At 50.3% G+C, this 69,954-nt stretch overlaps 4 protein-coding genes across 4 annotated transcripts; 3 read left to right on the top strand and 1 right to left on the bottom strand.

Moving 5' to 3' along the window:
* The first annotated feature begins 4,992 nt into the window (after positions 1-4,992).
* On the top strand, positions 4,993-10,884 carry GDF2 (growth differentiation factor 2). Its single transcript, XM_004021550.6, has 2 exons — positions 4,993-5,490; positions 8,285-10,884. The coding sequence occupies exons 1-2, from the start codon at positions 5,145-5,147 to the stop codon at positions 9,229-9,231; spliced, it is 1,293 nt and encodes a 430-aa protein (XP_004021599.3). The 5' UTR covers positions 4,993-5,144; the 3' UTR covers positions 9,232-10,884.
* Positions 10,885-17,501: 6,617 nt separating this feature from the next.
* Positions 17,502-27,125, top strand: RBP3 (retinol binding protein 3). Its single transcript, XM_004021549.5, has 4 exons — positions 17,502-20,685; positions 22,912-23,102; positions 25,033-25,175; positions 26,647-27,125. Exons 1-4 carry the CDS (start codon positions 17,638-17,640, stop codon positions 27,123-27,125), a joined length of 3,861 nt encoding a protein of 1,286 aa, XP_004021598.3. The 5' UTR covers positions 17,502-17,637.
* A 3,402-nt stretch (positions 27,126-30,527) lies between these two features.
* On the bottom strand, positions 30,528-44,666 carry ZNF488 (zinc finger protein 488). The gene is given in 4 exon segments (XM_027962233.3): positions 30,528-36,651; positions 36,654-36,856; positions 37,655-37,778; positions 42,110-44,666. Coding segments are annotated over 2 exon segments (972 nt in total). The 5' UTR covers positions 36,709-36,856; positions 37,655-37,778; positions 42,110-44,666; the 3' UTR covers positions 30,528-35,734.
* Positions 44,667-50,534: 5,868 nt separating this feature from the next.
* On the top strand, positions 50,535-63,731 carry LOC105605098 (anthrax toxin receptor 2-like). The gene is made up of 7 exons (XM_042240811.2): positions 50,535-58,457; positions 61,335-61,416; positions 61,522-61,555; positions 62,427-62,506; positions 62,584-62,652; positions 62,980-63,057; positions 63,159-63,731. Exons 1-7 carry the CDS (start codon positions 58,363-58,365, stop codon positions 63,273-63,275), a joined length of 555 nt encoding a protein of 184 aa, XP_042096745.2. The 5' UTR covers positions 50,535-58,362; the 3' UTR covers positions 63,276-63,731.
* Positions 63,732-69,954: the final 6,223 nt, after the last annotated feature.

Here is a 69,954-nt window from a genome sequence, read left to right as displayed (position 1 = left end):
GGCTTACAATAAAGCAAGGTTTAAAAAGGAACGTAAATATGAAAACTTTTTCCCCTCTCTCTCTATATATATCAACATCCCATGATCACAGGAGCAAGAGTTCCTAGCACACAGCCCAGATGTGCACAGTCCTTGAATTCACTTAACTACACCTGGGTCTGTCTGGAGGGAGCAATGTGGTGGGCTGCCACTGAGCCCTAATCCTGAAGTTATACATCCTCTGAAAGAGTAGAGCCTTAGTTCCTGTGCAACCGAACGACAGTACAGCTGTGAGCTGAAAATAGTAGCGCTGGAAGAAACCTTTGGAAAACTTCTGGTACAACCCTTTTATAAAAGAGGGGAAAGTGAGTCTGGATGCTACCAGATGTCTTGCTGAGGCATCCCAATAGGTGCCTCTGTATGTCTAAATCACTCTTAAAATGTCAGCAGAGCTATAGTCTGTAACTCAGGCTCATTCTGTGGCCAAGACAGAGACGGGACCATGATGAAGAGCCTGAAGAAGTCTGGGTGAGGGAGTGAGGAAGAGACTCCAGGGGAAGAGGAGTGGAGAGGAGCAGCGGTGGCTCCACCGGGATGGGAGAGTGGACTGAGCTAGTGGCATAAAGCCGCTGAAGCAGCAGCTTGTGCAAACTGTGTTTAATGGCAGCATGTGCCAAGGAGGGCTGGAGTGGGTTTCTGCAGGAAAATGAGGAGGGCAGAACCACTTTGGCAGCTCTGACTCCAAGCTGTGCACCAAAATATTGAAATTAGAGCCAAAAGCTATTTCCTTTTACCAAAATGGGGAAACATAAAATCTCCTTCACTGATAAACTGGCGCTTCTGAGATTTCCAACTCTCCTCCTCTCTTCTACTGTCTAAGATGATGGTGCTCTCTCAAGCTTTGGACCACTCTTCCTTCTTACTCAAGCCTAATCCAATCCTAGGTTCCTCCGATCTCTCCTGGCAGTCTTGTTTGCGTGTGTAGAGGGTGGGTGAGCAGAGAAATGAATGAACTGTTTCTTCACTTGGTTATTCAGCATCCACTACATGCCAAATGCCAGGCAGTATACACATGTTGATCTCTTGGAAGGCTCATATGAATTTCCTCTTTTATCAAAGCCAATGTGCAAATTTGAATGATCAGAATCACCTGGAGAGCTTGACTAGCTTGCTGGGCTGAATCAGAGCTTTTGATTTGGGGAAAGACTTCACATTTTTAAACCAGTTCCCAGGTGCTGCTACTGCAATGGTCCAGGGACCACATTTTAAGAACCACTGTTCTAACAAATTTGCTGACCACTTGCGCACAGTTCAAAGTGCCAGGAGTAAACAGGATCTCAAGAAGTTGAGGCGTGGAGCTGGGAAGTGACAGAGCTGCCGCTCTGCCTGGTTCATGCTCTCTCCTTAGAACCTCAAAGTTGGGCTGTTTTCACTCCTCTGAGCAATAAGTGAGTGTGTGGAACTTGAGAGGTCAAGCCTCTTGTGACGGAAGGGGCTCCTGACCCCCTGGAGGCAGCTGAATCGCAGTTAACCACCCCCAGCCCCTGGCAACCACCATTCTACTCTCTAATCTCTATACATTTCACTACTCTTAAGTACTTCGTATAAGTGGGATCATACAATATTTATCCTTTTGTGACTGGCTTATTTTATTTAGCAAATCTTCACGATTCCTCCATGTGGTGGCATGTGTCAGAATTCCCTTCCTTTTTAAGGCTGAGTAATATTCCACTGGGTGGATGTACTACATTTTGTTTGTCCATTCATGGATCAATAGACACTAGGGTTGTTTCTACCCTTTGGCTATTGTGAGTAATACTGCTATGAACATGTGTTTACAAATATCTTTTTGAGACCCTACTTTCAATTCTTTTGGCTATATATACAGAAATGGAATTGCTAGATCACAGAGTAAACTGCTTGAGGGAAGAGAAAAAGGAGAGAGGAGCAGAAATAAGATCATTGTGGTGCAGTTAAGGCAGCCCTTCCCTGAGGCAAGCAGGTGGCAGGGAGGAGAGGGGGCCCTTTTGACACAGGAAGAGAGGATCTGATTTACAATCCTAGATTGTCATCTGGGAAAGACAAAACAAGACCCAAACCTTGTTCCCTAAGACCCAGAGTCAAGGGAATCTGTCCAGAGGAACCAAGGCCCATTCATTCAGAGAGGTAGTAAGGGCTCTAACTCACCTTGAGGAAAATGGGAGTCCAGGCTGGTAACTGAAACTCCCCCATAAGAACCTAGAAATCTGTGGGAGAGGGTAGGATGGGATGAGAGTGTGAGCACAGCTGGTTTCTTCTCTCCACCCAGCCACCTGCCCCACCTCCCCAAGTGCCTTCTGGAGAAAGGGTAAGCCTGGGAGGATGTTTAAGAAAACTGTCACCTTAGTGCCCAATCGGAGACATCGTGGGGACCTGAGCAGAAACGAGGATCTGCCAGGCCATCCCAGCAGCTGTGCACCAGCAGCTATAAACTGTGCGGGACCCACCCCAACAGCAAAGCTGTGTGTCAGTGAGAAGCAACGGCGGGTGGGACCCTCCAGGACCTCTATCCCAGCCTTATTTCCCTTTCCAGCCTTAGAATTTGGACTGATACCATCCCCTCTCCATCTCTTTTGGACTAAATGAACCTATAGAGCTCCTGGGCAATTCAGAAAAGGGATGCTCTGAGCAAGAAAAGCAGAACTCCAGTAATGTGGATCAGGAGGTCTCGTACAATTGCTTGAAATCAGTGAAAGAGATAGGAACATACTGATATTCTGAGTTTGTGGGGCAGATCATTCCACACAGAGGCACAGGTCTGCAGGCACCATCCTCATCACAGTCTATGTGACCGGGACCTCCAGACAGTGCAGCCTCCATGACCGGATGTGATGACCCCATGCGTAAACAGGTCTGCAGTCCCATATCCGAGATCCCCAAATCCAAAACTATCAGAAAAGCTGAAGTTTATTTCAATCTTTCAAGACAAAACCTGACCTGGAAGGAGATTTGTGTTTTTATTTGTTTCACTGCAGAAATACCAATATGTTGTCCCCACTGGGGATATGACAGTACACACTCCATATAATGTATTTACCTCCCCAAATCTGAAGCTTCCTGAACTTCAAAACCCTCCTGGCTACAAGAGTTTTAAATAGGGGATTGTGGAGCTGCATGTATCTCAGAATGGTGAGACTGCAGGTTATTTTTACATTCTTTCTAATGCTTTGCATTTCCAAAATTATCTGCACTATATATAATACTCTTATCATCAGAATAGCAATCTGCCATGTTTTTAAGAAAACATCGAAGATCAGCTCCTCCGGCTTCAAAAGCACATTCAGGCCACCCCTGCCCCCGGAGTCCCCCGGCTCCGCTTCCTGAACATGACAGGCTTCTGGGCTGCCTCCAGGGACTGGAGCACCTTGGGTAGGGGGGGCGGTGTCTGCCTAGTTCCCCAGCTCCTCCCCGCCCGCTCCCTGCTGGGAAGTTGCAGCCCCCCTTCTGGGGGCCGTGCACCCGTTCATCTTTCCCCTGCCTCGGAGTTCTTGAGCTGAGTTGGCTCAAAGCCCCGCATGCTTCCTATCCGCTCTGCAAGCAGGCCTTCTGAAACGGCACCCTTCCCATCCATCCTCCTTGGCAGTGTCCCCAAAGGACAGGGACAGCAAGTTCTGTCCAGGCCTGGCCACTGGGGACTCCTGGTTTCAGCCCACCCTCACAAGGGGTGGGGAAAAGCTGCATGCACACCCAGGATCTCTGACCCTGCCTGCCCTGGCCCCTTGTCCATCTTCCTGAATCTGCTTAGCTCACTGCACCCCTCACCCCCAGAAGCCTCACCAGCTTGGAAAAACCTCACATTAAAATCCTCCTCACAGTAGACTCCCAGAATATTTTATGCTTATTCTTTGCTATGGTCAAACCCACATGCAATGGAAATGGACAGATCTAAGTGTGGGGCTGCCATTCTTAAAATAACACAGACCCTGAAGCCTAGCAGGGCTCAACTGGGCCACAGTTTCTCAGCTTCTTCAGGCAGGGGAAACGTCTCCTGGACATGCCCTGGACTCAGTGCTTCCCTGCTCCATTGCCTCCCAGATTACATGGTTCTCCTGACTGACAAGTGTGGCCCAGGCAACCACCCGGATGAATCAAGACCTCACCATCACCCCCAGACCACTGACAGAGCTGTACTTGGGTTCCAGGGCCAGGAGGCCTTGCTGTGTAAGTGATGTTTCTAGAGAGCAGGCCAGGCAGGTGCAGGGCCTCTGGGGATTCCTCCCAAGCTCCCATTCAGTCAGACCCAGGGTAGAGAAGCTGTAGCCAGAAAGCAACCACCCAGCCGACTGGGACTTGCGGTGACTGCCATGCTGGTCAGCACTTATTAGCTGAAGTCCTCACTGCCCTCTTCTGAAGTGGAGGGCCAGAAAGGTGAAACAGCTTGCTCCAGGTCATGCATGCAAGAACAGCTAAGAGAGCTGGGATTTGAACCCACATCCGGTCTGACTCCAAAGTCTCTACCGCCTCACTAAACTGTATGTGCCACCTTTACCCACGACCTCTAAGACTCAGGACTGCACTTGACAAATGGGAAATCGAGGCACCGAGTACTTGAGCCACAGGTGCACATCCAGTTCCACAGGAACCAGGCTTCTCACCAACCCGCCATCCCCACCCCAGCGGCCAGCCCAGGGGCCTCTGGGAGTTTTGTGCTGCTGTTTCCATATTTGGAGGACTTTTGGGTCTTATTTCTTTCCTGGATTCTTTGCTTCGGTGGCCCAGGAGATGGAGCATATGTCACCCTGCCTCAAGATTCTTCTGAGAGCTGGCAAGGAAATGAGAGAGGATCCATCCTAATTAGGGGGCGATAACCCCAAGGAGAAACTCGGATTCTCTGCAGCAGTCCGTGTCCTTCCCATTAGCCCTGTGTGTTTCTCAGATGTTTATAGAGCCTTCATTAACAGAGAGCCCCCTTAGATAAGAGGCCTGAACAGCATCAAGGGCCAGATAAGAACAAGTGGAGGGCACTTCGGGGACAGCAGAAGGGTGAGAGCCTGTGAACTGGCCCGGGTGCGCCGTACAGAGCTGTGGGCAGGACAATGCAGGCCGGCTCCTTCCGGGCTCCTCCCGGCACCCGCTAACACACCGCGGCCGCCGCAGTCTCCAGACCAGGGCGAGAGCCTCCCAAGATGGGCCGTGGGGCGCTCCGGATGGCTCTGCCTGTGCTCTCCCTGCTGGCCTGCTCCGCCCTAGGGAAGCCACTGGAGAACCGGGGGCGGCCGTCCACGGGGGGAGATGCCCACCGCCTGCTACGGGGGCCCGGCGGTGAGCAGGAGGGGGCCACCTTCGACCTGAGGATGTTCCTGGAGAACATGAAGGTGGATTTTCTGCGCAACCTCAACCTGAGTGGGGTCCCTTCTCAGGACAGAACCCGAGCCGAGCCACCACAGTACATGATCGATCTATACAACAGATACACCACCGACAAGACGTCCACCCCTGCGTCAAACATTGTGCGCAGCTTCAGCGTGGAAGGTAGAGTCGGCTCCGTGGGGCGCCCCGGGCGGGGGCGGGGGGACTCAGTGGTGGGTTCAAGGCCGCGCTGCCCGATATGGCGGCCACTTCAGACACGGGACTCTTCGTTTCAATTTAGGTTAATTTAAATGCAATAAAGTTAATAATTTAGTTAGTTTCAGTAGCTTGGGGGCAAGTGCTCAGCAATCATGCCTAGCTACCCTATAGGACATGGAGACTATAGAACAATTCCATCATTGCATAATGTTCTACTAGACATCTCTGCTCTAGAAAATTCTCCCTCTCTGGGCCCAGCACCACATTAACACAGTAGGTGCTGAAGGAATGCCTGCTCGCTTTCTTCCATCCCTTCCCTTCCCCTCCCTTCCCATCCTGTCTCCTTCCTACTTAGACACAGACAACTTACTTAGCCTCTGACTAACAGGCGTCTTTTTAAACACTGAAAGACTGCATTTCTCACTCATCAAAAGGTGTTTAAAATTCAGATAAATTCCTCTGAGAAACACTGGAAGACAAGGTAATTATTTTCTAAGTATAAAATAATTTCCCTGATTTAGTAGGACTAGAAGATAACGAATGTCGACTTAGGGCTTATGTCCTCTAATTCACGCCACGTAGGTGACATGATCTTGTGAGCAGTGAGCCAAGGCTTGCAGACCCTGAGGGAACTTTCCCGGTTCACATATTAGTTAAGCAGCTGGATTCTGACCCAGTCCCATCTGTTTGCACAGCTCAGGCTTTTTTCCGCAGTTGCAGCTTCTAACCAACCAGGCACACAGGACTTCTTCCCTCCTGAGCTTGAGGCCTGCAGACTCCTAGCCATATGCCCTAGCTCAAAGATGCTGTGGTCATGCTGCGTGCCTGGCAAAGCTGTATTTCCCAATGGCCCCTGTGCTGTGCTTAGCTGCTCACTCATGTCTGACTCTTTGTGACCCCATGGACTATAGCCTGCCAGACTCCTCTGTCCATGGGCTTTCTCCAGGCAAGAATACTAGAGTGGGTTCCCATGCCCTCCTCCTGAGGATCTTCCCAACCCAAGGATCAAACCCAGGACTCCTGCACTGCAGGCGAATTCTTTATCATCTGAGCCACCAGGAAGGCCCCTGATGGCCCCAAAAGAAAATGAAAGTCTAGATTTAATGTGGACCTGTCCTGTTTCTAAAAGATGGGTTTAATTTGTTTTAATGCAGTCTGCAGGTAATATAGATACTGGCAGCATCACACTACGCCCATGGGACATGTCTGTAACCCCTGCTTTAGGGAAAGGCTGAGCTTCTTTGGCTGGCCCTAATCACCAAATCCTGTAGTCTGGGAGTCCAGTGTTGGGAGCCATCTCCCAACAGCAGTGGGGTGACCCCGCCCTGCTCCCCTCCCCCCAGCATTGTCTGTGTCCCAGAAGCAGGTGTTCTGATCTGATCCCAGCTCTGCCTGTGGCCAGTGCTGCTGTGGAGGCAGTGATCATTATCACGAACAGCCTGAGTGGCTCGGGCAGAGAGAGCACTTGCTCTCTAGTTAGCTGAAGCGGCCCCTTGGCAATTTTCAAGGCGTGCCACAGAGCACAGCCAGCAGTGAATGCACTGCTCGTGGATCCCGCTCACTACTCGCGTATGACACGGCGGGTTTAACACACGGTACGGGAACGAGAACAGCTCGTCCAGGCTGGGGGAGGGCGCACAGAGAGCTGCGTGAAAGGCCATGTGCTGGGGGCGGTGGAGCAGGCGCAGTTTCTGGGGCAGACATAGAAGTACCTGATTGAGCACCTGCTGCGAACCAGGGACAGCGTTGGGGAGGCTTCATGAGCCTTCTTGTCAAAGCTTCACACCAGCCCTGGGGAGGTGGTAGGATGGAGCCCCATTCTACAGATGAGGAAACTAAGGCCCAGAGAGACTCAGGACTTCTCCCAGCTCATAAGCCTAGAAGAGAGAGAGTAAGGATTGGAATTTTAGACTGTTAGATGCTGCCAGGTTTCATGACAGCACATTCCCTACTCATGTTGGCACATAGGAGATGCTCAGGAAACACAACTTGTCTTCCCTCCTGTGACCAGGCCATGGTATAACAGGATGTGCTAATGGCTGGGAGTCAGCCAGGGAAGTGGGAAGAGAGACAGTTGTGTGGCTAGAAGGCAAGCTCCATATATGTCTAACATGGCCAAGCCATCGAGGTTAATCTATTTTTTCCTCACACATTGAAAAAAAATAAACACCACTTTCATTCTGCTCATAAGTTACCATTCTGAATGATTTCCTACGTGATTTAGGTGATATTTTTAACACTGTAGTAATAAAATTTCACCATCCCCTCCTAGGATCGCTCCTTTACTATTGTATGCTCAGGATTTGCACTCTGAGGCTGATAGTGTGCTTTGATGTTTTGTTTATTTGGTTCTTTTTCTAAGTGAGGATCTTTACAGGATGTGTGCACTTTGGCAGCTGCACACGCTAAATCCAAGTCTCTACATCTGTAAAAGTGTAATAATAATTAGATCTTCTTCCCTGGGTCAGTGTGAAGAGACAAGTAAAATATGCAAAGGTGGGCAAATAGTAGGTGCTCAGTAAACAGCTGGAGCTGTCAGCTTCAATGCAAGGCATCTCCTGCCTTTGTTTTTCTTTGGAAGATGTCAAATCTATCTTTTAAATTCCCTACTACATTAAGGTCTTGAGGGAAACCAAAGAGAGACTTGTTAGAGATAGATGGTGTCATGCCCAGTGCCCTTTCATGGAAACCACGAGTCTCAGGTTTGGCATTGTGAAAACAGACCCTCCCGGCAGACAACTATGTATTTGCATTTCAGATGCTGTCTCTTTAGCCACCACAGAAGACTTCCCTTTCCAGAAGCATTTCTTGCTCTTCAATATCTCCATTCCCAGGCATGAGCAGATCACCAGGGCTGAGCTCCGGCTCTATGTCTCCTGTCAGAGCCACGTGGACTCCTCTCACGAGCTGAAAGGAAACATGGTCATTTATGACGTTCTGGATGGAGCTGAGGTCTGGGATGCTCCTGGGGGGACCAAGACCTTCCTGGTGTCTCAGGACATCCGGGATGAGGGCTGGGAGACCTTTGAGGTGTCCAGTGCCGTGAAGCGGTGGGTCCGGGCAGACTCCACCAAGAGCAAAAATAAACTGGAAGTGACAGTGGAGAGCCACAGGAAGGGCTGTGACAAGCTGGATATCAGCGTCCCCCCAGGGTCCAAAAACCTGCCCTTCTTTGTCGTCTTCTCCAATGACCGCAGCAACGGGACCAAGGAGACCAGGCTGGAGCTCAGGGAGATGATCAGCCATGAGCAGGAGAGCGTGATCAAGAAGTTGTCCAGGAACACTGTGGTGGAGGCAGGTGAGAACAAAGACGAGGAGCAGGATGTGCAAGGCCACGTGCCCACGGCAGCATCTTTGGTCAGACGGAAGAGGAGTGCTGGGGCCAACAGCCACTGTCAAAAGACCTCCCTGCGGGTGAACTTCGAGGACATCGGCTGGGACAGCTGGATCATTGCGCCCAAGGAGTATGATGCCTTTGAATGTAAAGGTGGCTGCTTCTTCCCCCTGGCTGACGATGTGACCCCAACGAAACATGCCATCGTGAAGACCCTGGTGCATCTCAAGTTCCCCATGAAGGTGGGCAAGGCCTGCTGTGTGCCCACCAAGCTGAGCCCCATCTCCATCCTCTACAAGGATGACATGGGGGTCCCCACCCTCAAGTACCACTATGAGGGGATGAGCGTGGCAGAGTGTGGGTGTAGGTAGTGCTGGCCTGTGGGCGGGGGAGGCAGGGTGGACAGGCTCCTAGTGACAGGCCCTGTGTCCCGCTGGGCATGACAGGGACCAAGTCCACCTGCCTGCCAGTCTGGAGAAGGAAGGGGAGCCACCAGGTCCTTGAGGTAAAGACCTGCTCTCCCTCTCGGGGCCCACCCCAAGCACACGCCACTGGCCTGAACTACAGGGGAGGGGATGCCAATGGGCAGTAGGGTTTGGGGAGAAGAGGAAAGCCTGGAAGGGTTGCTGGGGTGGGAGGGGAGATGAAGAAATGGGGACAAGAGAAAGAATAATCCAGAGTCAGCAGAAAACTGAGCAAAACTGAGGCCGAGAAGTCTAAACGGGAGATGCACACAGATTAATGGAAATTAAAGCAAGTGAGAGGGACAGGATTTACTCCAATAACCACAGTGAACAAAGGCGGAAGGAATGGCCGTGTGCCATACCCACTGCACATTATTCCCACAACCCATGAGATGGGCGTCATGACTCCCAATTCACATGTATGGGAGCCAAAACTTCGGCTCAAGTAGCCCAAATAGCAACAGTTCAAGTAGCAACAGTCAATGGCATGATTCCAATCCGGGGATCTCCACAGGTCCGTCGGTCACCAAAGCCGAGGACCTCCCCAAGTACCCTGCTGCAGTTTAGCAGGTCACCTGGTAACTGAACACGATTAGACTTTGGGAGGTGGGGACTGGGGACAAGCTGGACTAAGTCCGACCAGTACCCAGCAGGATGACTGGGCTACTTGTCACATCTAGGGTACGTTCTGACTGCTCTGCGCCTGTGTTGATTCAGTGTCCGAGTGTGTTTGAAGATACCCCTGAGTCACTGAGAACTGTCCCGTAAACCAGCTGCAGGATGGAGCAAATGCAGGACGAATGCCCTCAGGCTGCAGTGTACGCTGTGGCCAGAGGAACTCTGACCCACTGGCACAGAGCTTGTGTGACCAGTGGTTCATACAGGGCCCCTTGCTGCCGTGGACTCAGACTGCAGGATGGTTTGCAGGGGTGCACTGAGTTTACCCGGAGGGATGGGCAGCCCATGGCCTGTGTCTCTGCAGTTACTTAGCATAACCAGCTCACCACCATCACAAACCCATGGGCTACCGTCTGACAAGGACTCCATGGATGACAAGACCTGGATTTGAATTTGTTGAAATAAATGCATTCTTGCTTTGGAATTTGCAATATCCTTGCTTTTACTCCAGGTACTCAGGAGCTGACAGCCAGTCTCCCTGGGTGAGGGCTCCCGCCATTGTTGAACTCAGGTCCTTATTGGCCACATTTGACTCTGGCCGCACTCACTGGCTGTTTTGAGTAATGTGCATCCAGTTCCGGTCCTGGGCTTGGGCCTTGGGACCAGACTTCATCCCCACTGACCGCAAGAGAGGACCTCTGATTCTCAGAGTCACACATGGAAGAGGGCGGAGCAGGAAGGTTCTGGAAGTGGTGAAGATTCCACTCCATGGCCCTTCTGATTGCTGGCCAGAGCAGAGCCCATAAAAGGCCTGGAGAGACCCAGGTCATTCCCATTGGTTGAAGTTCCCAGAATATTTTTTTAATGGCTTGTGTTAAATGTTTACGTGGAACCAATGAACAGCTTTAGTACCAAAAACACAATAAAACATTATTGTTTAATTACTGGAGTTACAGAAAATACTAATTCCCAGTATGACAGTGTTGCTCAATCATAAGGATGGATGACAGACATCTTTTAGTCCCTGTGGGGTGTTTCTGTGCCTGCATCAAAATTTCACTTGGAAATAAAGTCAAATGTCTAATCTGTGGCCTTTCCTGAGTGTGAGACCTGGGCCTGATGGTCCCCTAGCCTCACACCCTGCCCATTCCTTCCTCCAGGCCCCTCTTTCCCTGGGGGGAGGTGGAGGGGAGGGACACAGAGGGGTGGGCATGAGTGAATGAAGCCTCTGCTGGACAGGTATGAGCTCCATGGTCCTCTCAAGACCCCAGTATCATGCTTGCATTCTGGGGCCATACAGGGCTCCACCTCCAGTGCCTTTGGGGTCATCCAGGTTGGTGCCCAGACTGTCCTTCCTTTGCCTGGAAATGCTCCTGCCAGATGCTGCTTAACCAGCCTCTTCCTCTGGCTCAGTAACCATCACCCTGGTTTGCCTGGGATGGCCCTGGTTAATCCATGTTATCCACATATAACTAGGGCTCCTATTTGGATGAAAGGTCATATGATATCCACAGTCAGGGACATCTGAGGGCCCAATAGCAGAGGACAGTCAGGAGTAGCAGGATGGCTGGGAGCACACCAGGTGTGGGATTGCCTACCCTGGGCTCCCGTCCTGACCAGGTCACTCACTGGTTCACAGTCACTTCAGTGGCCACTGAGTCTTTATGTCCTTGCTTATAACCCCCAAAGTGCAAATGCTCCCCGGGTGCTTAGAAAAAGTTTATTGAGGTCTTGCTTCTCTTTCTGAGTAATGCTTAGAAAAATATTAGAGCCACTCCGTTCCCTTCTATTATTCTCTTTCACCGTGAAATCTCCATTTCTTTCCTCGTTGTCTTTTCAATGCCCCCTCTTCATTTTTCCCCGTGCTCTGCCAATCTCTTTGGCCTTCCTGCCTGTGCCTGGGTTGGAAGCAAGAGTCACCTCTCCTTGCATGTCCTCTTCCCAGGTGCACACACCAGAGGTCCCCTGGTGCTGGGCACTCAAACCTGAAATGTAACCATATATTTGGGAACTGCAAAGACAACTCTCTACTTCCTTGATTTGCCTGGACCCAGGGGTCTCATGGAGAAAATCCTGAAACCTGTTAATTATTGGGGCTTATACATGTAATGACATGTCTCGTGAACCTAGGTGGAAAATGCAAGAATGGTTAAGTCATGGAGGAAAAGTGAGGTCAGCATCTGGAGGGCAGGCCCTTCTCACCAGCAATGCACTGGTGACTCCAGACACAAGGTGAGGCCACCCTGGGCAAGATGTCCTGGGAAGGATAGACTACAGGTAAACCAGGCCAAAGAGCACCACTGAGAACAAAAGCCAATAGGGTTGTAAGATGAAGGATGCTAGCTCCCAAGCCTTCCCAGAGAGAGCTGAAAGGAAAATCTTTGCTTAGTGGCTTGGGAAGGTGATAGGAGGAGAGAGAGAGAGGAATGAACAGGAGAGGGCAGGAGGCAGCCCTCTTTGGGAAAAGATATGCTCAGGGGACACCAGAGGTTGGGAACAGCTGAGCCGAGTAGCCTGAGCAGATCCCCAAGCCCTCCACGGTGTGCCCTGCAACCTGTTCCCAGGCCTGCCAGGTGGATCTGCTCTTAGATTTCCAAGGCTATGTTCCATTCACCGTTCCCATTCATCTATGTCACGCCATCTTATCCTGTGGATTCCCATGGAATAGGGGATGGTGATCCCCCTGCTGGGTTCAAGCTTCACCCAAGCCTCCAGCAGACTGCCCTGGAGTTCCGGAGACATGGCATTGGTGGAGTTACCAAAGCCAGAGGGAATCTAGGCCTTGATCGTGTTCCTAGCCCCCACCTCCCACCACAAGTCCACGCCTGGGTTTATGACCAAAGCCCAGGTAAGCGTGTGCAGAATCTTCAGAGGATGACAGTATCCCTTCCGTCAGTCAATCCACTGCTCCTGAGTGCTGTGATTCTGGGCAAGTCCCATTATCCCTCCAAGCCCCAGCATCCTCCCCCATAAAAACAGGAGAAAGAGTGGTTTAGGAGAATTCGTCTTAGAAGCAGGATGTGAACAAGACCTGTGAGTGAAGGCATCATCATGAGCAAATGCTGCACGAGGCCTCGCCGACTGAGGGCGGCAAGAAGCCCGTTTGACGCTTGTTCACTGCTCTCACGGTTTTACCTCTGATAACAGTGACTGCTTAGGCATAGACTCGGTGCGGATTTAATTTAAAATAAATCTTACTTATTTGTGAAAAACTAAAAAGAAAGAAAGAAAAGCATTCATTCCCAGAACCTCTTTAGGCCCTGCACAGTTTCTAGGCGGGGCTCTGGCTGTCTATAAACTTGAATTTCTGCCTGCACTGCACAGAAAATATTTGATGCAGGGAAGAAGCTAGACAGCCTTGCTTCCTAGAGGTTCCCTGCCTGCAGAGAAAGCATGTGGGTGATATCCCACTGCTCCTAGGACCTCGGTCACTCTGAGAACCTTCCCCTCCCACCCCCCACACACCTCCGAACGAATTCCAATTCAAATCACCTCCCCCACCGCACCTGGCCCCGCCAGGCTCATAGCCTGACACACAGCGCCCCCTGGAGGTGACCATGGGAGCTGCACCCACAGTTACTCTGGTTCTCTTCTGCCTTCCCATCGGGCAATGTTGTTTGGGGGCAGTGCACAATTCTTATGCGAGTGATTGACAGCTGGAGTGATTATTTATCCTGGGACTTCAGTTATAGTTTCCCTGTCATGGCACAAAACTGTGAGAATGCTCTGTTGGGAAGTAGGGATAAGGAATAAACAGAACCAGCCCTCCTTCCTTATCTAGAGAAATACTTCTTAGAGCCTTAATTACTTAAAATAATACTAATACTACATGAACTGTTCCACAAAATAGAAAAATTAAGAAATAGAAATGTTTTTCAGCTCATTTAATAAGGTCAGCTTTACCTAGAAACTAAAGCCAAATAAAAAGGACTACATACGGATATTCTTCATGAACGTGCAAAAATCCTCCAAAATTGAATTCAACAGCATTTAACACAATAATACATCATGACCAACGGAGGCTTATCTCACAAACACAAGGTTGGTTAACCATTAGAAAACCAATCAGTGTAATCAACAAACCACTAGTTTGTTTAGTGTTAACAAACTGAAAAACAAAAATCATGGTCATCTTAATAGATGCATCTGACAATATTTAACATCTGTTCATTATTTTTTTAGTCTTGAAATACTAGGAATATAAGAGAATTTTCCTAATCTCAGTTCTCCTAAATGGATATATACCATTTTCATAGACTGGAAGTCTCAGTTTTGATGTCAATTGTTCCCCCTACTGATTTATAGCTTCAGTTCAATTCAAATCAATTGTCTGATTCTTTAAAAATAAAATTATCAGAATCTAAAATTTATATGGGTAATCAGTGTAAGTGCTGCTGCTGCTGCTGCTGCTAGGTCACTTCAGTTGTGTCCGACCCCATAGATGGCAGCCCACCAGGCTCCCCCATCCCTGGGATTCTCCAGGCAAGAACACAGGAGTGGGTTGCCATTTCCTTCTCCAATGCATGAAAGTGAAAAGTGGAAGTGAAGTCGCTCTGTCGTGTCCGACTCTTTGCAACCCCATGGACTGCAGCCTACCAGGCTCCTCCATCCATGGGATTTTCCAGGCAAGAGTACTGGAGTAGGGTACCATCGCCTTCTCCAATCAATGGAACTAGAATAACGAAAATAATTTTGATGGACAATAACAAAGTTGCAGGGTTTACACTACAAGATTTCAAGACATACAGTAAACTCTAGCAACCAGGACAGCATGGCACTGGTGGAAAGACACACAAATGGAGGCAGCAGAGCAGAGAGTACAGAAATAGGCCCTCACGCGTGTGGTTAATCACTGACCTAATGCCAAGGGAACTCGATGGGACAGGGAAGATTTTTCAACAGCTAGTGTTGGATCAGCTGGATATCAACATGGAAAAACATAAATCTTGACCCCTTCCTCATAAAATAAAATTAACACACTCTACAAAAAAATTAATTCAAAAAGGATTATAAATGTTAAAACTTCTAGACAATACTGAAGAAAAACTGGTGACCTTCGAATAAGCAAGGATTTCTTAAATATGGCACCAAGGGTAAGAATCAGAAAATAAAAAATTGATAAATTGGAATCTATCAAAAATAGGAACTTTTAATCTTCAAAAGACACCGTTAAGGTCAAAAAAAGGCAAGCCACAGACTAGGAGGAAAATTAGCAGCACATACATCAGGCAAAGACGTTTAGAATCGCCAAAATAGTTCCTTGATCAATAACAAGACAAGAACAGCCCCCTCGACTTCTCTGTTACGTGTGCTGACTCTCATCACAATGCTGAGGGTCTCTTCTTGTCTTATTTCCCTGTTGAGGAAGCTAGGGCAAAAACCAGTCAGGTCACCTAATCGGGGTCTATACTTTAGAAAACAGTCGGGTTTGGGGATAACTCCTGACCAGTCTGCTCACATGGGTGCTGTACAAGTGAGGGGGAGGCAGAGGCTTATAACTGCATCCCAATTCCAAACACAGCCCCAGAGACCACCCCCAGGACTCTCTGTAGCCCCTGGGCCAAAAGCTGGGAGGGGCTGGATGGGAAGATCTCCTGGCTGCCACATGCTCACCTTAGCCCACTACCACCTGCTTGTATCTCCCTTATCTGGGGGCCCGGACAGCCCTTCCTCTTGGAGAGTTTGTGGAGTTCTGGGGGCAGAATTATCCCACTGGCTTCAGGCCACATCCACGGGAAGACACGTCACGTCCCCTCGCAGGCACTAACTCAGCACTCCAGGGGCCACAGACTGTCCTGTTGCTGCGTCCTCCCTGAGGCTCTGGGCCATCTGCACAAATCACAGCCCGGAACCAGCTCCAGGTATGCCTTTTCAAGACTTCATTTTAATAAGAATTCAGGGGAAACATTTTCTCCAAAAAGGTTCTTAATTCTGCTCATCATCCCCGCCTTTCCTAGCCCAGAGGCTCTACTTGGGCTCAAGCAATGATAGAAAAGTGTCCTTAGAGGATGAGGCTGAGTTGTGAATCCCCAAGTGGAGGTGGAGCAGAGGGCTCAGCCTTCCCAGTGAGGACTAAGGAGGCCTTATTATTATAATAAATCAGTCTCACTTGATTGGCTGCAAATGGTGGAGTGATGTGACCATATGTCACTTGGGCATTAAACAAATCCTCATGAGCTAAGAATATGTTTGTTTAGCTAATTGACCTCTTTGGCCTTCATCAACCACTTGGTAAACATCCTCAGATAATGATTTCCAGAGAGCGGATTGTGGCTTTCAAGTGTGCTGAGAAGGGCCCCCAGCCCCAAGACCACCTCCTCCGGCTGCCTGCTGAGGCACACACGTGCCTGCCTGAGGCACACACGTACCTGGTCCCGGGAGGGTATACTGGCGGTAACGGGGCTAAGGGAAGAGAGTGGAGCCTGGCAACTCTCCTTCGCTATGTGGACCACACTCTGAGCCGTAATCAGCCAGACTGTCACGTGAAGGAAATGCCCACTCCCAGAGGGATGGGGCATAAAGCAGGGGTTCCAGGGTCTAGGCTCTGTAGTAGGTATTCTTGGAAATCTGCGATAAATCAGTCAGAAGATGGACCCATGTCACTTCTATGCAAAGGAGCAGAAGTCCAGCTGTTTGCTGGGGACTGATGATTTGGATACCTGTGGGGCCTGGACCTCAGAGACCCAAGTCCTCCAACTCAATTCTCCTTGCAAGCAGAGGGTTGTGGGCTGGGCCCTCAACCAGGAGGGGCATCTTCTTTAGTCAGGAGAATGGATACTTGTTATATCTCAGAGCTAACTTCTCCTGCCCTGGAATCGCCAATCCCACTCCCCATGCCCCGTGATGAAGTCCAGACAGTTCATTCCTGTCACGTGAGAGCTGTCATGGGGCACCATTTCAGTTCCCTAGGCAAGGGAACAACTTCAAGCCGTGAGGTAGATGGAAGCTTAGACTCAACCTCGGCGTGATCTGAGTGACTACGGCCCCCCTGGTTCCTTCCAGCTGCTCTCACGTCCCCCTCACACCTAGGATGGCGGGCTTCTGGCAGCTACTGAACTCTGTTTATTCAGCTACAAAATAGAGAGACAATCTAACACGGAAATCTCATCAGTAATTTAGTGCTTCCTTCTTGCCTGATGCTAAGCACCTTACCCATGTTTTCTCACTTAGTCTATACAATAAATAAGACACTTCCCTAAGGCCACAGAGTAGAGGGCGGCAGGACCAGATCTCCAGTGAGTTCTCCCTAATTCCAGGGTGTGGGTCACCCAGTGTAGAGGGGAAATGCTATTTACTTGCACGTTAATAACTCTCCTTTGCAGGATGGAAACCATCTGCGTATAAAGTATGGGGCACAGAGCCTGGCATGTGGCCGGAATTCACACGGAAGTTACTCATGTTATTCTGCCAGAGGTGGTGCAGCCAGTTGAGACCTCCACACACCCTCTGGGTCAAGCCACTTCCGCCCCTTCTCCCCAGTCCCCAGTCCCCAGGGCTGATGAGCTTGAACTAGATAGGATTAAAGGCTTACTGGGGCTGGAAGCTACACCCCAACTCCTGCATTTAGCCCCAGACCTTCTGTCCGCCAGCTGAGAAGGACGAGCGAGGGAGGCAGCTGCACAGGGGAGTGCTATTGCCTTGCGTACGGTGTCAAGAGAGCTTTTGCGCAGGAGCCAGCCCTCCCTTTGCGTCCCCATGGTGAGAAAATGGGCCCTGCTCCTGCCCATGCTGCTCTGCAGCCTGGCTGGGCCCGCACACCTCTTCCAGCCAAGCCTGGTGCTGGACATGGCCCAGGTCCTCTTGGATAACTACTGCTTCCCAGAGAACCTGATGGGGATGCAGGAAGCCATCGAGCAGGCCATCAAAAGTCATGAGATTCTGTCTATCTCAGACCCTCAGACTCTGGCCCATGTGTTGACAGCTGGGGTGCAGAGCTCCTTGAATGACCCTCGCCTGGTCATCTCCTATGAGCCCGGCACCCTCGAGGCGCCCCCGCGAGCTCCAGCATTCACGAACCTCACACTAGAGGAAATCATCGCAGGGCTGCAGGATGGCCTCCGCCATGAGGTTCTGGAAGGCAATGTGGGCTACCTGCGGGTGGACAACATCCCGGGCCAGGAGGTGATGAGCAAGCTGAGGAGCTTCCTGGTGGCCAACGTCTGGAGGAAGCTCATGAACACCTCCGCCTTGGTGCTGGACCTCCGGCACTGCACTGGGGGACACATCTCTGGCATCCCCTACGTCATCTCCTACCTGCACCCGGGGAACACAATCTTGCATGTGGACACCATCTACGACCGCCCCTCCAATACAACCACTGAGATCTGGACCCTGCCTGAAGCCCTGGGAGAGAAGTACAGTGCCGACAAGGATGTGGTGGTCCTCACCAGCAGCCGCACGGGGGGCGTGGCTGAGGACATTGCTTACATCCTCAAACAGATGCGCAGGGCCATCGTGGTGGGCGAGCGGACTGTTGGGGGGGCTCTGGACCTCCAGAAGCTGAGGATAGGCCAGTCCGACTTCTTTCTCACAGTGCCTGTGTCCAGATCCCTGGGGCCCCTGGGTGAGGGCAGCCAGACGTGGGAGGGCAGCGGGGTGCTGCCTTGTGTGGGGACGCCAGCCGAGCAGGCCCTGGAGAAAGCCCTGGCCGTTCTCAGGCTGCGCCGGGCCCTGCCAGGAGTCATTCAGCGCCTTCAGGAGGCGCTGCGCGAGTACTACACGCTGGTGGACCGCGTGCCCGCCCTGCTGAGCCACCTGGCTGCCACGGACCTGTCCTCGGTGGTCTCCGAGGAGGATCTGGTCACTAAGCTCAACGCTGGCCTGCAGGCTGTGTCTGAGGACCCCAGGCTCCAGGTGCAGGTGGTCAGACCCAAAGAAGCCTCTTCTGGGCCTGAGGAGGAGGCTGAAGAACCTCCAGAGACGGTCCCCGAAGTGCCCGAGGACGAGGCTGTTCGGCGGGCTCTGGTGGACTCCGTGTTCCAGGTGTCTGTGCTGCCGGGCAACGTGGGTTACCTGCGCTTCGACAGCTTTGCTGATGCCTCCGTCCTGGAGGTGCTGGGCCCGTACATCCTGCGCCAGGTGTGGGAGCCCCTGCAGGACACGGAGCACCTCATCATGGACCTGCGGCAGAACCCCGGGGGGCCGTCCTCCGCGGTGCCCCTGCTGCTGTCCTACTTCCAGAGCCCCGACGCCAGCCCCGTGCGCCTCTTCACCACCTACGACCGGCGCACCAACGTCACCCAGGAGCACTTCAGCCAGACGGAGCTGCTGGGCCGGCCCTACGGCAGCCAGCGCGGGGTGTACCTGCTCACGAGCCACCGCACGGCCACCGCGGCCGAGGAGCTGGCCTTCCTCATGCAGTCGCTGGGCTGGGCCACGCTGGTGGGCGAGATCACCGCGGGCAGCCTGCTGCACACACACACCGTCTCCCTGCTGGAGACGCCCAAGGGCGGCCTGGCGCTGACAGTGCCTGTGCTCACCTTCATCGACAACCATGGCGAGTGCTGGCTGGGGGGCGGTGTGGTCCCCGACGCCATCGTGCTGGCCGAGGAAGCCCTAGACAGGGCCCAGGAGGTGCTGGAGTTCCACCGAAGCTTGGGGGAGTTGGTGGAGGGCACGGGGCACCTGCTGGAGGCCCACTACGCTCGGCCAGAGGTCGTGGGGCAGATGGGTGCCCTGCTGCGCGCCAAGCTGGCCCAGGGGGCCTATCGCACGGCGGTGGACCTGGAGTCGCTGGCTTCCCAGCTTACGGCCGACCTGCAGGAGATGTCTGGGGATCACCGTCTGCTAGTTTTCCACAGCCCTGGTGAAATGGTGGCTGAGGAAGTGCCCCCACCTCCTCCCGCCGTCCCCTCCCCGGAGGAGCTCTCCTATCTCATCGAGGCCCTGTTCAAGACTGAGGTGCTGCCCGGCCAGCTGGGCTACCTGCGTTTCGACGCCATGGCTGAGCTGGAGACGGTGAAAGCCATCGGGCCGCAGCTGGTGCAGCTGGTGTGGCAGAAGCTGGTGGACACGGCCGCGCTGGTGGTCGACCTGCGCTACAACCCCGGCAGCTACTCCACGGCTGTGCCACTCCTCTGCTCCTACTTCTTCGAGGCAGAGCCCCGCCAGCACCTCTACTCTGTGTTTGACAGGGCCACGTCGAGGGTCACAGAGGTGTGGACCCTGCCCCACGTCACAGGCCAGCGCTACGGCTCCCGCAAGGACCTCTACGTCCTGGTGAGCCACACCAGCGGCTCAGCAGCTGAGGCTTTCGCTCACACCATGCAGGATCTGCAGCGAGCCACCATCATCGGGGAGCCCACGGGTGGGGGGGCACTCTCCGTGGGCATCTACCAGGTGGGCAGCAGCTCCTTATATGCCTCCATGCCCACGCAGATGGCCATGAGTGCCAGCACCGGCGAGGCCTGGGATCTGGCTGGGGTGGAGCCGGACATCACTGTGCCCATGAGCGTGGCCCTCTCCACAGCCCGGGACATAGTGACCCTGCGTGCCAAGGTGCCCACTGTGCTGCAGACAGCTGGGAAGCTCGTAGCAGATAACTACGCCTCCCCTGAGCTGGGAGTCAAGATGGCAGCCAAACTGAGTGGTCTGCAGAGCCGCTATGCCAGGGTGACCTCAGAAGCCGCCCTTGCCGAGCTGCTGCAGGCCGACCTGCAGGCGCTGTCTGGGGACCCACACCTGAAGACAGCCCATATCCCTGAGGATGCCAAAGACCGCATTCCTGGAATTGTACCCATGCAGGTGAGTCACAAGAGGGAGTTGGTCCCACGTGGTCCGACGAGGGAGTCAATCAACTGTCCACACATCCAGGGCTCTGTGCAGGGTTCAAGGCAATGGCTTCCAGACTTGTTTTCATGTTAAAGTTTTCACCAGTCAAATCTTTTCCTCTCTCTGACCCTGTCCTCCACTCCTCGTGCCCATGAGGTCCCTGAGCACCTCTGTAGAACATCGGTACTTACAGAAGCTCAGGTTGAAAATGCTAGTACAGAAGGAGCTTCCCTCTTGTCCGGGTAGAAGGCAAGAGCTTGCAGAACTTCCCTTTGTTGGTGTTAGAGAAAGAGGTTGCTAAGTCACATGAGGTCCCCATGAGTTCCTCTCCTAGAAATGTGGGGTTAGTGTCCATCCACGTCACCTGTCTGCCTTGGGGGAATTGCAGGTTTTGTGGACGAGTCAGGGGGATGGAGACAGGGAATCAGGCAGCGGCCCTGGCCTCACATTTGCCTTGGAGCTAGAACACGGAGCTTGGGGACAGGCCCAGGGGTGCTGGCGCCCAGCCTAGACAACTCCCGAGGTGAGGCTGCCTTGGTGGGGCACTGACTGCCTTCTCCCCTCCCCCAGTGCCAAGTACTGTCTCCTAAAGGTGTCACGCTGGGTGAGTGTGCACCTAGATACAAGGGCCAACAGAATGGGAAATTCTGAGCGAAGCTGTGTGGTCAAAATATTTGATGTCAGCATTGCAGATCTGGGTAAATCAAGGCTAAGGAGGTTTGCTGCAGGGTGAATAAGAGAAAAATTCTGCAGATCAGGGGCCAAAGTACACAGCAAGACTCGGCAAGCTCTCCTGTCAACAAAGAGCTCCATCAGAACAGCTTTACAACACCTCAACAAAGAGCTCCATCAGAACAGCTTTACAACACCTCTCCACGGCCTTTATCATCTACTCTTTCACTTCATGACCACAGCGCTTAGGCAGGGAGCATTTGTCCTGGTTCCTTTGAAGGCAGGACCTGGACAGGGGCTTGCGTTCGGGCAGCTGATGTGGGAGATGTTTGCTGAAGCTGGAGTGAGGGAGTAGGGTGAATTGGATGGAGTCCAGCTGGTGAGTCTATTATTGAGGCTGTTGTTTCTGAAGAGTCCAGAAGCACCCTGACAAGAGTGAAGAGTGCCTTCTGGAGCTGTCCCTCTGCAGACGGGACTCAGTAGTTCCATCCTCTGTTAGCTGAAAGTCACCCCAAACACGAACTCGCTCAGGCTCTGGAGCAGCCTGGAGAAGATCCTGAAGTAGAAAAAGGCAAGGGTGCCAGAGGCAGGGCCCTGTCAGCTGTGGCTGACGCCAGAGGGCTGAGGCACCGGAAGCATCTACGACAGGACTGTTACCTCATTTCACCGAAAGGGGGACTGAGGCCTGGAGGAGCACCCGGGAGAGTGGCCTGGAGCCAAGGAACTTGTGACTGAGGTCAGCTCAAGGTCTGGATGGCAGGGGCCCTGAACTCTACCACTTACTGGCTACATGAGCCCGAGCAAGTTACTTAACCACTCTGTGCTTCGGTTTTTTTGTTTTGTTTTGTTTTGTTTCATTTAAAAGATGAGGATAATAGTGTCTTCTCTACAGTGACTTCTACACTGTGCTCAGGGCAGGTCCAGATCCCTGGGAAAGACTCGAGAGCCCTGTAGTTCATGCCTTCCCTCCCTGCCTCGGGGAGGGAGAGGATGATAAACTCAGAGTCAAAAAGTATCTGGGGAGCTCGGGCAAGTCAGAGTGGAGACTGTGCCTGGGTCTCTCCACTCAGATGCCAGGTTGAGGAGTTGGCACGCGTGAGCATTCCCTGTAAGGAGGCTGCTGATCACACATGGGATTCACATCCCGGGCTCACTACCCATTTAACTTTCCAGGTACCATCAGGAAAGGCCCTGGCACCTACTACTTCCTTACAAAATGTTAGCTCCCTTCCTGTGCCATCAATATTTCTCATGATATAAAGGAACCCCATGGCACCCACTTTCAAATCTGAGCTTTCACTGTATCTGGCAGAAGTGACAGGGAGTAGGTGCCAGGCGGGGCTTGGCAGAACAGAGAGCCACAGCCACAGAAGAGCTGGACGTGGACTTTCTTCTTTCGCAGAGGTGGTTGTCCATTTAAGTACCATGATCAGTAATGAAGGAAAGAAATAATCAAAACCCTAAAAAAAAAAGTGAGCTTTCAAATCTCTCCTTTCCTGACATGGAGCTGACCTCCCCCTCTTTCAGATCCCTTCCCCTGAAGCCTTTGAAGACCTGATCAAGTTCTCCTTCCACACTAACGTGCTGGAGGGCAATGTTGGCTACCTGAGGTTTGACATGTTTGGGGACGGTGAGCTGCTCACCCAGGTCTCCGAGCTGCTGGTGGAGCACGTCTGGAAGAAGATTGTACACACGGATGCTCTGATTGTCGACATGAGGTCAGTGGGCCTGGGCAGCTGCTGTAGACAGTCTAAGCCGTGAGCAGGGTAGGGAAGAAAGGACTCTGGGGCACAGCACAGGACCAGGGGGGAGCCTGGCTAGCTAGCTGGGGTTCTGGCTTAATTGGCCAGGTGGGGCCCCACTACTGGTAGTTTTTTAAGCTCAGATGGCCTCAATGTGCATTCTAGGCTGAGAAGCACCGGACTAGTCCGGTGGTCCCCAAATGTTCCTGGTCATAGGATTAAGTGAGGAGAGAGGGGAAGGGTGACCTTAAAAATACCGACTCCAGGGTCCTTCTGAATTCAAATCCCTGCGAATCCAAAGCCCCAGGGGTGAGACCCAGTGACTAGTATATTTGACAAGCATCATCCAAGTGACTCCGATGATCAGCCGTGTTTGGGAGAGCTAGGCCTTCTCCTATGCTTGAGTCTCCTATCTTACAAAATCAGCTCAGGACAACCCTGGTGATGAGAATCATAAACCCAATGGCCCAGTCAGAATGTTACAGTTCAGCCACTATTGTTGCAAAAAGAACTCTTTACAGCACAAAATGATTGCTGAGGGGATGCTTTCAGCATCTGCTTCTGTGAAGGTATGCCTCATACAAGGTGAGTTTCCTTCCTAGAGCTGGGGGAGGGGAGTTAGGAGGGTAATGGGTAGAAGAATGCCCGTGTGTAGTGGCCAGCCCTCTCCTCACTTCCAGGACCATCAGTGGACTTGCCCTGGGCATCTTCCACGGGCACTGGGAGGAGGGAAGTCTGCTCCCCAGGGAAACGGACACTGCCCCCATCCCCAGGGGCTGGATTGACTAAGAGAGAACTCTAGTTGCTGGTTTACAATACTGTTATGATTCTTAATTGTCACTAGGTGGCGCTAGATCACAGAGGTGGGCTCCCCTCCCTGGAAGAGAAACTCCCAGGGCTTGGGTTTGGGTATGTCAGAACTTATTTGTGCCATCCCTAATGACTTTATCCTTCAAAGGCTCTACTGAACATCCAAATGACCCTCATGCTCAATCTTTTCCTGCTTAACTGTATTTGTTGTTCAGTATCTGACTCTTTGCCACCCCATAGACTGCAGCATGCCAGGCCTCCCGTCCTTCACCCTCTTAACAGTGTAGTCCACATTTTTTTTTTTTTTTTTTACAGAGGAGACCCAGCCCACAGGTGTGCTTTGCTTAAAGATCCTTCCAAACCACAGTCTGGAGGTTCAGATGCTGAAGTCATGGGCACTGAGCCCATCCAGGCCATCCTAGACCATCAACCGGAAGAGATTGCTAATACACTGCCCACGCAGTTGCTGGCATCCCTTGTTGGATTCCTTGTTTCACAGATAAGGAGACAGGGGCCAGAGAGGTCACACAATGGGACATATACAAATGGCCTGGAATGATCACAGGCTCCTTTACCCCCAGCGCAGTCCCACAGCTCTGAACACTCCACCAGTCAAGGACAGACTCCACCACACTGAGTGCCATGTTAGGACACCCCAGCTAAGACGCCTAGTGGGTACTGTGAAACTAGCCAGCATGGAACTGGGAAGACAGTGTTCTCAAAATGTGCTCCACTCACAGGCAGCAACCCATGGTCAGTAAGCTAAGGAAATTTATCAACAAGTTCCAAGCTGCAGGACTCGTCAGAGCCTTTAATATAACATACAGTATGTATCACATAATGTATCAATACATGAACAGAAAGAATGGGTCTGTTAGGTAGTATTTTTTTAAAAGAATTTGACCACAAAGTCTCATATTCTCAAGAATCTTGTACTCTGGGAAATGCCAACCAAAGAATTCTGTAAGATAAGGAAAGGGCACCACGCTTAGGCTGCCTGGGATTAAGAGCAGGGCAAGGATGTGGGCCCCCTGGGGGCATCGAGGGTTTCCCCGTGGGTTCCGCCCCTTAGCGGGCAACTGTTCCCTTCCTTCAGGTTCAACATTGGTGGCCCCACCTCCTCCATCTCTGCCCTGTGCTCCTACTTTTTCGACGAAGGCCCACCTATTCTGCTGGACAAAATCTACAACCGGCCCAGTGACTCCGTCAGTGAGCTCTGGACCCTTACTCAGCTCGAAGGTGCGTGCAGAAGGCTTTCCTTCCTACTATTGTAGAAGCTCCTGAGAAATCCAGGAAAGACAGTTTTGGGTTCAGGTAAAAGTAACTGTAGCCAGAATACAAAACCCCTGTCCTAGTCCACGTACTCTGTACATGAGACCTTCAATCCCTGCAAAACATTTACCATTATGCCTATTTTCTAGATGAGAAAAATGAGTTCTAAGTCAGCTATCTTGTCTAAGGTCACTCAGCTAATGATAGTAATTTGAACACTGGTTTGTCTAAAACCAAAATGCCTGCCATTCTTGCCGTGGCAGGCATCAGTCTGCAAGACAAATGCAGAGCTGGAAGGATCCCCTGCCCATAAGCAAATCCCAGTGGGTTTCCAGTGGCTTTCCACCTTATCTGAATTCTCAGCAGCTGCCCAGCACATCTGTCTAAAGAAAGTTCATGACTCTAATGAACCTTCTGTTACCTGCCCTGGGCCCAGAGCAGGGGCTGGAGGAGGCAGTACAGGCCTTACGCTTTACAGAACCACGGGCCTCCCACTCACATCCCAGGGGATAGCCTGGCTCTGTCTCCCTTGCTTAGCTTGCAAAACCAAGGAACCTGGATGCCCATCTGACAGGAAGGGGCTGGGAAACCAACAGAGGTTGTGCATCTAATCAGAAAAGCACTCTGCAATCTTCATTTGCCATTTTCTTATCACACAAGCATGTGGGGGCAATCTTCCAAGATATCCATTCAATAATATTACAAAACGTAAGTAAAAATCAGGACCAGATGAATGCTCAATTTAAATAGATATTCAAGACTGGAAGGTAAAACCAGATCTGCAGACCGTGGGGCCTGGGAATTGCCACGTCCAATATGGGAGCCACGTGCCCCACATGGATTGGAATGTGTAAAGTGTTACATGCACACGAGATTTTGAAAACTTTTTATGAAAAAAATGATGTAAAATATCTCAATAATTTTATTGTTCAAAAAATTTGAGAGGAGCATATTTTGGATTCATGGAGTTAGATAAAACAGTGTTAAAGTTCATTTTATCAATTTCCTTTTACTTGTTTAGCGTGGTTTCTAGAAAACTTGAAATGACATCAGTGGCTTACATTTAGGCTCATGTTGCATTCCCACTGGACATCACTATCCTAGAGGTTCTCATCATTAAATCACAAACTTGGCTCTTCTGGGGGTCCAGAGTGAAAAGAGAGTCTGGTCAGGTTAGCCCTTCTCTCAGGTAAGTCGGTTAAGCCTTTTCCCATCACTTCGTGAAAAAACTCTCAAGCACCTGCCTGCTCAGGATCAGGCAGGCATCCTTATCCTCGTTTTATGGATGCAGAAACTGGGCTTAGAAAGGTGGAGTGAATCGCATGCAGACATGAGGATACAGACCCGACCCTCCTCTCTCGGAGTCGAGGCAGTCTGGAGAAGACCAGTGCCCAGTGGGGATCTGACTCCCTATTTTGAAGGGTCTTGTATCTTGCAGGTGAACGCTATGGCTCCAAGAAGAGCATGGTCATTCTGACCAGCAGTCTGACTGCCGGCGCCGCAGAGGAATTCACCTACATCATGAAGAGGCTGGGCCGAGCACTGGTCATCGGGGAGGCGACCAGCGGGGGCTGCCAGCCGCCGCAAACCTACCACGTGGACGACACGGACCTGTACATCACCATCCCCACCGCCCGCTCAGTGGGGGCTGCAGACGGCCGCTCATGGGAAGGGGTGGGCGTGGCACCTGACGTGGCTGTTCCTGCAGATGCCGCCCTTGCCAGAGCCAAGGAGATGCTCCAGCATGCTCCGCTAAGGGCGAGGCGCAGCCCACGCCTGCGTGGTCGCGGCAAGGGCCACCATAGGCAGAGCCAGGGAAGGGCGGGATCTCTGGGCCGCAACCAAGGGGCAGTCAGGCATGAGGTCCTGACTGAGGCCCCCAGTGGGCAGAAACAGGGCCTGCTGCACTCTGGCTAGGCTTAGAATCGCAGCTACCCTTGGAGCTCATACATCTGGCCTCTTCCCAACTGCCAGCATCCTTTCTGTTGGAACACCTAGGGCCAGGAAGCTCATCCCCTTCGAAGTCCATCCCCTGCAGGGAAGTGAAGCCCACATCTATCCCCACCCATGCTTCTTAATCACCAACCCCTGGTCCTCACGCTGTCAGCCATACCACCTTAGCCCAACCACATCATGATGTGAGCCACAGATGCTAGGCACATGTACATTTTCCGTAGACACGTTTAAGAAAAGTATAGAGAAGCAGGTAAAATTACTTTGAATAGTGTACTTTAACCCACTATATTCACAGTCATATCATTTCAATGTATACTCAGTATAAAAATTATTATGAATTGAGATGCTTTTGCACCAAGTCTTTGAGATCAGGTATGTGGCCCATCAGCACATGTCACATTAGTCCAGCTCACAGCAGCCACCTGCAGCTGGCGGCCCCCACGTGGGACAGTGCAGGCCCAGAGGTCCAGAGCGCCCACTCCCTCTCCACACTGTCCCCATTCTGTCCTCCCTGCGCCTGCTTCTTCCCCATTAGAGCGCCTCTCTCCCTCTGCCCTGGGACCACGTCTGTCCCCATCATGCAATGTTGCACTCAGGGACAGGAATGTCCTGCTCATCTCATCTCCTATTGCTGCCAGCTGGCAGGGCGCCTGACACAGGCCGTGGGTACGCAATGAACACACATGCCTATCAAGCTGAAAAGCTACGTGTTCCTCCAGGTAGCTGTTCTCAGACATGCGAACACAACTTCAGGTTCGCTTAGTAATCCTCTCCTCTCTGCCCCAAACCCTCCCAATCCAATTGTACACGATAAGTCTATCTTTCCTTCACATTCCTCCCCTGACCGCCTCTCCTGCTTCTGCCAAGGACCCGAAAGTGAGCTCTGATGCCACGAAGCTTCCCACCATGGAGTGTTGCTGTCAGAGGGGATAGTGGCCCTGGGTGGCAGTCTGGGGACCTGCCCAACTCGGCCAAGTGCAGCCTGTCACTCTGCCATCTCTGACAACCAAGCTGACTCCTAACAGGGTGAGAAGTTTGAGGCAGGCAGAGCCCAAGATCTCCTCCCCTGGATCTGGGCCAGCCGTGGGAGGAGGCCTGGAGCCCAGGGGTGGCCTGGGGAAATGAGACACCTCTGGCTGATGTCCTGGCACCAGGCAACACTGCTCTGCTAGAGTCACAGGGACCAAAAATAAGAGACCTCCAAGGCCCTGCTCAAAGTCGTGGTAGGGCAAGGCCAGAAGGACAGGGAGCCCCCATGCCCCTTCCCTGCTCCTGGAATCCCAGGCTCCAGGACTGTGTGCTGAGGATGAAGTTCTGCCTGGCCCTCTGGTGAGTCCAGGCTGTGGTTGCCACAGTGACTTCCTCAGGGGGCTAGGAACAGCTTGGACTTTATCAGTCCCCCTCCCAGACCTCAGAGATCTGGGGAATCTGGGCCACCACCAATCCCTAGGGGTTTTTTCTGCTAGAAGACCTCAAACCAGCCCTGGAAAGCCCCCATGGAAGGCAAAATCTTACTCCAGCTCCTTTTCCTCCTGCTAAATTCAAGAGGGATTCAGGGCATGATTGAATTTTAGTAGTAACATACATCCTGTAATCTGACCTTTTTCTTCATTAGACCTACTGCCATCCAGAAAAATGTATGATCACCTTCTATGCTTACACTCTAGGAATCTCCCTCCTCCCTCTTCTCTCTCTCTTTCACATACACACACACACACACACACACACATATATATACACGCATATATATTATATATATAGCTATCTGATGAGTACCTAAAGCAAACAATGGTTTCTTCTAGATGGTAGTATTTGGGGTGATATTTTAACTTTCTTCTTTATACTTTCTCTTTTTCTTAAATTCCTATGATTAGCATATGTCATTATTTCCAGATGCAGCAGGCATTATTCCAAAAATATAATAAGATGAAATAAATTCTATATCTGAGTCACTATCATAGTGATCATTAGCAGTTGGTTATCTTTTATGAGTTTTCCATGTACGTCATTTGGATTTCCTTGATTTGCACCACTGACGTTTACTATAGCTTATTTTGTTCAAGGTGTCTTGTAGGTGTTGTGGGGTCCACAGATGGAGAAGATCCTGGTGGGTCTTGAACGTCTTACATAGGGGAAGGGGTGGAGCAGTTCTTGGGGTGGATGACATATGCAGATCTCCCTTCCAAGCTTCACACCCTGGACACCCATTATTACCGTCTCCGCAGAGTCGACTCTGCCTCGGAGCCGTAGACGTCAGCGGTTATTCACTGGCAGCCACACATTCAGCACAGTGGCTATTCGCCCTCGTTTAGGCCACCAGCACTTGCACCCACCTTGGGTGCTCAGAGAATTAATTGCTCCTTATGAACTTGTGGGAAACAGGCTCACTCAGAAGCAGAGAAGTGGCTGAAAGCCCAGGTCCCAGCTTGAGCCTGCCCAGGCGGGAAGGCCAGCTGTGTGACTCTGGGCAACTTACTTAATATCTCTGTGCCTCAGTTTCCTCTTCCATGCGATGGGCAAGATATTAGCACCTTTGGGCATGGGAACATTGAACGAGTTAATCTCATGCTTGGCCAATGTCCACTATAACCATTCCTCCACCATGAAACCAGATACCCTGGAAGTGCACTTTGCCAGCTCTCTGTTGGACATGCGTTCCTGCCTGGGCCAAAGGCCCCTGTATAGGATGTTTTGTTTTGTTTTAATTTCTGCAGCAAGTGACCCAGGGAGGCTGAGTGGCAGCGACGGCCAGATGTCACGTGTGCAGGGCAGCACGGCCACGCCCCAGCTTACCAGGGGCAGCAGCAGTGCCCTCCAGAGGCAGTTCCTGTGCCTGGCCACAGCTGAGGTCTTGCTGAGCAGCTCCTTGCTTCTGCTTACTATTCATCCTGGGCCTCCAGCTTGCCCACCCAACACTGGGTGAAGCCCTGGCTCCTCTCAAGACAACCTTTTCTGCTTCAACCATACACAGACTTTGTTTTTGTACAATGAACTGCACCATCCCTCCCCTCCCTTGCCTTGAGGTCCTGGCTCAGTGCCTGAATCCCCACCAGCCTTCTGCTCCACTTCTGTATCCCGGCCTGTAGCCGTACAATCTTCTCACATCTCCCGCTGCTTGAGAGCCCCTCAAGGCACCCACTGATGTGCCGTGAGAGGGTTTAGATGAGGCTGTGTACCTCTCTCCCAAGACATACCCAGTTACAGACATGCTGGACCTTTATCATCAGGATGGTTGCTGGGCCCAGCTCCCAGGCACATGCTGAAGCACCAGAGGATAGGATGCCAGCTTCTCTCCCATCTCACCCCCCTGCTTCCTGTGTGCCTGCATCTGCCAAGCAGCCCAACACAAAGCACATAGACACGTTTGTGTTTCAGGGAGGGTCATGCCCACCCACACAGCTTTAATGCAATGAGAGGATACAGTTCAGAAAGTAAAAGGATGTAGCCGGAAACACGGTCATGAGCCAGGAAACCTGTCTCCAAGGTCCCCGCTGGAGGGCACCCATCTCCCACCTCCTGGTTTCTCCAGGATTAGCTGCCACCTGGCCTAAGGACCTCCTTACTACCTTGCAGATCAGGGTGGCTGGCAGTGAAAATAGCTGCATAATCCAAGCAGCTTAGAATAAGGGTATCAGAGGCCACTGGCTTCCTGTCTCCAGTTCCAGGAAAACATGAGATGGTTGGGGAACAAAAGGTTAAACGTAAAGAAAGGCAACGCTCCTTTCAGAAAGCACTAACTCCCCCAACCCCTATTCAAAATTGCCTTCCAAAATTCTTTTCTAGGACGTGGCACAAATCAAAACACATTGGAGAATAATTTGTTTTTTAAATAGAAGCTTCATTCTATTGCTTTCATATCTTACTATATGATCTTTAGACCGCCCACATGACTTCTACTAGGAAAAAAAAAATTATACAAATAGGCTCTTAAGAGAAGTGACCTGCAGGGGAGGCCTGCTGCCACCAGGGGGCACCAGCCCCTCCCAAGGAAAGAAAGAATCCGGGGTTCACCTTCAGACAGCTCCTGCTGACTTTCACCCCTCTGTAAGGGCCTCTCCCTCCAGCCAGAGGAACAGGGCAGTATTGCAAGGCTGCAAGGCTGGGGCCAGCACCTAGTCGATTCAAAGACTAGGATCTTGGTAGAGGTAAAGGTCTCCATCTGGTGGCTCCTGCCCCTCCCCATTGCCGCCGCCTCTAATGCGCTTCCTTCACCCTGTACCATTCTGACCATCAGCTTTTAAAAGACAACTGGATAAATGGTAACTAATGTCACATACAGTCCTGATTTCTGGCCTCGCTTGAGGCCTGTGTTCAGCCTGGCCCTAAGGAGCCCTCATCCAGAGATCATGCACTCTAGGTTTCAGGGCCTCCCTAACCTCCTCTTCCCTTGCCACCCTCCCCCAAGCCCAAGGGGCTTCACTCACTTTCTTTAACCTAATTTTATAGCCATTTGACTAGACTCCCTGGTCTAGGATTCAGGAACTGGCCAGAAGTAGAAATCTGGGACCTTGACCTTGTTAAGATTTTACTTCTCTTCCAGAGAAAAGCAGAAAGAAAACCAGATCTTGGTTAAAATTGAGAACTAAAATGGATGTGAATTCAGAATGTCTTATTTTAGCCTCATTAGCACACTTGGAGGACTTTTAAAAACCTTAATTGAATGGCTGCTACTTGGGAGATCACATATTAAAATATAATTTGCTATTTTTTCCAGCCACTGTAGGTATTTTCCCTTCCATTGTCCAAAAAGGAAGCCAAGACATTGTTTATTGGCTCAGTGGTTCCTGTGTTACCTGCCTAATGCTGGCATTGCCAGAAAACCGCCAGGGCTGAGATCCAGGGAGAAGATCCATAGCACATTGGAGGGTGGAGGCAAAGACCCCAACACAGTATGGGGAGGCTGTTTGATGCTGAGAGGGTATTTTCAGTTGTGAGGTGCTGGGGAACTTTCTGTAAACTGGAGAGACAGGGGAGGGATTTTAAAAAGACAGACAACCCATACTGCCAGAATAGGATTGGCGTGAAGAACAGATTAAATTATATAAAGAGAATTTAAGGAATGTGGCAATTCTTACTCCAGAATTGTCAAGTAAAATTCATACCTGCTGATGTGATGTTTTGTGGCAACTTCACCCGCCAACTCTTAACCAGGATGGAAGGTGGCAGAGAGAGTGTGAGCAAAGTTGTGATTAAAAGTGACTGCTCTCCAGCAGATACAGCAGGGTGGGAGAGAAAAGGGGGGAGACAGTCTTCAGCTGCCATGGGGACTTTGGAACCCAGCCTAGAGGCAAGGAGGAAATGCCACATTAATAAACTGTAAGGCATCACCTCCATAAGTCACCTCGGAGTCGGTCAATTTGAACGTCAGCAAAATAGCTTGCATCAATATCAGTTTTTACCACAATGAACTCTGTCTTAAAAAGTTAAGTTGGGAGATGTGTTCTTGTGCTTCTTCATTAAATTATTAATTTTTTTCCAAAATGTTTCTCTTGCTTACGAGTGATGTGGTCACTGTCAGTCATCATTCGGTTTGCAACCATAGCCAAGTTTCCCAGAGGAGTATGGGTGGGCCAGGGAAGACACACTGGTCTAGACATCTAAAGGGTCCTAGCCCTGACCTCACCACCTCCTGCCCCTGCATCACTCTGAACATCAGCTCTTGGTGGACCTCACTGCTCATTGCTATCAAGTGAGGGGATGGACCAGAAATGCAGGATCCCTTACAATTCTAAATTTCTACTTAGAAATCATTTTTTATTTTAGTATACTTATGTCAAACTGATTTCAAAGAAATTATGGAGTAATCCAACAAGCCAGAGGAGGACAGCTGTGCGTGCAGCTTAACAGATGTCGAAACCCTGGTGAGATGCTGGCTTGTCAGGGGTGAGGCCAGACCAGGCATCTGATTCTATCCTTCTACAAAGGTCTGTTGAACACTTGCTTTGGCCTCCATTGTTCTAGTTGCTGGGGACATAGCAGTGAAAAACACAGCAAATACTCCTTACATTCTAGTGATGGGGGACACAATAGACCAGACAATTCAGAAAAAACAGTATGCAAGGAATGGAGTGCTCAAGAGAAGGGCAACAGAAAGTGCTGGGGAGGGCAGGGGCAGCTGAATTTTTAGACAGGGAGTCGACGCCTGGTCCTAAGCCCCAGTTTTTCACCTGCCCACAATGCCACGTGGCCCAGCTGGGCCGAGCAGATGTGTGGCAGGCTGGGAAGGATGAGCACAAGTGGGGCAGTCTGGGCTCTTGTTCTCGCACGGCTTCTCGAGAACCCACAGTCTTAGGAAAATCAGTTGACCTCTTGGAGTTCAGTTTCTTCTGCTGTAAAATGGGAATTAGGTGTCTATCTCCAGGGCATATCATGCAAATTAAATGACCCAATGTATGTTGCTGCACGTTGCGGAGTCTCAGGTTCCAACTCATGAGCTGTCCTTTCCTGCCCCGCATGGGACAGGAGGCGGGGGAGACTCCCCAAAGCTTCAGTCTCCTTCTGGGCAGAACTCCCTGTGGGCAAATTCTAGCTCCATGCAATTTCCAAAGGGACTCAGCCTGCAGGGCCCCTGGGCTCCAAGCCTCTCTGTAGAAATGGGGGGTGCTTCCTGGGTGGCTCTAGGGAAACCTGCTTCTTCCTTCCAGATGGAGAGGCAGTGGCTCAGGAGGTACATCTTCACTCCTCCAGCCCACTTTATCTGTTGCAGCCAGAGGCCCCTGGAAGGGCTTCTCGGAGCCCGCCCTCCAGGACCCTAGCTCAAACTCCTTTCCTTCAATGCCTTCCCACCGTTGCATCTCTAAGAGTCGCATCCTCTCTCTCTCTGCCCCTCTGTGCCTTGCAGCAGCCTCAGACACCTATATCTCAGGAACACGCTCTCCCTAGCATTTCCTGCCCTTTCTGAATCACCAGCTCTTGCTGGACTCTGCAGCTCAGCTTACACCCCCACCCCGCAGGGTAGGGGCACCCCCACCCCTACCCATGGGTTGAACTCATTGTGCCATACAGGGCCTGGCACACAATCTGGCACAGCCCAGATGCCCAGGGAGGTCAAGAAATGAATGAATATATGGGTGGCTATGGAGAGTGGGTGGGAGGGCAGGTAGGAAGTACGGGGAGTGGGAACGAGAGGGATGGGGCAGGGTGGGCAGGAGGGACAAGCAGCTGCCTCGGGCAAGGCAGGAGCCAGACATGGCGATGGAGAGAGGTGGAGTCTGGGGTTTTTTAGATGGATGGCGGCCGGCCGAGACCCCCACCAGCTCCCTTCTATCCACAAGCCTGAGTTCTGCAACTGAGGTCTGCAGGTCAAACGAGAAAATCTTGAACGTGAAGTGGAAACCAATTGAAAAAAAAAAACAAAACTGCGCTTTGAAAGAAATTCCAACAAACGGCTTTCACACAGACTAGCTTGTGTTTCAGCAGAGTTTATGATCTGAATTTTGCATTATTAGGAATAAGGACAAATGGGGATGAACAGCACAGGTACTGAAACGACATGCATTATACGATAAATAGCATCCACAACTCTCCCCGTCCTCACAGTGCTCCACGCCTTAAGGTTTTATGGTCGCTTCCAGAGAACTAAAAGGGGAGGGGGTGTTGTTTCATTTTCCCATTTGCACGTATTCAGAATGTGAATAACCATGGACCAGGTGTTGGTTGAATTATTGGTCCCAATTCCTCCAGCCCCTGTAGGATTATACACGCACTCATGACTTCCCTATTGGCCCCCATGCACATCTCACCCCTTAACTTTGGGTTTGGCCATCCACTTGTTTTGGCCAAGCAGATGTTAGTGGAAGTGACCGAAGCAGGGGCTTGAAATGTGTTTGTGTATTTGGACTTGTCCTTCTGTGCTCTTGGCATAACCACGAGAGAAGCGTGAGTCCTGAGAGAAAAAGCAACCTGGAACGAAGATCAGGCAAGCCCGGCTCGACACCAGCCAACTCACAGACCCAGCGCTGAGAAACAGGGGCCTGCACTGTTTGCCACTGAGATTCTGCCAGTGAACAACAGCTGACTAATCTGGACCACGACAATCGCACTCTTTGCTTAGTGGTGACACTGCCAGGCATGTGCTGGCCATTTGCCACACATCTTCCCACATAATCCTGACAACATCCCTCAGACACAGGTGCCACCATCTCCACTTTACAGAGAAGCATGCTGGGACTCAGTCAGAGCAGCCTGCCCAAGCTCAGGGCTAGTATGTGAAAGGGCCAGGATTCCAATCCATGTCTGTCTGCCTCCAAAGCCCATGCGGTGTGCCAAACTTGCTTCCATGTGGAGCAGAAGTTATGCGTACAGAAGAGCCCCCACTCCTGAAAATGCCAGAAGCGCTTGGTGCCTATTCTTCACCATACCCTGTGATTAGCAAAGTGCATTGTTTCACAACTTTATTTCCTTTAAAACACGTATGGGGGCTGGTTGTCTTTTTCCAATTATGACTGAGCTGTTCATCCTCAAATGCCCCAGGAGACAGCCCTGCAGACAACTGTGACCAGCCTTTTCACAGAGGAAGGCCCTGTGAGCCATCTTGGCCTCACGGCCAAGCGCTTGCTCCAAACCACCTGTTAACTGTGCGAAGTCATGTGCCGGGAGAGGTGGTGGCGCTCGCGGAAGTACTCCTGGCAAATGGGGCACGTGAGGGCCTCTGCTCTCAGCCTCTTAGAACGCAGGTCGGGCCCTGCACGCTCCTTTTTGTGGTGGGATCTCATGTGGAAGACCAGGTCGGAGGTCAGGCGGAAGGACAGGTTGCACTTGGCACACCAGTTCTGGGTGGACAGGCCCAGGGAGGTGAGCGTAGGGGGCAGCAGGGCCCAAGAGCTGGTAGAGGACGACAATGGGGGCGTGGGGATCTGGACCGTGGCGTGCTTGAGCCACAGCGTGGGGGCGCCCAGGAAAGTGCTACAGAGAGGAGCATTTGGTGGCACTGTTTGCAGGTTCCAGAAATCACCCACCAAAAGCTTGGAGTTGGAAAGTCGACCCCAGCAAGTGACATCAACCGTGTTGATGAGTCCCAGCAGCTCTCCCAGGGCATCTGCAGGTTCACCGGCCTGAAAGACACAGGCTGGTCCCAGTCTCCCTGCTGGACCCCTGGCTGGCTTGCTGAAGGCACTTCTCTGCTCCCTGCAGGCTCCGCTGGGCCACACAGAGATGCAGGTGCTGCCAGTTAGGTCCCTGGGGATATTGAGGGTCAGCTGCTGGGGGCCAGGCTGGCCTACAGGGCCACTGTGCTCTCTGTCCTGGGCCTGCCCGCCCCCAAGCCTCTTCCTGAGCCGAGGCACCTCTGTGAAGGCGCTCTGCCTCTGTTCCCACCAAGTCTTCTGGGGCATCAGCTTTCCCAGCCTGGGCTTGCCTGGGACCACTGACAGTACCATTTCGGCACAGGCCTCATCCTGGCCACTGCCGCCCAGGGCAGTCTCAGAGCCCAGGTGGTTCATTTTCTCCAGTAGCACCAGCTTCCTGCCCCAGCCCTGCTCAGATTCACAAGCTGCCATCTGTTTCCAGCTGAAGGGCTCCGCAGAACTCCCTTCCCAGTAGCCATGGGGCCACAGAGCCTGAGCCAGCTGGGTGAGGTGGATCCTCCAGCAGCTGTCAGCCCCCGGAGTTTCTGGAGGGCTTGGCCCGGGGAGTGGCTGTGAGATTGAAGGGCTCCCCTGGGGCCTGGGCCAGCACACTTGGACCACAGGGCTCTGCAGAGAGAGGAAGCAACAGGCCATGAAACGTGTGCTCTTCACTCAGGCACATATCATAGCATGCAGGCTGCAGGAACTTACAGACCTCCTCCCCTCACCCGGGACCTCAGCATCTTGGGCCAGTTGCTGATAAGAGCATGAACTTGAAGGCAGACAAGTGTCCATGTGAGTCCAAACTCTGCCAACCTTCAGCTGTGTGATGTTAGACGAGCTACCCTTCTAATTAATCTTCTCAGCTAACTTGACCAGAGATGGTTTTCCTCCTTTGCATCCAAAGCATCCTGACTGCTACAGCTGCAGCAACTCACCCTGACTCAGAGCACGTTTTCACCCCTAGATCTCCATCAGAGAGGAAGGACCACAGCGCACAATGCTGCCACCCAGAGGCCAGATTCAGTACTGCCCTGCATCTATCAGCATCCAGGCAGCAGCTGTGTTAACAGCGGCATAGGGCTTCCACCAGTCAGTTGTGACCTGGTTGACACTCTAACACCTCCGCACCCTGATATACAGCAGTTTTTGCTCCTTGCTGCTCAATGTGCTAATTTTTCTTCCAAATCATCACACGCGCCAGGACATTTCAAGCACTCTGCAGCACACGTGACCAGAGGGTAAAAGCTGGACAATAAGCACCCAGGCAAGGCAGGCTGGGTCCAGGGCCGTTCCTGGCCCTGCTCCCACGCCCGGGGGCAGCCGCCTTCCTACCAGGCCCTGACCCTGCAGCAAGTGTGGGTCCCCCCTCTCCCCTCTTCTGACTACACCTGTTCTTCACACACTTGCTTGTCCTCTGCTCACCTGCCAACTGTCAGAGGTCTTCTTGTGCCAACCTACTTGGCATTAACAGGGGAATCAGCCTCTGCTTTGCCCTCAAGGTGCTCATGGCGCAGGGGAGACACACAATGGCCATTTGTGATGGCACCTGGAAGGAGAGGGAGCCATCAGCCCTGCTGGGGAGACATTTATCCCTCTTCCCTGATCAGCCCACCAGCAAGTTCTTGAAGCTTGCTCAACCATCCTTAAGTGTCTCCTCAGCCTGTCTCCTCAGCTTGCTGGACCATACTCCACTGAGTGGTCTGAGCTCTTATCATTAAGAAATAAGTGTCCTGAGCCCAGGAGGACTGTGAGGAGTGGGCAGCTCTGATCCTTCCTCACGGGGACATCATTTAGGTTCAACTCAGCTTCTTCTTCTTCTTGGCCTGCCTCCTGCTCCACCTGGAAAAGGCATCACAGATACCTGCCCTCCTTATCACTGTCTTGGTGACAGAAGTCTGTGACATGTGTTTTGCATATGAGTGAAGAGGACCCTGGTCCTGCAATACTAAGCATCCTGCCCAATGTCCCCTGCAAAGAGGAGGCGCAGCTGGGGAAACCCAGGTGTGTGCCCCCAAAGCCTGCTTGGTTGCACTGGCCACGCCACCTTCCCAGAGTCCCCACTGATGAACAGCCAAGTCAACCATGTGACCCAAATACCAAAGGGGCGTCTATAAAAGGTTTAAGCTTCCTTTTCCGGCCTTCTCTCCAATTTCTCCCAAGCTTTTACCCAATCAAGAAGTCAGATTCTTTGTCTAACCTGTGAAGTTTGAACAGTTCGTGAGGAAACCCATGCCAGCCCCACCCTTCAGCCCATCCAGAGAGACTCCAGTCTTCTGCTTGGTCGTCCTGAAAGGACTTCCAAGATGGGCCACCAGGGGGAGCTGAGCCTCTCCAAATAACTTTTCCAAACTGAGTCCTCAAAGGGGATGCCATTGGCATCAGAATTAGTGCCAGCCAAGAAGGCAATGGCATCCACTCCAGTGCTCTTGCCTGGAAAATACCATGGACGGAGGAGTCTGGTAGGCTGCAATCCATGGGGTCACGAAGAGTCAGACACTTACTGAGCGACTTCACTTTCACTTTTCACTTTCATGCGTTGGAGAAGGCAATGGCACCTCACTCCAGTGCTCTTGCCTGGAAAATCCCATGGACGGAGGAGCCTGGTAGGCTGCAGTCCATGAGGTCACGAAGAGTTGGACATTTACTGAGCGACTTCACTTTCATGCATTGGAGAAGGAAATGGCAACCCACTCCAGTGTTCTTGCCTGGAGAATCCCAGGGATGGCGGAGCCTGGTGGGCTGCCATCTGTGGGGTCGCACAGAGTCAGACACAACTGAAGCAACTTAGCAGCAGCAGCAATGTTACTTGAAGAGGCAGAGATGGCCACGTCCCTGCATTGAGTGACCCTGAACTGTCCTTCTCACCTCTCTCGGCTTCAATCTCCCGTCAACTGGGGTTGGACTGAATTATCTCCACAGTCCTTTCCAGATCTAACCATGCGTGACTCCAGTTGGGATGAAGCCATTTCTCCCTCTTTGTCAAAGAATAAGCACTCTGCTTGAACCCTGTTGCTGAGCTTCCATGAGCTCACAAAGACACACACACACCCAGGCACACTCACACCCTCACATACACATGCATTCACAATACATACACACCCACAGTCTCACATGTATACACTCTCACGTACATACTCACATACACTCAAACACATACACACTATTACACAATCAAATGCACATACACCCTCGCACAAACTCCCCCTTTTTCTCTCTCTCACTCTGTGTCCGTCACTGTTTACCAGATGACAGTTTAGAACCACCTGATATGTTTCCCACAGCTGGGCAGGAGGCTGCCTTGCTGACCGAGGTCTGGCTGTACCCCTGTACCCCTCTGCACGTAGCCCCACTGCGTTGCCCTCACAGTTCGGGCAACATTATCCAAACACAGCCATGCAGACCTCTTTGACAGAACTTCCAGTGTTCTGAACAACAGATGAGACGACCTTCTCAGCTATAAAATTTGAAACATGCCGTCTTCCTGCAGGCTGGAATGTTTGCTACCAGAATGCTTCATGATATAAATATACATCTCACCATTTATTGACTACATAAATGCACGCACCAGAGATGCCAAGAGCTTAACACATCTTATGTCATGGGATTTTCACAACTACTTGAGGAATGTTGCAGGCCTCAATCCAAATGTGTTCATCTACAACTTACAGAGGCCGTATCAATAAACTCTGTGCTGCTCCAGCTTTTTGAGACTCTTCTAGATCTGGATTCTGTCAACTACTGAATCCATCCAAAATCACTCATCAGTGTTATCATCCAACTCTTGATCATGAGAACAAGAAGGAGAAGGAAGAAAAGGTGGAGACCAAGGTACTGAGCTGATGGGAGACCTTGGCATGCCGCCCACCCTCCCTGAGGGCCACCGCTCTCACAGGCACCAGCACCACCGGGTAAGGTCACTCAGGCAAGTGCAGAGAATGTCCCACCAAACTCCTTCTGGGGCCCCGTCTAACCTTGGTCCACTGCATGCAGCAATTACCAGAAGGAAGTCTTTCAAATGAAAATGACATGAGTCTGCTGTGGCTTGTCCGGGGTCAGGGGACCACAGGCACAGCCGCTCAGTGCTGCTTCTGTCCCCCTTTCCTACGTGGATCTGCCAATGCCCCTGGCAACTGGAAGGTGGCTGTCTGTCCAGACGATCGCTGAGCAAAGCAGAGCTTTCCACCTCTTTCTCCTCCCACTGACATCAGCTGTTCTGGCAGCAAGCGGATCTATGCACCCCTTGATTTTTCCCTCCCATCCAGTATTAAAGGAACTTTGCTGTCCTCCACACCCCTCAGTAGCCTAAGTCCATTCCGGGCTCTTGATCCCTGACGCTATTTACTCATCCTCGTCACTCTGCTGTGTGTGTCCTGGGAAGGGACTCTTCTTGCCTTCCTTGGTTCTTTCAGTCTGAGCTCAGCAAGACAAACCTCTGAGCCATACAGACATCATTCAGTGCTGGCTTCCCTCGTAGCTCAGATGGTAAAGAATCTGCCTGCAGTGCAGGAGACCCAGGTTCGATCCCTGGGTTGGGAAGATCCCCTGGAGAAGGAATTGGCAACCCGCTCCAGTATCCTTGCCTAGAAAGTCCCATGGACAGAGGAGCCTGGTGGGCTGCAGTCCACGGGGTCACAAAGAGCCGGGCACAACTGAGTGACTAACACTTACACCCTTGTGGACTCCCTACTGAAACAATCGGACTTCAACCCCAGACTCTCCAACCTTTTCCCAGCCTTTAGATGAAGTAATGATCTTGGCAGACTTCTGAAACTGAGCCTCCCAAGTCAAGAGTCGGTCTGACCATGTCTGTCCTCCCCTCCCACTGGGAATACTTCTCCCTCAGGATTCAGTCCTTCTGGGCCACCAACCAGGGTTCTACTGACCGAAACAAGAGGTTTTCTGAGAGGAGAAGCCTCACCTGCCCCATAGTGTAAAAGCGCGTGTTTCTCTGTTTATTACCTACTGCTGGGGCACCGGCTGCAGACTCCAATCATTCCTTCATCTGAGCAGCACCAGCCACACTCTCACTTTCTGTTCAGGTTCTAACCTGGCGGTCCCAGGAACCTTCCAGCCTCACATTCACAGGGAATTTAAGTGTGTGGGTTTCTAGGGTTAGAATGCCTGGGTCAAATACAGCTCTGCTCTTGCCAATCACATGACCCTGGACAAGGTGCTGACCCTCTCCCTGCCTCTGGTGTCTCACTGTGGATCACCGTAGTGCCCACTTCATGAGGTGGTTGTAAAGATTAAGTGGATTAACATACCTAGAGTGCTAAAGAGCCTGCCTCAATAAATGTGAAAGTGAAAATGTTAGTCACTCAGCCGTGTCCAGTTCTTTGCTGGAGTCTTCTGGGCCCCAAGACTTTGGTTTCCTCAGACTCTGGAGATGCCTCTCATACTTTTTTGGAAGATTTCTAAGGATACTCCTCTATCTACATCTTCTATATGTGGCTTGTGTGGTGCTGGGTTTTCCTATATATACTGTAGCCTGCCAGGCTCCTCTGTCCATGGAATTCTCCAGGCAAGAATACTGGAGTGTGTAGCCATTTCTTCTCCAGGGGATCTTCCCAACCCAGGGATCGAACCTGGGTCTCTTGCATTGCAGGCAGATTCTTCACCGTCTGAGCCACCAGGGAAGCCCAGGTTTATCATCATACTAGTAATTTATTATCATACTAGTTCCGAAGGTTAAACACAAGCTCAGGGCTGCCTTCCCTCCACTCATGCCCCTCCCTGCCAGGGACCAGCACACAATAGTGTTTAATAAGGGACCAAATGGCCTGGGCAGTTTCCACCTTCCCCCTCCATTTATAGGAAAAAGAACTCTTTCTCAAGCAACTGAATGATAGCAAGTTGCAGATATCTGAACATACTCACCACCCCAAGCTAGCCAGCCAGCCTCCAATTGTCCCAAGTTGCAGCTGAGAAACTAGGTCTTATTCAGTGAAACCATCTGAACTGACAGTGCCTTTCTCCGCTGCTTCCTCTTCAGCTAAAACAAATGAGAACAGAAAAAAGTCTTCTGGGCCCCAAGACTTTGGTTTCCTCAGACTCTGGAGATGCCTCTCATACTTTTTTGGAAGATTTCTAAGGATAATCCTCTATCTACATCTGCTATATGTGGCTTGTGTGGTGCTGGGTTTTCCTAAAGGGAAACATACATGTTTTCTAGATATCCTCTAGCCAAAGAACCCTGAGAAAATGAAAACTTGCAGAGTTGTCCAGGCCTTCCTGGAGGCTGGCTGCTGGTGCCATGCAGTGGTGGGAAAGAAGAGAAGGACTTCCCAGCCAGCCCTCGAAGGCTCCGCATTCAGTTATGCCTACATCCCTCTAGCAGCAATGCTTGCTATGATCAAGCAGAACCAAATGCAGGATTCCCAGGATGCAGCCAGCCCCCAGGCCCACTGTGGGGTCAGCTGCAGGCCTAACACAGCTTGGCCAGTGCCAGTGGCAGTCTTCAGAGGAAAAGCCCATGGTTTGTACGACAGACTGCACAGTCAGACTCTACAAGAACATCACTGGCTAGAAAGAAGAAGAGAGGCAGTCTACTGGAGAAGGAAAAGAAATTCAAAAGCACTGCAGCTCAAGATTGTGCCTAGAATAAAAAAACTATGTGATCATCTGTTTTAAAGAAAAGTTGTCACCTCTTAGGGTTTTTGAAAAAGAAATCTGCTAACCAGAGCAGACATGATAGTTCTATATCATTGGAAAAGCATCCCTTCCCTCTCCCTCCCCAAATTCTAATACCTGGGAAGTCAGAGGTTAAATGCTGCAAAAGACAATTTAACCCTTCAGATCAGAAAACAGTCTCCCAAATCAAAGTGTCATGCTTATACCTACGAAAGTGTCCGATGTTCTTTGACATAAAGTGGAAAAAAAAATTTCTTTCAATAAACACACTGAAATCTTCTTCCATCATTTTTAATTTTTGTTCAATTCTGTGTTTTATCTACTGACAAATTTGCTTTTGCGTATCAGCCAAAAGTCAAATAAGCTGAATTATCACTAAAAATCATAACTAATTTAAAGAGCAGGTTAACTTAATTATGAAAATAAAAGCCTCAAATGTTGGGCAGTAATTAGCAGCTTTAAAACCAAACAAGTTTCCTTTTTACAATTTTTACATATATCTATAATGTATGTGTATGTGTATGTTTGAACATATCGCTATACATGACATAAAAATATCAAATAATGAACTCATGTCTGATTAAATTTTTAAGAAGCAGAAAACTGCTTTGCTATATAATACTTTCTATTTTATTTCTCAAAAATGAATCAGATTTGTTTTTCTGTATTTCTTCACTTAGTATCTTGGATAAGGAAATGAAACCTTTCTACTGTGATCTTACCTCATGTACACAAAAACACTACTCTCCAATGTCACAATAATTGTTATAAAAAGGCTGGATCATTCGACAGTAATTATCAAACCTAAATTCTGCACACCACCAGCACTGACAAGTATACACTTTATAAATTTATAGTTAACTTCCTGTTTCAACTCTCACCCAAATGTTTCCTATGCAAAGCTCTCGCCTATTGTCTTCCCACAACTGCTCTCTGAATCCCACCCTGGCCCTCCCCACCAACCTGGCCTTGTACTGCCTGCACAGAAGGATGGTACAGGCCCCCATGTTCCCTTAATGTTCCTGCAAAATTTAGCTTCCTGGTGATGTCTGCGTCTAAAGGCCAAATACCAAGAAAAGGATTCAATCAATGCCTTGTTTCTAAGTATTTCTTTCAGCTCACCCTGAAAACTCAGAGATTTATAACTTGATCCTTGATGTATTTTCCCACAACAGACACTGAACAGGTTACATGCCTAGATCTTTGATATAATCAGCTGGAGAAAGGACCTGGAACAAATGCATTGTTATTACCCTAGTACCCAGAACAAACTCTGCCTAATAACGGAGCGGCAGAGGATGGGTGAACGGCTGAAGGGATGACCTAAATGAACCGCAGCACAAAAAGTCAACCTAGGAGAAAAAAAAAAAATCCAAGGTGGAACTCTTGATGGGGGAAGGAAAAGGGGAAGAAGGGAGGAGGAGAGAGAGAAAGAAGAAGAGAGAAAAGGAAGGACGAGGGACACAGGTAAAACAACGATGGACAAGAAAAGGTGAGACAGATGAGAGGGAAATACAGAAAGAAGCAAGGAGACAAGAAAGGGCAGGGAGAGGAGCAAGCAGCGCGGGGGCGGGGAGAGAGGAGCGACGGGGAAGGCTGCTGGCGAGGGAAGACCCGGGCAGCTAAAGGCAGGGCTGAGCGCCCGCCCCGGGGCAAGCCCAGGAGAAGTGAGACGACTCCCGACCCCCACGCCCATTCGTGGCCCCGTCCCGGGGGCAGGACAGCGCGTCTCACCTCGGCTCTCTCGCGGCGCTGGGGACGCGCTGGCAGCCCCGGCCGCCTCCAGGTCGGGGCCGTGACACGCGGCTCGGAACTTGGCTCGCGAGCCCTGGGGCCGGCGGGGCCCCGCCTTCCCGGACTGCCCCGCCTCTGAGGCGGGGCCTCGGGCCTCGGGCCCCGCCCCGCCCGCCGCGGGCAGAGGGGTTTCTGGGAAGGGCCTGCGAGAGGGCTGAGCGCTCAGAAAGCGGCGCCTAGGAGACCCGCTCGCCGCACCGCTCGGCTTCACCTAGCCCTCTTGGCGGGGCCTGGCCCGCCCGCGAGCCCAGCTCCGCATATCTCGACCGGCCGTCCCCGCTGGCTCAGGTCTTGCCCCATGCCTCGCAAGTTCAGGATGAGGAGGGTGCCCTGGCGCGCGGGCTTGCCTTTGGAGGTGGCGCTTGGACTGGCAGAGGCTGCACCTGATCCGCGTGCTGCGACTTCTACCCTCTTAGGTCTCCGAGACCCAGGCGACAGACACTCAGTACAGACGGTCCGTGCCATGCGGCTACAGACCCTCCGTGCGCTGCCCAGAGACCCCCATCAGCGTCATGGACTCCCCTTCCAGGCTGAGCGGCCGTGCAGGCTCCATAGTTGGGGCGTCCCCGAGAATCACCCACACTTCACTGGAGCTGACTCTCAGCCTTTCCCGAGCCACCTCAGTTGTGAAATGGCAGCGTTTTGCCAGATAACGGTGAGTTCTGTGACTTCACAGAATGCACAACTGTCAGGGAACTTAATTACCCACGGAGGGTGGGAGAGGCCAGGGCCTAAAGGGTTGGGGACAAGAGGAAATGCCTTCTAAGTGACTGCATTCATGCCAGATCGTGGACTGATTATCTCTGGAGTGAGGGTCAGAGGAGAGGAGAGTAGAGTCTCAGGTAACCTGAATGGTTGCAGTGGCATCCGGGTGTGTGGGTCACATTGTTTGAGCCCAGCAGAAGGCAGAGCAGATTAGATCCGGGAAGAGAGAATCCTTGAGGGACTAAAGGGAATCTTCCTTCCTTCAGTCACTCAGTAACTGTTCTGGATGCCCCTGAAAGGAGAGTGTGGGTTCATAAGGTGACAAAGTTCTGTGCTTTTCTCAAAGATTTGGGAGCATCTGTTACACAAGGCAAGATTATAAAGGAACAAAATTATGATGAGTCTGAGGTGGGCAAAGTGAAATTCAGAACAGACATTAAAGTTCTGGTAACGGTCCCCAAAGCCAAACTCTTCTTCTGTGAAGAGAGCCCACTAATTAATATGGACACGAGAAATCAAATCTCCAATGTGCAACTCAGTCAGCCTTAGTGGAATTACAGGACTTCTAGGACAACCTCAAAAATAATCTGTCCACCTAGAATTCTGTATCTAACCAAACTGTTACTCAAGAGTGAGCACAACACAGATATTTTCAGGGGTACAGACCCTGAATTGAACACCCTCACAACCTTGGTGAAAGAACTACTAAAGAATGTGTTTCAGAAGGAAGGAAACGGAACCCAGAAGAAAGGAGAGAGTTTCAAGAAACAGTGACTGGAAGTCCAAGATCAAGATGTCAGTAGGGTTGGTTTTTGATGAAACCTCCCTGAACTGTAGGCAGCCACCTTCTGTGTCCCAAACGCTGCCTTTTCACTGTGACTGCCTGAAGCCCATCTCTGGTGTCTCTTCCTTTTCTTATGAGGATACTAGACTTAGGCCCAATACTTAAGACCTTATTTAACCTTAGTCACCCCCCTAAACACCCAACATCTAAATGCAGTCCCATTAAGGATTCAGTTCAGTTCAGTCGCTCAGTCGTGTCCGACTCTTTGCGACCCCATGAATCACAGGACACCAGGCCTCCCCGTCCATCACTAACACCCGGAGTTCACTCAAACTCATGTCCATCGAGTCAGTGATGCCATCCAGCCATCTCATCCTCTGTCGCCCCTTCTCTTCCTAATCCCTCCCAGCATCAGAGTCTTTTCCAATGAGTCAATTCTTCTCATGAGGTGGCCAAAGTATTGGAGTTTCAGCTTTAGCATCAGTCCTTCTAATGAACACCCAGGACTGATCTCCTTCAGAATGGACTGGTTGGATCTCCTTGCAGTCCAAGGGACTCTCAAGAGTCTTCACACCACAGTTCAAAAGCATCAATTCTTTGGCGCTCAGCTTTCTTCACAGTCCAACTCTCACATCCATACATGACCACTGGAAAACCATAGCCTTGATTAGATGGAACTTGTTGGCAAAGTGATGTCTTTCCTTTTAATATGCTATCTAGGTTGGTCATAATAGTCTTACCTAATAGCAAATCCAGATAAGAACAGCACAAAAATAGGAAATTACTGACTAGCCTCTCTCATGAGCATAGGCAAAAAAAATCTGAACTAATACTAAATTCAATCCAGCAGTTAAAAAATATCATGGCCAATTTGAATCCATTGACAATATGTTAATGTTGTTTCAGCTGCATTAATTTAATTAGCCATATTAATAGATTACTGGAAAAATATGTGTTTCTCACAAAATATACAAAAAACTTTAGTTAAAATTCAGCATCCATTCATATCTAGCACACCAAGAGTATTAGTGAAATACCTTTATCTGATAAAGTATTTCTACCAAAAGCTTTCAGTAAGTATCATTCTTAATGGTGATGTGTTAGAGGCATTCTCTTAAAAATCAAGAATGCCTCCATCATAGCTCTACTCTTTGGAGTAGTCAGGACAATGCTTTTTATTTTTATGCTGACCCAGTGGATTTGATAGTTCAATTTTTAGAATAAGAGAGCCTAGCAAGTTGAGTGACTATATCAATCAATAAGTACCTTAAAACTTACACAGCTTAAAATTTTATTTAAAGTAGCGCTTACACTAGCAGCAAATAATGTTATTTAGAGAAGGTACTTGACAAAAGAAGTGAAGATCTTCACAGGAAAATGGAAGGTATTGAGAAAGACCCAAATGAATGAAGACATCCCTGTGTTCACGGAGAAGAGGAGTCCCGATTACAGATTCGAATACCTCAAAATGAATCATAAACAAATCTTAAGAAGGTTTTGGTGGAGTAGAGAGTCAATTCTAAAATCAAGGGTTGATTCTAAAATGTGCATGAACAAACAACTGGCCAACAATTACCCTAAGAAAAATCCGATGGGTGATTTACCTTGTACTGGCAAGGCTCGCTCTAGCTCTCTGTGTATGTTAGGCTAGGTATAATAATTGAACCCTGTGTATATCAGATTATAACAAGCCCCACCAAATCGTATCAGCTGAAAAGCACAAAGTATATTTCACTCATATATCTCATTGTTGCGCACATACATGTCCATCCCAGATTCCCAGGAGGGAGCAGCACTTCTCACTTACTCAGCTACTAGGCTGTTAGTTCCACTTAAGTCACAGCTGGGTTCTTAAAGCTTCTGCTCGGAAGTGGCACATGTAACTTCCATTCATGTTTCCTCGGTGGACTCAAGTCCAAGTCTGCCGTGAGTATGGCAGGGAAGCAGCCCTCTACAAGAGGAAGGGAGAGGGAAAACCAGTAATACAATCATTCACATGATGGTGATTCAGACAGTGCGGCGTCAACACTCTCGATGAAACCAATAGATGGATACAGGCGATAGGACAGAGAGCACAGAACCAGGCCCACAACTGTACGGATTTTGAACACATCAGAGGTGACGTGTGAATCATGGAGGATAAAATAGAACAGACAGCAAATGATGTGGGAACAATTTGCTCTGTATATGGGAAACACGAAATCAGATCTGTAGCAAGAATCACGCTTATAAATTAATTCTAGGTGGATTCAAGATGTCAGTCTGAAAGGCACATCTTTAAAACTTTTAAGATAAAACCTCTTTCACCTTAGCAAAGAAGAATTTATTAAATAAGATACAAGCTGTGCAAAACTTAACAGCTTCTAAAAAGTGACAAATTTAACTACATTAAAATCAAGAACTTAAAAAAGAGTACATATGTATACATAGAATACACACACACACATATACACACACTATACACACACACACACTGATTCAGGAATACATATATTTACATATATAAATCACTTTGCTCTATACCTGAAACTACCACATTGCAAATCAACTATACTTCATTTTTATAAAAACCAAAAATTTCTGTTTTATTAAAAGGCATTAAATAGAGTGAAAAAAGAGCCACACACTGAAGAAGATCTTTGCAACAATTGATAAAAGATTAGTATCCTAAATAAAATGGAATTTTAAGGAATCAATATGAAAGAGAAACAACTAGAGAATGGATACATGCAGAAACAGGCATTTCACAAAGGATGGAAAATGAATGACCCAAAATCTGTTGAACAGAACATCAGTCCCTTCAGACTGAAACAGATGCTGAATCAATATAAAAATATATAAAAATATGACAATAGCAAGTGTCATGAAGGATATGAAGCAAAGAAAACCTAATAAGCTGTAGGGAGAAGTATACTGGATTTCATCAATTCCAAATATCTTTTATTTAAGATATTCCATTATTTAAAACACCACTTGAACAACAAGAACTACAAAAATCTCCAACACAATTCAAAAACATTTGTAGTTTTTGTATTTTTGTTACACATATTTGAAGATCTATTGTATATTTATTGCAGAATGACTTGCAGCATATTTCTCTCTTTTGTGCCAACAAAAGAAAATAAAATAAATTGGTAAAAGTATTTCTAAAAATGTTTATATTCACAATCTGGGTTTTTGAAACACTTTTGACTCAGAGTTGTTTATGTCCAAGGTTGGCCTATGGAGACACAAGTCAGCCATTTCCGATTTCTGGTCCCAGAAACTATGAGCATAATAAAAACTTGTGCTTACTTGCTCAGTCATGTCTAACTCTTTGTGACCCCATGGACTGTAGCCCACCAGGCTTCTCTGTCCATGGGATTCTCCAGGCAAGAATACTGGAGTGGGTTGCCATGCCCTCCTCCAGGAGATCTTCCCAACTCAGGGATTGAACCCAGGTCTCCCACACTGCAGGCGGATTCTTTACTGCCTGAGCCACCAGGGAAACCCAAGAATACTGGAGTGGGTAACACATCCCTTCTCCAGGGGATCTTCCTGGCCCAGGAATCAAACCAGGGTCTCCTGCATTGCAGGTTGAGCTACCAGGGAAACCCCATAATAAAATAGCTCTTGCTTTGTGTCACCCAGTTTGGGGTGGTTTGTTAAACAACAGAAAATAACTGGCATGTCCTTCATTCACAAGGTACTTTGGCATCCTTGCAAGGACCTTCTTCCCCTTCTAGATCCTTCCATCTACGGAGTCACAAGAATGACCACTGAAACGCTCTACACTTCCACTTTCCAGACTTCCTCCCAACAGTGATGTCCTCATCTAAGCCATTTCAGCTGCCCTCTTTCAGTTGACAAAAAGGTATGGTTTCTCCAGGATTTTAAAGGCCCCCTGAGAAGGATGAGGGACAGAAGTCTCACCCTACTGCCCCTCCAAAGATCCCCTGCCTCCTCCCAGGATTGTCCACAGGCAGGACATTGAGTAGAACCACAGGTCATAGAGTCACTATGCCAACCTTCCTGTCCATTGTAAGGGTCATCACAAGGGATTCTGCTTCCTTGGGGTGGGGGAAGGGCCCAAAGCCAACCATCTTTGCCTCTTCCCCCTCAGGGGAGGTACCGGGGAGGCTCACTGTGCACTGTGGTTAGAGGGCTAGAGGGGTGGAGGCCCCTGGGCAGCGGAGGCCGTGGGGGCTGTGGCCTGAGGGGGCCTGGAGTGGCCAGGGTCCAGCAGGGCTGTATGTATGGCCAGGTAAATGGAGGGCAGTGGGCCCTGGGTACCCAGCCCTGGGCTCTCCCTGTTGCTGTTGCTGCTCCCTCCACTACTGAGTGCAGGGAGCTTCCAGCATGATGTCCTGAACTGGAGAAATTTCCGCCACCTTGACTTTGGCTGGAAAACCATTCACCGCTACCTCAGCCCAGACTGGGGAAGCCTCCGCAGGAGCATCAGGAGCAAGGCGAGCAAGCTGCATGACTGTGACGGTGCCTTTGACTTCTATTTGGTCTTGGATGCGTGAGTAGCCCTCCCATCTGGTCCCCTGTGCTTCTCAAGGAGCCTCTGTCACCAAGGTCACTGACGGGAAGGAGGGGTTCAAGGGGTCCCCAGGCCCTGGAGAGAAGAGGTGAGGACAGTCTCGGTCAGACCCAAGGAATAGACCTCTGTAGCCTCCCTGTTCCTAGACATAAAGAAAGCCCCAGGCATTTCCTGCGATGTCTACTTCTGGAAAGGAAAAAGGGCCCCATAAGGTTTCCCAGTGGCTCTGCCTCTCTTTCCTCAGCTTGGCCTGGATCTGTGGGGCACGTGCATGACCTTTTAACCCCTGGAGTGGCAGGTGATCGCTAGGCGCTGCCTTCTCAGCAGTTGTAAGAAGCTCACAGTGTGTTTTGGTTATGTTTTCTTTCCAGAGAGATTGCTGTGTCCTCTGTTAGGCATTCTTGTAGTGTTTCTGCTTAAAGTCCTTTGCTTTGCTGGTTGCAACTGTTTTGCTGCTTTCTTCGAAAGCTTGGAGAACCACGTTTTAATTTGTGTGCACTTTAAGAACAGTTTGGTTTGTCTGCTTGTGGCTCTGGGAAACCTGGGCTGTGCATTAGGTACCTTCTGACCCTCAAAGGAAAGGGCAGGGTGAATCCTCAGGCTGCAGAGATTGCCTTGGTTCCATTTTCAACTCCTCTGTGAGACTGAGGATAAACGTTACTTATTTAGTAGTAACAGTGGCTTGATTCTCAGTATCACTGAAACGTTTTACAGTTTCCAAAGCTTATCACTGGCATCTGTCATCCTCAAGACAATCCTGGAAGACAGAGTGGGAATATATTTGCCTATGCAATCTCTTGGAAAAGGGAAATGGACTCCTAGAGATTGGATGAGGTATAACAGAGGCTGGTGGAGGTGCCGGGACCAAATCCTGCTGGATTCTGCAAATGGGTGGAGAAGAAGAGGGTGTCCAAGAAAGGGACTTACATACCCATTCCCCAGCCTTAGGCCATTAGAGTAAGAAGAATAAGCCTAGAGCATGTCTATAGTGGGCCAGGCAAGGCTTGTCTGAAACCACAGCAAATTCATGTAACCTTTTCTCCCTGGGAACCATGCTCATTTAGTCCAGTTGTAGAAAGCCTTGGTGGCTTCAAAGCCATCTTGATGAGAATATTTGGAGGATGAGGACAGCCATCCTCCTGTGGCTACTTCCTGCTACTCTTGGGGAGAAGGGAATAATGACCACTGAGGAGGCAGCTCCAGTTTTGCAGTCAAGCAGACTCCACTCATCAGTCATGCAGCTTGGGCAAGTCGCCTCACCTCTCTCTGCCTCAGCATCCCCATCTGTACAATGGGATTTTCATACCTACCTCACCAGGTCGTGATGAGGATGAATGGGAGTTGTTTGGTTTGGGAGTCTGGTTTGGGAGTTTGGGAGTATAGTTTTCCCAGCATGTGTCAGATGAAGACATGGAGGATGAGCATAAAATAAAGGGAAGGCAGAGTCATACACCCTGGGAACTCCCCAGCACTGCAGGGGCCCCTGATCCAGCCCTGACTCCCTAGCTCACTCTCTCCCACGTGCCCTTTGTGGGGAGGCAGGGTGCGGATCAGACTTCTTGTGGGTGACAATCCCAGAGTTGTCTGGATCTTTCCTCCATTGGTGAGCAGTCTTATCCACTCCCTCGTTCCCTTGCTCATCCACTCACTGAAATAATTACTGGAAAATTTCTACATACCAGTCACTGTTTGGGGCAGTGGGGATAAGGCAGCAAACACAGCAGAACTTGAAAAGTCCTTTTCCTCTTAGAGCTTTCATTTTAGGAGGCAAGACATAAATCAAAGAGGAGCTAGGGTATTAGATGGAGATAAACACCAGGGGGAAAATCAGGACAGGAGAGTGAGAAGTTTGGGGGAGGGACTGTTCTAAAGAGGTACCCAGGAAAGACTCTAGTGACAGACTGAGATGGTGTCAAGAAGACCTGGATGACTTTTGCGCAGAGTAGGCAACCCATGGATTGGGTTTAAAAGAGTCACAGATGCAGGGCCCAAGAATAGAGCCTTCTAAGTGAGGGGTCTGGTGCAGGAATCCAGGGAGGAGATGATGGTAGTGTGGACCAGTAGATATGGGTGGCAGTGATGAGTGGACAGATTCTGGAGCTATTTTGAAATCAGAGGCTACAGGGTTCCAGAGAGTGTGGATGATAGGCAGCTGGGGGAGCCAGGTGTGTTGCTAGATTGGAGACAGGGGTAGGAGAGGAAAGCAGCTTCTTCACCATGTCTTCTTCATAATGTGAAAAAATATTATTATCTCCATTTTATGCATGAGGCAAGGAGGCTGCTCAAGGCCTGGGGATGAATGACCTACCACAGCCTCAATATAGAATACACAGATCCAGAATCTGAACTCCAGAGTCTTAGTGTTTGTCTTCAACAGTATCATTATAATGTGTCTTGATGCGAATCTCTTTTTTATTTCATTTGTACCTAAGATCCTTGGAATTATAGGATTGTATATTTTATCTAATTTTGGCATTTTTGGATGTTATTTCTTCAAATAATATTTCTGTTTCTTTTTTTGCTTCATTAATTCACACAGTATGTATACCGTTCTGCTTAAGTGTGTCCTGCAGGTCCTTCAGACTCTGACCACCTTTCTTCGTTCCTTTTTCTTTATGCTCCTAACACTGCTGCTGCTGCTGCTAAGTCGCTTCAGTCATGTCCGACTCTGTGCGACCCCATAGACGGCAGCCCACCAGGCTCCCCTGTCCCTGGGATTCTCCACTAGACAGTAACAATTGTCCTGTCCTCCACTTTGCTTATTCCTTTCTCTGCCTAGTAAAATTTTTTATTGAACCACCATAATTGTGATTTTTTCAATTTATTATTATACTTTTCTGCTCCAAAATTCCTCCTTGATTTGTTAATAATTTGTCCTTCATCTTTATTTTGCTCATGTATCACTATCCCTATTTCCTCTATTTCTTTGTCTTTATTTTCCCACCATCTGAGTATATTTAAGATGATTTTAAGTGTTTTTCTAGTAAGTCTGATGCCTTGGCTTCTTCAGGAATGATTTCTATAATTTTATTTACTTCCTTTGACTGAACAATGGTCTGGTCTCTTTGTATTTTTTACGGTTATTTTTGTTGAAAACTAGGATTTTTATTACTATAATGTGGTGCGTCTAGAAAGCAGAATTCACCATAGCTCACTGGGTTGTATTTGCTTTTATCTGCTAATATAGACTCATGTAATAGTCCATTTATTCTGAAACATTTCCAAACTATTTTTGCAAAGAATATTCCTTGTTGTTGTATGTGATCACTAGAGTTTCTGTTCCTGTAACTCTTATTCACTGAATGTATTGACAGAGATCTCCCAAATGCCAGGATCTGAAACAAACATGAAATCATTACAAAACTGTAAAAAGGCATGGGAGCGGCGGGGAGAAGCCATCTCTTCCAGTCTTTGTAAATGTTTCTTTACTAGGACATTTCTTTAGCACTTAGCCAGACCCCCACTGAGCCTAGGGACCAGCCCGTGGTGAAAACTTACAGTCTTCTCAAGACTTTCCTGATCACTCTCTTGGGCTGTGCATATGTGTCTGTTGCTAAATTCACCTCTGCCCACAGCTGATTTTAAACATCCTAATTGACACCAGCCAGGTAAGGTGTTTTACAAAATAATCTGTAAGTAAGGTCAACATGGGAGAAGGCAATGGCGCCCCACTCCAGTACTCTTGCCTGGAAAATCCCATGGACGGAGGAGCCTGGTAGGCTGCAGTCCATGGGGTCACTAGGAGTCCGACACAATTGAGCGACTTCACTTTCACTTTTCACTTACATGCATTGGAGAAGGAAATGGCAACCCACTCCAGTGTTCTCGCCTGGAGAATCCCAGGGACGGGGGAGCCTGGTGGGCTGCTGTCTATGGGGTCACACAGAGTCGGACACGACTGAAGCGACTCAGCAGCAGCAGCAGCAGCAGCAAGCTGATGCTGATAGGTATGGTTGTTTGTTCAATGTGTCCCTAGGGGAATGAAGGCTTAGATTTTCAGAATCTGCCATTTTGATGACATCCTTCATGCTATAAGTTTTTGTTTGCAATTTTATTTTCACATTTGGGAGAAACTACTTGAACACAAATTTTAAATCAAGCACTATTACTGTTCACAGCAAAAGTCTTGAGGCTCCTAACCCTTTCCTCCCCATTTTTGATCTCACTTCCGAGAGGCAGCCAAGGGATCTCACTTCCAAGAAAAATCTTGCAGATTTTCCTTCTGATGATATGATCACGTTTCCAGTGCTGCGCTTGTACTGACCACCGTTTCTTGCTTTCTGAGGTTTACACCTTCTCTACTGAGTTCTTATTAGGGGAGGAAGAAAATTTAGCTTTCTTATAGGTCAGCTCTCCTACATGACTCTGCCCCAACAACTTCCAGTGTCCCATCATAGTTCTCTCAGTAGGATGTTTTGGTCTCAAGCGTAATATCAAAGCTCTCCTCCAGTTGCTGGCGGTCCTTGTCTCTCCATTCCCGTTTAAGAGTAGGGCACTAGTCATGCTTGAAACTTGGTTTGGCAGAAGCCCGTGTGGCTGCTCGGCTCCAGAGTGCCTCCTTCCTAGGGACCCGAAACTCCCTGTCATAGTTTCCACTGCCATAAACACTGGTGTTCTCCTACATTCTAGAATCTAATGCTTCATTCACAATAATCCCACACAGAAACCTTTTCCAGAGTAGGCGGGTGGGTTAAAGACTTAAGTTTCCTTTATATCTTCTTTGGAAGATCCTCTTCAGTAAGGGGGACACAGTGGAGAGGAGTAATGAGAGGGAAGGCAGAATGTGGTATGGATAGTTAGGAAAAGAGTGGCCTTGCACTGACAGTTTAGGAGCTCCCAAGAAAAAGTGTATGTTGTGGGCAGGTTGACCGTCTCATACTTGGCACCCACAGTTGTCACACGCAGCAGTGTCTCCCAGGTCTGCTAAGTTGAGGAGGTAAATCATGGGGTTTACAGCTGGTTCTTATGGTTCACATCCATGGAAATGCTGGCAAATTCCTTGATCTATAAGCGCTTCCATTTTCTCATCTGTAAAATGCGAATAATGATGATTTCATAGAAGTGTTTAGCATTGGAAATCATGTATGTAATGTGTCTGATATATACATACTCCATGAATAATAACTACAGTATTGTTAGAATTATATACCCTTAGTTTACTCACCGTCTCTTAACAGTTTTAGATACAGCCAAGAGGAGTCAGAAGGAATAGTAGAGAGGAGAAAAATGCTCTTGGGTATACGAGAATTACACATTTAAACATGATACTCAGGGTGTTTATGGGCATGGCGATCACTGCAGGTAAAAAGAAGGAGCTCCTGGGGGTTTTCTCAGACTCGCAATCCATATCAAAGACACGAGCCAACATTCACCGAGGAAGAGCCCAGAACAAGGCACCAGCCTCAGTTTCTCTACTACCGTGTGCAGAACCTTGACAAAACCATTAGCCAGAGAGACCCACATTTGCCCTCCATAACCTGGAGTGCAGCCTGCAGAGGTGTGGCATTGCAAGGCCAGCAGGGCCCATGGAAGTTCTTCCCACCTAGACGTAAGAGGTCGTGAGGCTCTCCAGCCTCCCCATTCTCCATTCAGGTAACTGAAGCCAGAGCCAATGGCAGCGAGAAACTGGAAGTGGGGGTAGGGAAGCCCTGCAGCTCTCCCTGATGGTGCGGCAGCACGGCGTCAGGATAGCAGCACCCTGGACCTAGTGCTGCCCTCCCCATGAGCGTTCCCAGAAAAGGTCTTCAGTGTTCAGCGTGGCTCAGCTTTGCAGGCTGATTGATAAGAAAGTAGTAAAATAAAATAATCTAAGTAGTACATCCTTCTCCTGCCTGATACCAGGGCTCTTGTTGTGTCAAAATTAAGGGACCAGGAGTGCAAACGTATTAGAATTGCTCAGACTTCTCCAACCAGTGTATCCTCCCTTATTCCTTGTGTGTCAACCAACCTGGTTTGCTACCCAAAGTGTCTCATCCCCAACATGAGTCAGGTTGGTCACCTTCCTCACCACTGACACTGGTGAAAGTCACCACCAGGGTGACCCAGTGACGTTGCTAAGGGAGTATGACGGCCTTCAGCTACACGGGGTGGGGAAGAGTCTGCTGGAAACTGGAGAGGCAGAAAATCTGCCCACCGCAAGGAGGCGCCCCATCCCTCCTAATCAGGCCTTTTTTGTTTTCAGGTCGCCCGGCCAAGGCAACACCTGGAATGAAATTTGTGATTTAACAGAAAGGTTGCTGAAGAGGTTTACAAAGTATGGCTGGTGTTTTTCCCTGCCAGACAGAGCACACAGCTCTTTACAGTCGGCGAAAGTGGGAGTCCTTCGGTTTCAGGAGCAGAGAGCCCTAGGTGGTGTTCTGAGGCAGAAAGAATTACCAATCACACTGATCTTACCAGGTCCCAATAGCTCAGTCGGTAAAGAGTCTGCCTGCAGTGCAGGAGACCTGGGTTCGTTTCCTGGGTTGGGAAGATCCCCTGGAGAAGTAAATGGCAACCCACTCCAGTATTCTTGCCTGGAAAATGCCATGGACAGAGGAGCCTGGTAGGGCTACAGTCCATGGGATTGCAAGAGTCAGACACGACTGAGCAACTAAGTACATGGGCAACATCTTTCTTGACTCCTGCCGGGAATCAGGTCACAGTGTGGGGGACACACTCTGTCCTTAAGAACCTCACAGATTAGGAAACAGGCAAGTCACATACCTAAACACTGAGTTAAAGGGTGCCAAAGACCAAAAGATAAGAACGAAGGAGTTACTTGGAACTTTAAGGAGAAAGCAAGTATTCTTAAAAAAAGAAGAAGGCAAGCTTGGCTTCCTAGAGACTGTGGAATATTGAACTAGATCTTAAAGGATGAGGAAAGACAGGGTAATGGAAACCGCTTCTGTAGTGAGTGGTCTGTTTGGCTAGAAAGCGGGCTTGACTCAAGGGAAGACTGAGAGATGAAGCTTAACAGGACCTCATACTGCCAGGTTCATGATTACCTGCTGTGAGCAATAGGGAGCTATAGGTTATTTTAGGGCAGGGATCTGACATGATCAAGGTTGTGCTCCAGGAGAAAAGTCTGATAATTATGGATTAAATGAGATGGAACTTGAACCAGGAGAAGTGGGGAACCCAGCTAGGTAATTATTTCATGAAAAGATGAGTCAATGGACCAGAAGACAGTGGGGAAAGAGAGAAGGATGTATGTGAATGGCTGCTGGGAGGCAGAAACATTTCCCTGAGATAAAAAGCAAGCACGGAAGACGGAGAGAGGAAGGAAGGGCGGTAAGGTCCAAAGAATTTTACATTAGCGGAGAGGTCCGTGGAGAGGCCCTCATGCACAAGTGCGTAAGTGCCTGCTTTCTTGTGCATGCAGGAAGTATGCGCATGATTCTGTGTGTGCCTGCATGTGTGTGTGTGTGTGTGTGTGTGTGTGTGTGTGTGTGTGTCTGAGAGAGAGAGAGAGAAACTTTGGGGGCTTGGGTTAGGGGGACATAGAAATGGACCAAGATGACATAATACCAACTTTCAGCAGGATCGTACATCTTACAGGCCTCTGAACCCTTCACAAATGTATTGGAGCTTTCAGGATTAGAGAAACACACACCAAAGCAAAAGAGCTGGGATGGGTAGGGCAGAAATCGACAGGCACCGCTGCCTCTCTGGCTGCTCACTGATACTAATTTTGACCAGTGTTCATGGCTTCTTATGAGCCCTTGCTTCCTCCCCAGCCCTAAACTGAGGGTTTCTATCATCACCTACTCCTCAGTCAGCAATATCCTTCTGCCGCTCACCTCAGACAGGTAAGTGTCATTTTAAATCTCCAAGGTAGCCTGGTGGGCAGGGTCACAGACAGGCCCAAGGAGCGGAGGATCTCCACTGGGTGCAGGCTGGGCCAGCCTGGGCTCTCCTAAGTGCCCACTCTGACCCCAGGCCTGATTCCCTGGTTCCCACTGACCCCTGACCGTGCTGACGCTAGCAGACCCCTGTGCTGCTGGACCACCTCAACTCCCTCTAAGCCCCGCCCTCCACTCATCCTGTCCTCTCAGCCCTCTTCACTTTTCTTAGAACTGGCTCACTGTGAGGACTCCTGGGATCTGGTGGAGCAGATGCGTGGGCCCTTTGTGAACACTGGCCTGTGTTGGGCACCTGCCCTATGTGTCAGTCTCTGCTCTGGGCCACGGGGAAAGAGGGCAGGCAGAGTCAGAACCGGGAGGCAGGGATGGGCCTGCTGACATGCTGGAGCTTCACTGTGTGGGAGCTTGGTCCCTTGGTGAATTTGAGACAAGGGAGCCCATGCGTGTGGTTCCAAATACCAGGCTGGGCTGGGTGTAGGAGGGAAGCACGACACAGCAGCATCCTAAGTGTGCCAAAAAGCCAGGAGGTGTTAAGACGCACTTCTTGTAGCAGGGAGGTAAAGATGCTCCTGATGCGCTGAGCCCAGTTCAGTGGGTGAAACACCAAAAAGAGGTTAAGGTCATTTAGAGCTAAGTGGGTCCAGGATTTGTGGCACAGCACCCTTTTCAGGACCTTGGAGAGAAGCCACAAGCTGCAGATTAAACAGGACAGCAAGGTTTCCAGGCAGGAAGTGCGATGGTGTCAGTTCACGGAGACAGCACTCCCCAGGCCTGGCTCCCCGGATAAGCAGGGACCAGGCTTCCTGTTGAGTTGAGCTGGGGAAGGTGTGGTTTTGTGCATGTTTGAGTTTAGAAGAGAGAAAGAGCAGAGTGGATTTGACATGGGAGAAAGTCCATGGGGAGGGATACTGGCAGGTGGCAGAGAGGTGTCCAGTGAGGACTGGAAACATACCTCTGGGGGCAGAGCTGCCCATGGAGGAGAGGAGGACAACTGCCTCTTCCAAGGCATGGCACTCGAGGCCCGAACCAAGAGAGGCTTGCTGAGGCCCATGGAGGGCCTCCATAGTCCACTCTGGAAAGCGAAGGGGAGAAATCTTCGATGACAAGAGGGTTCAGGAGAGGGAATGGAGCTCAAGGGAGGGGAAAAGAAGTGAAATTCTGTGTGTGTGTGGGGGGGTGTGGTTTGGATGGGGAGGGGAATACATACCTAGGAAAACAGGTCAACATCAACCATGACCCTCATACTTCCAGCTCAGGAGGACCCCACAGAATCTTGCTGGGAGCTGGTCTCAGCCTGGGCTTGGGCATTTCCAAAACTGCCTAGGCATTTAGGAGGGTGTGGCAGAGGGCTGGGGTGGGTCTTGCTGTACAAGGTGAGTGTAGAGTGGCTGAGGGAGCCTGATAAGAAGTGTGACTCTAGTGGGTCTGCAGAGAATGTGGGGCAAGACTGGGACCAGGGCTGGTGCTTTCTGAGCCCTATCCACTGGGGTGAGCAGGCTGAGAGGGCACCATCCACAAAGGGCTTGGTCTGGTGCTGGAGAAGCCAGACAGCACGGGGCTAGGAAGCCTCAGGTGTGCTGGTGGGGGTGGGTGAGAACTGGGGAGAGGTTCAGGAGCTCCTGTCGTATGAGCGGGATACTTTAAGAGCAGGAGGGATTGCTGAGGGTACTAGGAGCCTGGCGTCACGGTATGAGAAGAGCTGGAAGGGCAGCAGAAGAGAGAGCCGCTCGGGTGAGAACTTGGCCTGACGACGTGGGTCCTGGGCAGGAGGCTGTGAGCACGGAGAGTTCCAGCATATTTTGAGGTGTGAATGACGAAACTGAAATCTTCCAGGACGTGCCAAGATGTGTGTTTCTGCTTAGCTAGACAAGGCCTGCTTGGGCCTGCCCTGGCAATGGGTCCCGGGTCTCCTCTTCTCATGGGCTAGGTTGAGTAGGTCTGGGGCTCTCATATTTCTCTGTGCATTGAGCATCTCCTCTGCCTGCAGTGAGAAGCCAGCCTTCAGGGACCACGTACTCGTTAGACTTGCTGTGACAGCTCAGCCCATCACACTGGATAAGCCTGAACATAAGTCCCCACGCCCGAGTGTGTCCCAGTCGCATCCCCTGCGACCTGCTTTAGCAGAGGACAGAGGCTGTCATGCAGCCTGGAGTCACTACTCTTTCCCCTTCCATGGACAGTCCTCGGGTCGCTTTTCCAGCTTATGGTCTGTTTCTTCAGGACCAGAACAGATGAAGGCCAGGAGCCCTAGACTCTAACAGAGAAGCTTGACTACTTCCTTTAGCACTGGCCCAGAGGTAGAAGTGGCTTGGAGGGACCAAGTCCACCTCAGGGGTCTGTGGCTGAAGAGGAGGGGACAGGGCGGGGTATCAGCAGAGTGACTTCGCCAAATGCAGCCTTGCTTGTTGGAGGATAATGCGCCCTCACCAGGGACCCCTTAGGGGCCAGCAGTACAGCCAGTCATGTTGGGGATCCACAGGTGCACGTCCGGGGTGCTCCCCTCTCAACGCAGGTGGTCAAGGCAGGGCTCTTGAGTCCCCTGAGGTCTGGACGCCTGAGACAGGGATGAGGACATTGAAAGTCAGGACCTACTTATGGGACAGAAAAGCAGCACCCTCCGTGCTCACTGAGTCGGGAATGAAGAAAGGTTAGGGCTAGTCCTGTCAGTGGCAGAGACATGGGCAGAGGAGTCAGGACAAGGCCATTTGTGTCCCCTCAGGTCCAGGCAGGTCTGCACAGGGCAGAAGGGTCCCAGGACAGCTGGGGCTGTTTATAGCCATTAACCCCCATTCCTCCTCTACACTCCTTTCAAATTGTTTTCAGAAATGAACTAAAAAAAGCTCTTCAAAGACTTCGGGGGATAAAGCCCTCAGGAACCAGAAGATTGCACGATGGATTGAAAACGGTATGGACTCTATAGCTCAGAGGCTTTATTCTGCTTTGTTAAGTTCTTAAAGAATTATTCGGTCATCTCACTGTCCTCTCCCAACTTTCCTTTATTTTGTTTCAGGCAGGTGATGAGATTGCGAAAGTTTTGTCTGCTAGTAAGTTGCCTGCTGATGTCACTGTGTTCAAGGGGGAGAGAGCCCGGCCCAGGCCTCAGCGAGGGCTGGTGCAGACCCTCCCTGGCCGGCCCCTAGCGCTGACTCTTGGAGCGAGCTCCTTGCCCTCCCCGTGCTGCAGGTTTCTCCTCCCCACAGTGAGGATGGAAAGCTCCCCAGGGATGTTCCTGAGAACCACATGGGATCATGCATTACATTCCTGGTTCTTACTAGATATCAAGTGTTTGACCTACAGTTGAGCTGCATAAAAAAAGAAAAGAGAAATTCCAGGGACAGTGAGAAGATGGAGTTCAGTTTGGGGAGCAGAGACCTGGGTGCTCCCTGCCTGCCCACACTCTGTCCACCGCGGTCCTGGCTCTGCCTCCGTTCCCTTCAGCCCCTCCCCTCTCATCCTGTGACCATGTTTCCAACAGTGGGAAAGGCTGTGCTCGGCCCAGAACCATCGGCATGTAGGCTATAGGGCTGCAGCCTCATCAGGAAGGAAGCACAGGCTGCTGGGAAAGGCAGGGAGCTGGGCGGGGCTGCTGCCCAAGCCTCTGGCAGTCAGTCTGGCTGCCCCTCCCTGAGCTGTAAGGAGAGACTTATCCTCACCAGGGAAGTAGCTGCAGTTGCTATTCAGGATAAAGGCTGTCCACCTGCCCCTAGTGAGGGTCACTAGGAAGCACTCTGAGCCCGGCTCCTCATCTGTCACGTGGGTCCTAGACTGAGGCTCCTTCTCCCCGCAGATGCTCTGGGTGGTGGGTACTCAGGTCAGGTGGCCCCTCCCCAGGGAGGAGATGTGGGAGCTGCACTGTGGGCCTGGCAGCCTGAGGCAGGTGCTTGCTGACCAGGCCACTCCCTGCTTGTTCTGCAGACAAGAAAGCTGCCAGCATGGTTTATGCTTTGAATGCTGGACCACTGGACAAATGGACAGTGTGGGCTGCTATGAGAGAAGTAAGTCCAGGCCATCATTTCCAACTTCGTGTCCCATCTAGTTGTATATTTTCTACTCACAGTCTTTTTTCTATTAGTCCAACAGGTTGAAGAAATTTAAGACCAAACTTTATGCCATAGCTATGAAAAACTCTCAGAGAAACCAGGTAATTCAGAACAGGTAACCAGGTGCCACTCTTGAACCCAGTTGGGGAAAACTTTCCAAGGCAGCTGTCCCAGCATCACCCAGGGACGTCCCTCTACCCTAGCCCAAGTGTTTGGACAACAGGTAGTCACGGCAGATGAACAGAAGGTGTTGTGTAAACTATACACCAGAGGTGCGGGTGGAGGAGCTTTCCATGCCCTGAGGGTGGGCTGCTGACAATGCCAGGCTCGGAGTCCAACATGGCAGCAGGCAAGAGCCTGTTTCCCAGGACAGAAAGCCGTGTTCTCAACCCTGGGCTATTTGCCAAGCCATCTTCTCTTCCTCGTAGTTGGTTGAAATTGTGGGTGGAAAGACCCAGGCATATGAGGTACCCAATGCCGAGGACATGGAAGGCTTTATTATATCGGTGAGTGTGGGATAAATGTGAGAAGGAGGTTGGGGTAGCTTCTCACCACGCTCATGCGTGTCTCTCTTCCTGACCCTACCACCTATTATACTCTCTTCCAGCTCGTGGGAAATTCCTGTAAGCAAGTCATGGGTGGGGACACTTACTATGCCTGTGTAGGAGGTACGTGCTGGGGTCACTGTTGGAGAGTAAATGACATTTGTGTATGTGTGGTGTGAATGTGCCTGAGTCTGAGTGTGGTGTGTGTCTTTGGTGTAAGTGTGAAGTGTGTGTGTGTGTGTGTGTGTGTGTGTGTGTGGTCTCTCAGTATGTGCTGTGTGTGTGCATGGAGTGTTGTTACAGAAATATGTCAGGTATGTTATTGTGCATTGAGTACTTAAGTAAGTGTGGTTTGTGTGAGTCATGTCTGCCATGGATTATGGTGTAGATATTGGGTGTAATTACCTTTTCTTCTGGTTTTATTGAGATATACTTGACATACAGCTCTATATAAATTGAAGTATCTACTACCGAACGACTTCACATACCTGTGCTGGGAAATAAGTACCCTAGTAAGATTAGTGTAATTACCTTTTTAAAATTCAAAACTAAAGAGTTTTACTTAGATATAAGAAAAATAAAGCACAGATTAATAAGAAATATATTTTAAGTAATAAAATTTGTTTTTAAACTCTGGATGGAACACTGGCAAATGTAATCCAATACATGAAAAGGACAGTACATCAAGACTCATGAAGGATCACCTCAGTATTTGAAATGTCAGTGTAATTTACCACATCAGCAAAATGGAGAAAGAAAATGTGATTTTTTTCAATGGATGAACAAAAGAATTGGACAAAGTTCAAGTCATAAGAGGACCATAGTCGGACAAAGGCAACCACACAAATTCTCACAGCCAACACTATACCCAGTGATTCAATGAGGATGGCCTTTCTCTGAGGTCTTGAGCTGGACGAGGATGCCCTCTCTCCCCTGGAGGGTCCCTGCCTCAGCATGGGGATGATCCTGCGCAGTCGAGTTTCTGTTAGAAGCCCGCTGTGAGCTCTGTGTGAGCCAGTTTGTGCATCCACATCACTGGGATTTGTACAGCTGAGGCGGGTGGATAAGCACCAGCTCCCACTGGTAAACACCTCCCGGCTGGATGCAGCTAGATGCAGACCCAGGAAGCTGGTTCTGGTTGCGGTACTCCAAACTGCAAGACTACAGCGTAGTAGGCTGTGGTCAAACAGAGCAGTGCTCACATCCTGTTGCCCACAGGCACAAAAGCAGGGCAAGTTGCTGAGTATCTGGCAGCTCCAATTTCATCTTCAAAGAGTCTAAATAACAAACATCCACTGTCACATCTGCAGTGAGATGTAGACGCAGTGGGATTCGCAGTGACTGGCACAGTGTCTGGAAGCTGGTGGCCCTTACCAGCAGGAGCTGGTACTGAGGGTTCTATCACTGACCCCTGGCTCTGCCCCGACTCTCATGCTGAGCCCAGGTTGGGGAAGGATATGGTTAAAGAACACCCAGGATGAAAACGTCTTCAGCTGCACCCACTGTAGGTCACGTCCGACCCTGACCTCTCCTGTCTCTGACCCTGTGACCTGCAGTGTGAAGTGTAGAGGTGAGGAGAGACCCCCACACACGTGCAGGGTCTTCCCTGCTTCTCTGGTGTCGCTGCTGCCAGCTGTATAACAGCCTATCATGTCCCCAGGACACACACAGCCCTGTCAGACCTCAGGGGAGGATGCCTGTTGTCCTTCATGCCTTGTGCTGGCCCAGCAGGGGTGACAGGTGCTCACTACACACCCTCTGCCAGGGAGGCCCAGCAGTGCTGCTCTGACCTTTACAGCTGCAGGCGTCTTGCCAAAAGCTGTCTCACAGCATGACTGTCACTGGAGGAAAGCTCAAGGCAGGAACCTGGCCCTGGAACAAATAGAAGCTAGCACTCTGAATAAGTCGGTAGGCCGGGTGTGAGGAAGTCTGGAGGAGGTGAGCATGAGGCAGGTCACTTCTTCAGCCTCTCAGGACTAAGACTCTACTCCAAGACTAAGCAGAGGCCTCTGCCTGCCTGCCTGCCTCCAGGCCTGTGCTCCAGGCCCGCCTCCAGGCCTGTGCTCCAGGCCCTCCTCTGCCCAGGGCACGAGGGGCTGAGCAGTCCACTCCCCTTCCCACCTGACCACAGAAGCTGAGGCCCTCAAGCTGGATAACCAGACTCTCCAAGGACCAGCCTCTGCTGTAAGCTCACCTGGTGCAGAGGCTGTGGGGTCAGGGGACTGAGCTTCCTGAAAAACCTCCCTCAGCTTTACAGGCTTCAGCTTACCACCCTTTCAGATGTTACTCTCCTGGTGCCTCAGTCCCAAAGCCTTTCCTGGCCAGCTGCTCACTCCGGCTTCCCACAGCTTTGATGTTTTCCTGTCATTTGTCACTTATGTACCATGACTTCCACTTCGTTGTGTCCATGGTTTTATTTTTTTGATTTTTTATCATTCACCTCACTTTTTCCTACCTTTTATTATGGAAACTTTCATAACTATAGCAAAGTGAAAACAGATGTACAGTGGACACTCCTGTCTCCGCTACCTGGATTGACGGCATTTCTATTATCATTTATCATGGGGTTACCTCGCCTCCAGACCCTTCATTGCGCATGACTACCTGGTGACTGTTTCTGGTTGAGTTCTCTTTTTGAGATGCAGCAGAGCTAAGTGCATCATTTGATGAGTTCTGACAAAGGCACACAGCACCCGTGTAACCCCAAACCTCACGAAGACTCAGAGCATTACAGTCGCACCTAGAATGTCCCCTCAGCTCCCTTCCCAGGCAGTCCCTCCCCTACCTGTGGAGGCAGCTACTCTCTGCTTTCTTCCTCGACAGTCTAATTTGCTGCTTTAGAACCTCTCCTCAGTGACTCACAGGGACGAGCACAGGATCTGGCCCCGGGCACTTGCCACTGTGGTTTGGGGATTCACCCACCCTGTGTGTTGCTGGGTTTGCTTGGGATTTGACCCCAGAAGGCAGGCTGGAGGCGGCCCCCCTGTCACCCTTTCTCCTGTATGTGACCAGACCAGAGTGCGTGTCTGCAAGAAGCCCAGCAGCAAAGGCTGCAGTAGGACCCGTGCAGAGCAGGGCTTCCCTCTGGGGTCCCGCGTCCAGCTCCGCCTCATGGCCAGAGAGCCTCTGTGGGTGGAGGACCTGAGGATGAAGGACGGACACACAGCACCGACGGACACTCCTGCAGCCAGCCTGGGCAGAGGCTGCCCCTCCTCCAGGTCCCTCCTTGTCCCATCCTACTGTCTCCTGAGCTAACAGCCACAAGGAGTTCCGCTTTTGTATGTAGATTCCTACCTAAGTAGACTTTATAAAGATACTTCCCTTTAATGGGATCTTGTAGCACATAGTGTTTTCCATCCTTCTGCACAGTATTCCATCACGTGGATGGACCGATTTATTTATTAGTCTTCCTCGGTCAATATTCAGATTATTCCTAATAAGTGTACTACAAGTCACATTGCAGGGACTGTCCTGATGGTTACTCCTCTTGGGTCAGAGTATCCCCGGGATCAAGACCAGAAGTAGAATTGATACCTTAAGGGGCCACCCAGCTCACTGTGGGCAGCGTCCAGTTCGTCTCAGAATGGCTGTGCCAAGCTGCATGCGGGGCTCCGCCATCTGCCCTCCCCAAGGCAGGTCACCTCGATCTGTGCAGCCTGGTCAGTCTCATGCAGGTTGCATGCCCTCTTCAAACTCCTCTCCATCTGGCTTTCTCAGGGAGCCTGCCTTCCCATAACCCTGTCTAGCGGCCCCAGGTGACCTGCTGTGTAACTTTTCTTCCAGAGAGAAAGCTCTCTCCTCCACAGTGGATCAGGATCCCTCAGGCTGTTGGTCCTTCTGCCTCTGGTGGGCAGCTGCACTGTGCATGGGAAATGAAGCCCTGTGAGCTGATTTCAGTTCTTCTTGCAACTTCATTTTCATCCTGTGGGGCTAACTGTTAAGAGGAATTAGGATATGGGGTGTTGGGAAACAGAAGAGGCTGCTGCCTGGACAAAGAAAAGTCGTTTATTTTGAACTCTCTTCTCAAAAATCTGAAACCATCACCTTGCCTTCCACTTTGGAGACTTGCCAGAGTTTAGAAGCCCTCCTTTGAGAGCAGTACTGCCTGGGACAGAGGGGCCCTGCTGCAGAGGCGAAGCAGCACCTGAGCGGGGCCGGAGGCAGCAGGAGGCCCGAGGAGGAAGGAAGGCGCCCAGGCAGAGGGCGGCGTGCACTGCTCCTGAGGATGCGGCATGGTCTGTGCTCTGGGCTGTCAGCTGGCCCTACCCTCAGCTGCTGCCCTCCCTCCTGTCACCCACATGGAGGAGGAGGCAGAGTCCAATCTTTACCATGAGCTAGGGCTTGCCAGGTCCTCTCTGGTTCCAACTCAGTCCAACGAGCTGAAAAATCCACGCTATCAGAGTGTCAGAGAGGATGTGTCCCTGGAAAGGAGTGTGATAGATGTTCAGAATTAAGACAGGAATGGGCTTCCCTGGTGGCTCAGCTGGTGAGGAGTCCATCTGCAACGCGGCAGAGCTGGGTTCGATCCCTGGGTTGAGAAGATCCCCAGGAGAAGGGAGCGGCTACCCCCTCCAGTTCTGGCCTGGAGAATTCCATGGACTGTATAGTCCATGGGGTCGCAGAAAGTCGGATATGACTGAGCGACTCGCACTTCACTTCGAGACAGGAGTAGAAGCGGTGTAAGTGGGTGCTGGGTTAGGTACTTGAGCTCAGATTCTCGCCCTGTACCTGCCAGGGGGTAGGGGGTACCTCTTGCCCTATCTTAGCTCCAATTTCACTCTCTGTAAAATTGGGGGTAGTAGATCATGTGTACCTTGTGGATTCAGGAGACTTAAAGGAAGAAGGATAAAGATTGTTAGGCGCACTGTGGATGCTTGCTTGTGGAGAACATCATTTTGAATGAACACAGCAGGTAGTGCCTTGCATGGATTTCCCCACTTCTGGTTCCTCTTGTCTTTTTGTTTGTGGCAGGAAGGCTACACCGTCTATTTTTTTTCTCATCTAGAGCCTGACCTCTCCATATTCTGGCAGTTAAGGTTTCCTTTCTCTCCCTGTATCTACTTACAATATCGTTTATTCATTTAGAGCTATGCTTCTTTGCAAAAAGTAATCCTAAAATGTAAATTGCAGGCAATCCCCTTTGAGACTGAGGGGGAGCTGCCCTGCTCAGGTGGACCAAGTTGTGCTGGCAAAGGTGTATGTGCAAGACACAGTCACGACTGCTTTTTCCGGGACAAATACAGATTCCCATGTCTTGGTGAGCAGTGAAGGTGCTTGGACTTTTGTGTCATAGTTCAACTGACCATGTGTGCATGGGTTTACTTTGGGGCTCTCTATACCTATGTGTCTCTTTCTGTATCAGTACCATACTGTTTTGGTTATTGCAGCTTTGGAGTATAGTCTGAAAATAGGAAGCATAATACCTCCAGCTCTGTTCTTTCTCCAAAATTTTTTGTTTATTTGGTGTCAAAAAAGTATGCAGACTTTAAACATGGGGTGCAATTTTTGGAGAACCCTTGAAAACCTAAAAAAAAGTTACCATCAAGCCAGCTTCAGCCCACAGGCTGAGAATATATTTCCTGCAAGCAGAGAAATTGCAAACTTAGCCCTGATCTGATGGGAACTGCAGGGATACCTGAAGCAGGAGGAATCAGGACTGCCCGATGAAAGTCTGTGCTGGCATTTCTGAGGAATGCTCAAGTTAACTGACCTTGGACAAATGAAGCATCTGGGATTGAAATTCACCACCTTTGGCCAGGAGGCAGAGGTGGAGGCTAATGACCTGGGGCTTAGAGCAAGAAGACTTGCAAGTTATCTTGGACAACTCCCCAAGTGGTTGTGCTTAGCCTCTTAGGTCCAACTCTTTGTAACACCAGGGACTGTAGCCTGCCAGGCTCCTCTGTCCATGAGGATTCTCCAGGCAAGAATTCTGGAGTGGGTTGCCGTGCCCTCCTTCAGAGGATCTTCCCAACCCAGGGATTGAACCCAGGTCTCCCACATTGCAGGTGGATTTTTTTACCGACTGACCCACCAGGGAAACCGTCTTCTCTGGGTCCCCTGGTATTTGCCTCTGGGACAACAAATTCCCAGCAGCCTGGAGAGGGGCTATGGCCCAGAACTTCACGTTAGCGTATCAGTGTGTCTCACCCTGGCAAAAGGAAGTGCTTGGTGAGCCCTGGGGGCATTGTGTGAGGAACATGAAGGGTCAGGAAGAGGGAAGGGAAGAGCAGTCATTGAATACTTCAGAACCACATCTAAGACGAGGTTTTATCCTCCACGGGGGATTCTCCTATGCAGGGTCCTTTCCTCCTTGCTGGCCTCACCCAGGTCCTGGCCTTGCTCCTGGGGTCTCTAGCCTGCTATAGGCACAGAGAAGCCCAGGGAGGAGGAATAGACCCCAAGTGAGAGAAAGTCCTACAAGCACCAGGCTTGTGTGCTCAACTCAAACGAGGGTCAGATCTATCTTCAGCGTGCTTTGTCTCGGTTCCTGTCCTTTGTGTAAGGGAGTGCCTGGTGGAGAGCACTGCCTGCAACTCCTAGGGAAGACCCTGGGACAAATGGGTCAGAAACCCGTGACTGGATTTGCCTTTGTGATGGGGATGACATTGGGTGCCTTTAATGAACTTAATGGGTCAGGGGAAGTAGTGAGAGGGCCCCTGAGTTCTCAAAGCCCAGCCCTGCTGCCTCAGAGTGGACCATCAGTAACAACAGATGAGCCCAGGGGACAAATGGGTTATTCAGACCCTGATTCCTTACGGATGTCCCCTGGGAATGCAGTTGTGGGGTGACCTGTAATAATTGTGAAATCAGAAGGAAGTCAGGACCCAACCACTCCTAACACAGAAATTTGGATGTTGC

The sequence above is a fragment of the Ovis aries genome, chromosome 25 (genome assembly GCF_016772045.2).
Source record: "Ovis aries strain OAR_USU_Benz2616 breed Rambouillet chromosome 25, ARS-UI_Ramb_v3.0, whole genome shotgun sequence".
Lineage (NCBI taxonomy): Eukaryota > Metazoa > Chordata > Mammalia > Artiodactyla > Bovidae > Ovis > Ovis aries.
This window is presented reverse-complemented; position numbering and strand designations above follow the sequence as displayed.

Coding starts and splice junctions, on each gene's coding strand:
- GDF2 (XM_004021550.6), top strand. CDS start 5,145: ATGGGCCGTGGGGCGCTCCGGATGGCTCTGCCTGTGCTCTCCCTGCTG. Junction 5,491..8,284: donor GCGCAGCTTCAGCGTGGAAG/GTAGAGTCGGCT, acceptor TTTGCATTTCAG/ATGCTGTCTCTTTAGCCACC.
- RBP3 (XM_004021549.5), top strand. CDS start 17,638: ATGGTGAGAAAATGGGCCCTGCTCCTGCCCATGCTGCTCTGCAGCCTG. Junction 20,686..22,911: donor CTGGAATTGTACCCATGCAG/GTGAGTCACAAG, acceptor CCCCTCTTTCAG/ATCCCTTCCCCTGAAGCCTT. Junction 25,176..26,646: donor GACCCTTACTCAGCTCGAAG/GTGCGTGCAGAA, acceptor TGTATCTTGCAG/GTGAACGCTATGGCTCCAAG.
- LOC105605098 (XM_042240811.2), top strand. CDS start 58,363: ATGAGCCCTTGCTTCCTCCCCAGCCCTAAACTGAGGGTTTCTATCATC. Junction 62,507..62,583: donor TGTGGGCTGCTATGAGAGAA/GTAAGTCCAGGC, acceptor TTTTTCTATTAG/TCCAACAGGTTGAAGAAATT. Junction 62,653..62,979: donor AAAACTCTCAGAGAAACCAG/GTAATTCAGAAC, acceptor TCTTCCTCGTAG/TTGGTTGAAATTGTGGGTGG.